The 55,812-nt window shown below is 35.0% G+C and overlaps 4 protein-coding genes across 5 annotated transcripts; all 4 read right to left on the bottom strand.

Annotated features, from left to right (window-relative positions):
* Window positions 6,593-11,901, bottom strand: LOC109721631 (probable WRKY transcription factor 3). 2 transcript variants are annotated; one of them, XR_002219249.1, is made up of 5 exons: window positions 11,496-11,828; window positions 9,692-10,389; window positions 9,157-9,297; window positions 7,022-7,396; window positions 6,593-6,901 (listed from the first exon to the last, which is right to left on the bottom strand). XR_002219249.1 is itself a non-coding variant. In XM_020249335.1 (4 exons), the coding sequence occupies exons 1-4, from the start codon at window positions 11,712-11,714 to the stop codon at window positions 7,105-7,107; spliced, it is 1,350 nt and encodes a 449-aa protein (XP_020104924.1). In that variant the 5' UTR covers window positions 11,715-11,901; the 3' UTR covers window positions 6,593-7,104. The 2 variants fall into 2 exon arrangements, 1 of the variants encoding a protein (XP_020104924.1); XM_020249335.1 differs by having other exon boundaries at window positions 6,593-7,396; window positions 11,496-11,901.
* LOC109721601 (eukaryotic translation initiation factor 5A-2) lies at window positions 25,745-31,504 on the bottom strand. The gene is made up of 6 exons (XM_020249294.1): window positions 31,358-31,504; window positions 31,044-31,203; window positions 27,401-27,523; window positions 27,264-27,320; window positions 27,108-27,182; window positions 25,745-26,190 (listed from the first exon to the last, which is right to left on the bottom strand). Exons 2-6 carry the CDS (start codon window positions 31,164-31,166, stop codon window positions 26,089-26,091), a joined length of 480 nt encoding a protein of 159 aa, XP_020104883.1. The 5' UTR covers window positions 31,167-31,203; window positions 31,358-31,504; the 3' UTR covers window positions 25,745-26,088.
* On the bottom strand, window positions 34,773-39,645 carry LOC109721438 (UPF0301 protein Tfu_2389). Its single transcript, XM_020249083.1, has 2 exons — window positions 39,104-39,645; window positions 34,773-35,597 (listed from the first exon to the last, which is right to left on the bottom strand). Exons 1-2 carry the CDS (start codon window positions 39,255-39,257, stop codon window positions 34,843-34,845), a joined length of 909 nt encoding a protein of 302 aa, XP_020104672.1. The 5' UTR covers window positions 39,258-39,645; the 3' UTR covers window positions 34,773-34,842.
* Window positions 43,514-47,413, bottom strand: LOC109720925 (probable LRR receptor-like serine/threonine-protein kinase At1g74360). The gene is made up of 2 exons (XM_020248291.1): window positions 47,129-47,413; window positions 43,514-47,034 (listed from the first exon to the last, which is right to left on the bottom strand). Exons 1-2 carry the CDS (start codon window positions 47,193-47,195, stop codon window positions 43,760-43,762), a joined length of 3,342 nt encoding a protein of 1,113 aa, XP_020103880.1. The 5' UTR covers window positions 47,196-47,413; the 3' UTR covers window positions 43,514-43,759.

Below are 55,812 nucleotides of genomic sequence, written 5' to 3'. Positions count from 1 at the left end.
TACGAAATTGTAGGCTTTGTAGCTTCCCAATGCCTCGGTTTTTGCTACGTTCTAGCCACGAGCCAGGCCCCTTTTTTTCACTTTTTAGGTGGGTTGGGTGGCGTGACCGTGGTATATCACGTTGTGACAATTGATTCTTTGTAAGAGAGTTGGAGCTTTTTTTTTTTTTTTTCATACAAAATCTATTATTATTAGTTTTATGTTTTTTTACAAAATCCGATCCTCTTTTTTTTTCATTTTACATTTTCAGATTGATTTTTTTTAATATTTGATTTTTTTTTTTGATCGTTTTCTTCTTCTTTCCCTTTTCTCTTCTTTCTCTTTTTTTATTATTCGCATGTCATCGCCACACTCTTTACGCTATCTCACCCACATATCCGCTGCCGCCAACGGTGGCGGCACCGATCGTAGAAGTGAGGATTTGGATAGTAGCACAATTCGAAACGACGGTGTGCTGCAGAGATGTCAAAGAGTCGAATTTGGATCAGGTTTTTAAAAATCCGAACCTCAACCCGAAAACCAAATTAAAACCCATACTCAGATCCGAAACCGGCGGATTTTAAAAATCCATACCGTTGAATGAAGATCTAGGGATAAAATTATTAAATATTTTATATATTATATAAATAAATAAAAATAAAGTATGTATATATATAATTTATTCGGGTTCGGGTCGGGTTCGGGTTCGGATCGGGTAAATACGAAATCCATACTCGTATCCATATCCATCGGACTTTTATTTTCTATACCCATAAGCGAATTCATACCCGTTAAGCTCGGGTAAACTCGTCTCGTTCTGATTCGGGTTCCAACAATCTTTCGGATATTCATATCCATTGACATCCCTAGTATGCGGCAAGGCGCCTGAGCCGAAAGAGGACGTGCACACTAGGAGAGAAAGGAAATTCACCTCAGTATTCACCTCCTTCTTTTTCTTCTTTTATTTTTTTAAAATTTTTTTCATTAAAGAGAATAAAGTATGACACTATTTAACCATATATTATACTAGTTGACTAGTACAACAGATCGTAAAAATAGTACAATATATAATGACATAAAATTATATTTTTTCAATATTTCTTTATTTTATTATATTTGTATTATTTGATAGTATGCTGTATTATTTTATAATTTTTTATATTTATCAAATAGCAAAATATATAGACAAATTGACTCAAAACTATACCTAGCATCCTCCTGAAAAAAAAAAAAAGGAAAAACTCAATCTAATCTCTTTTTAAAACATTTCTCAACATAGCCCTAATTCAGTTAATAGGAGAGAGAAATTGTAAGAAAAAAAAAAAATCATGGTGACCAGGACTCTTCCTCCTTCTCCCTCTCCCTTCTTGCTGTTGCAGCAGATTTCGTGCGGCAGTCGCATCCTAACGATTTTGTGGTTCATATTTATTCACTTATCTTATTAATTTTTTTAGATAAAAATTTATATGATTTATCTGAGCGATAGACCACTTTGAGTTGACTATCAAAATTTTTTAAAATTTTAATTTTTACTATCCAACTTTTCAATTTATTTTATTAAATTATAATTTTTGAATATGTCATCTATCTTTACAGATTTAATTAGTATATTTTATTTAATTCTTGTAATTATAAATTTATTAAAATATGTAATTAGCTTAAATTTTAAAGTCTAATTGCAATTGACGGACTCAAATCAAATAATTTGATAGATTGAATAGTAAAATCAAAATTTAAAAGCTTCGGGTATATAGTTTCAAATAAGTAATATACTTTGTTTACACTTAAAAAATTGGAAAACATTGTTTCTAAGAATGTAATATGTATATCGATCTCTATATTGTTTGTACAAATAGTATTTTTCAAATTCACGACCGAGACAGTGGAGGAGGAGGAAGAGAAAGAGGGCAATGACGGCGATGATGATGATAACAAGTGCTGAAGGATATGAGCGGGATGAGAGAAAGGAGTCAGAGTAATAAAGATATTTTGGTTAAATCTCTAAAAGTCTAAACTATTTAAGTCCGCAAAATTTAAACTGTCTTTGCAAAAAATGCAAAACTAATGCATTTTTTTATGCAAATTATCCAAAAAAATAAAGAAAAGTATAAAATATAGAAAATTATTACTTTTTTGAGAAAAAAATATCATCATTATAAACAAACATTTTCACTTTATTAAAAGTATATATGTCATGCCCCAGTAGCCTACATTGGATGGAAAAACAAAAATCCTAATTAAAAATATATAAGGTCTTACATCGTAATAATCTCACAAAACGGAATTGAATTATATATATAAGAGATCATAGACCCTACTAATAATATTTATGGCCAAACAAATTATTATCACTAGCGGATCAGATTATTATAATATATATATATATTTTTTTTTTCGCTGTAAAGGCACTAGGACACTAAATCGCCTGATTTAAATTTGGAAAAAATCAAGGGTTAAAATAGTTGTAGATTTTCATGTCATATTCAACAGTAAAACACATTTAAAATATGCAGAGACATTAATAAGATAAGGATATCATGTTTCTTTTTTGGTATGGAAATTTTACAAAGAGCACTACTTGAGTATTTGAACAACATGAAGCATGGCATCTTTATTTGATTATAAAGTTGAAACTGGTTTCAGTAGAAACTCATATTATTGGAATCATGTTGATAAAATTTCTTTAGTAAATATTATTCACTCAACACCAAAAGCTTTGCAGAAATGCCAATATTGGAGCTTTTAAATTTTAACAGTTTTTACTGAGAATCTTTTTAAAACTCTTTTGAAGTCAAAAGAAAAGGGGAAAAATGTATAAAGACTCTTTGAACTTTAGCATTTTGCAAATAAACATTTGAATTTTTAAATTTGCCAATTAAACAATTGAAATGATTAATTACACAGTTGTTTTAGTTAATTGTATTCCATATAATCTTGTAAAATTTAATTTTTCTATTCTAACATATGGAAAAAAAAAAGAGTATAAAAATCGAAAGTAAGTTCACTCTATTCTACACTCCTAATGCTTAGTTATTGTAAAACAACTGTTGTATTCTAAAAACTTAAGCCATTAGAGAACAGTGTTTATATACTTTTGTATTTAAACTTTTCCTCACATCTGGACTCGAGATTTTTTGCAAAACTCATGACGTAGACCTGAATTAAATGAAAGAAAATTAATAATATTCAGAGTCTAGCATAACTGAACTCAGAATCTCCTACTCTGATATGTGAAATAATCGTTGTACTCTAAAAGCCTAAGTTCTTACAGAACGGTGTTTATTTATATTTGGTATTTAATAATTATCATAGCCAACGATAGGAAAAATAGGGTTTTTATAAATTTTAAAATTATAAAAATTATGTGCAATAAATGCGTTCAAAATAGCTATTTAATTAGTAACTTTCCTCGTAAAAAGAGGCATATCCACTATTTGAGAAAGTTTATGAGGTCTTTATATATTTTTCCAAAGAAAATTCTGGATTGGAACTTAAGGCAGAACCCATCTAAAACACAATGACATGTCATGGGAAGGGGATGGAGGAGGATGCTGTTTTGAGTTCCAGTAGATCATGCATGCTTTCAAATTTAATCAAAATAAAAAGAGTTTAAAGCCCATTTTATATATCTTTCAAAACAAGCTAGAAAATTGTAGCATTTTCAACATCAAATGCCCAACCTATATATGTCTCCCAAGAGTATAGAAATTAAAGCAAAAGAAGACCTGGCTCTCATATCAGGTTGTGCAAATTAAGGAATGCTTGTGGAGCAAACTCACTAGACTTTTCTCTCTTTGATTGCTTCGTTTTCTTGACTCAACAGATAATAGATGCCCTTTTGGGGTGCAAAAGGACAAACCCATCACCAAAACTAGTATAGCTCTCTACACAAAAGGATTTTAAATCTTGCTTCCACAATACTCAAAATGTTGAATTATAAACATTTAATATCATCATTCTCAAATAACTTAAATATTTTATAAAACAATGATTGTTTCACATTTTTCATAGAGTATCAAACCAGAAAGCTCTGAGTTTTGAGTCTCACCAGACTCCTAGCTCTGTTCAAAATATCTCGAGATCACAAGTGAGGTATTTAAAAAAACAACAATTTTTGACAACTTGAGTTTTTAGGAAATAGTAAATGTTTAAAATTACTTAACACAAAATGTGACTAAAGGGCCAAATTAGGGTCTAGCTGTCACCTTTTGCATGTATAGGCAAAAACAAGGGAAAAAAAAATATATATGCCTGTGATTGAGGAAGCTGATAGCTACTTCACACAGCCCTCTTGTATAATTATTATTCTCAAATCATAGACATGTGAGCCTTGGTATTAAGCTGTGCAGATAGATATACATGTAGCACTCAATCATTTGAGAAGCAACCTAGCTAGTGGAGAAGCCTCATTCTTCTACTGACATAAAATAACATATTTATTAGAAGATTAGGCCATTTGAGTCCCATTTATTAGGGGTGGGATTGAATCATTAAAGTAATGGAGTTGGAGAAACTCTTGTATCTGTTCTCTTGTGGTGAAATGCATCTGCAGAGATACCCTTGTGAGAATGTGATAAGCAGATGGGGGTGTTTTTACTGGGGATGTGGAGAAAACTCAGAAGGGGTTTGGTGCCTTTTGTTGACAAATTGCTTAACCTGTAGGTTTTAAAGAATGAGCAGAATATGGGATAAGGTACTAGAAAACAAAGATACATACCTGTATCTTGTATTAAGCCTGCAAATTTGTAGCCACCTTCTGACTGGTCTAACCCCCTGCAGCTGATGATGCCATTTGTTCAACTGTCCTGCTGTCCCTAGACTCCCTCTCCACAACAAGGGTCTCTCTCTCCTACCAGTCATATCCACTCTTCGTTAGCATAGATTTATTTTATTTTATTTTATTTTTTTTAAGGGATAATTGAGTATACATCTTTTAAAATTTCTGAAATATCTGAAATATTTTTATTTTTTTCTTGTTTCAACGTATATTTCTCTATTATTCAAAAATGTCCCTACTGTTAGTAGTTGTTAAGTCATCTCACATTAAACCCAGATTAAATTTCTATTAGAGTTAAAAAAAAAAATCAAAATATCTCTTTTACCTTTGATTTAAGGATAAATAATAGAAGGATATATTTGAAAGAGAAGAAGTTAAAATACCTCCTTTTGCCTCCTAACTTAAGAAAAAATAAGAAAAATTAGTGACAGTAAAATAATAATTTTATAGAGATAACGGTTGTTTCTAACGGTTCACCAAAACAGAATCTAACTCATAGATATATTTGAAAGAACTTGGAACGTTAAAAAAATATTTTTAAAATTAGCTCGAAAACTTTTTAGGGATATATAAGTAATTGTCTTTTTTTTTCAATTGCTAAACATGAATTAGCTACGTACATAATATGTTAGCAGCGTTTTTTTTTTTTTTTGGTGGGTGAAAGCAGCATCATTTAATATGCCACCATAGTGTAAGGAGGTCATGATGTGAACTTATCATATACTCCTATTCTCAGTTTAAGCTTATAAATGAGAAAATATTTTCATAAAATATATATATCTTGATATTCTTATTTGTAACTTTAATAGAATGCAGCTGAATGAGAACCAGAGAAAGTTAGGTTAAAAAGAGTAGATAAAAGTAAGGCTAAAATAATTGAGACACGGGCTAAGATTCGCGACGTCATTCGCAATCTAGCCCCAACCTGGTTGATCATACTATCTAGAAACAGATCAGACTAATCATTTCCCTTCAATTATAATCTGATATTCGACCATAATACAGAGTTTTCTCAATAAACCAAGAATAATTGTTCCTGTCACCGTATTGTGGCAATAATTTATCAACTATGTCGCCTGATCGAGACATCAAATTGCGACGGTGAGAGCAACGGTTATAAATTCCTCTGAAGAATTAATTAATCAATTAAATAGATAGATACTGAGCTCTGAACCTGTGAAATTGTGATTCCTACATGCTGATGCTGAATATTGAAAGCCATTCCTGAACCACATGTTTCAGACCTGCACAAATCTGACCTAACTAGTTCTGTACTGTTTACTGGGCAGAGCTCGAACCGAGAAACTTTGGATACTGCGAATCGAGAGCCAGACCCGGACCAGACGAATTTGATACTGCATGAAACTTGGCCTGCTTTGTTGTTTACTCGGGTCCAGTTGTGTATATGGTTCGTAATTCAGATAAGTTGTTCAAATTCAGGTCGGGTGTTGTGCTTGAATATGTTACGAAATTTTAAATCTTATGATGTGAACAAAGAGATGGAATAGGTTCAAAATAGACTTCAAGTTGAGCTTTAATGGTTTGAATAGGCGGTTCATTGCATTGAATGTGATAGCAAATTTTTGAATGTTTTACCTACAAATTATTTTTAAAAAACTATTTAGCATGACGAACGTCACCGTCACATCAATACCATATCACTGTACCGTCAGTATCGAGGAAGGAATCTAACAACAGTCCTTGATTAGAACACTTCAAAACAGCTCAAGCCAAGAATTCCTCATAGTTTGAGGCCTACAGAAGCAATTTAGCCAGAAAAAGGAGAAACGAGAAACAAAAAAAGCTGAAGAAAGTACACGCGAAACGATTCGTTCATTCGACATAAATGAAGTAAGATTGTGTTTAACATTTATATAAACCACAACAAATGTCTCAGTGTGCAAGCTCTACACATTTTCCTCAATTAGAAAAGAAACAAAGGGAAGACGAAAAGAATTCACGCATCAACTTTAGAATTCAACCACAACAAAATCATATACACAACTCTCAAATAAATATACAAATTTCTCCATTTTGTTTGTTATTGTCTTAATTACTTGTGTATGAACTTATAAAATGTACAACAAAATATATCAACTAAAAGCTGGGGCAGGTGCATCATTTGACAGATGAGAAGCGATTCCCCTGCAAAGGATGTCGTGTCATCAAGCAGAAACAACAGCACGGCTTTGATGTTTGCAAAGAGAAAAAGAATAACACTCGTAAGAATTTGGGCCTAACTCGAGCAAAATGCAGTCAGTTTACCTCTCCTGTTAACTCCAATGAATGGCAGCACATGCATGAGCTTTTTTACTTTTTCATATATGAAAACCCTGAAAAAACGGAGTTCATGTTATATCATTCTCTTCTTTCAACTGTAGAACAGCGGCCGCTCGATGATCCCTACTGCCGAAGTCTGTTCTATTAAGGGAAGCCTGGTTGTGAGTATTTTGCCCTCTATTTTGTAAGCCACTTGAAGAAACAGAAGCGGAAGCTATGCTGTGGCTACTGCTTCTAGCAGCTGGTACATCATGATTATGTTTCCCCTCATAGGTCGTTATGACTGCCCTGGGGTCCGTTGAAGCTCTCTCGATATGCTTCCTCACATTGCAGCCTGCATAGGTGCACTTGTAATAACTCCTACATGACATAAAGAAATTTCAAGTATCAGCAGCAACATAAACATCACCTTCAAAGAATTCATGAGTGGCTAGTAAAATGTAAGTGGCTTCTTCATTTTTCTTAAAAAAATTTTACGACCAACCTCCAAAGCATGTCAGTTTTGAAATCTCAACGAACAGCAGCAATTAAAGCAGCCATTTATTATAATGGGGGTTCCGATAATTTTAATGGTGATTACGATGGCTCAGCCAACTTTTCAGCTAATGGAATTGCTAGTTAACAGTTAATGCCTGATGGAAATAGAGTTGTGAAATTAAAATAATCCTCAACTCAACTGAAGGGAAAAAAACTTAAATAGTTGAGGATGTCAATAATATATATATATATATATATATATATATATATATAAACTGAGGGATCCATTTTGAAATGGCTTAAAGTTGAGGGTGTCTCCATACCTGATAAGTCATTCCTATATAACAATATTATATTTAGGAGGCTTTGGTATTCATAGCGATGTGATTATTAGCCCGTCTAATATATACTTTTGATATCACAAGTTAAAACTCAAAGTGGATCAAAAGGTTAAACTGATGAAATTAAAGACAGCTACTTTTGTGATTTAGCAGTATATGTTTCTAAAATATTAATTATGTAAGGTCATTGGTCAATTCTTGAGACAAATGTCTCATATTGCCACATGAAAGGTTTGGAGCTAAGGAGCACAACAGAAACCATAATCTCCAGAAGGTTCTTGTTCTAGAAAGTGGCACTTGTGCCCTAATTGATCACCTCTGTAACAGGTCAACGTCAAGAAGCAAGGGTCCCCTCCTAGTTATGGCAATATGTAGTTGCTTTATATATACTAGTATGCTTACACATCGAATCAACTTGATAATGCATTTAAATACCTGTGAATGCATTTACAAGCATACATACATTTGGAAATACACTTGTTTTTAAGCATATTGTACCAATGATATATTTATATACATACGCATGAAGTATTTAAATTCAAAAAAGTTAAAAAAATGTTTCAGCTGAAATGCTAGAACTTTGGCCAAATCAGTTCTATGTAATATCTTACTACACCTAACAACATTGATCTTAGTTTGCACAGGCTAAAAGCATAGAATTTTATCGAATCAGTTCATGCAAGTATGCACAGCTTTGCTAAGAGGCTTAACAAAAGTAGCATATCTTGTAAGCCGATCAATGGGCTCTGATGTCCAAAGTCACAACCTCCTGTCTGTAAGTGTTAGACAAAGTGTGACTAAAAAATTAAGAAGAAGCCAAAAAGTCCTAATATAAAGCACGTCAAGGGCAATTTATTGTTATCACAATTTGGGTCTAGACAATTTGGCTCATTCATTACACAATCAGAATAGCTATTCTACTTTTTATTAAACAAAGAGAAATAGGATATACAAAGGGATTATTTTGTAGCTTCATACTTCCCTTGATGAGATTTATGTATTTCAACTTAATCTAATGAAAATATTGGACGCAGAGAGCCTAATGGTGATTCAAGCAATAGGAAAATATAATTGAGGGCTAATAACAATATCCAAATTCAGTTTGTACTTTCCTATATTAAATGCTAAAGAAGTTATATAAAGGCAGCAAAATCTTAAATACATCAAGAATAAGATAACATTTACAAATGCAAATTAAGTCAATTCCGACACGACATTGAATGTGAAAACCAAAAGAAAAAGTAACTTTGCTGGAAGGAATAGTATACATAGCATATAACTAAGAAGGAGCAAATAGACTACCTTGGGTGAGGGTTTCCTTTCACCACTTTCTGCCCGTATTTGCGCCACCTATAACCATCATCCAAAAGATCAACCTCGCTAGTTGTTTGCACAATGATCCTAGGCTCAGTCAATGCCCTTTGCGAAGAAGTTGCTATATTTCTGCCCCATAAATAGACACAAGCAATTATTGAGAAACAAAAGTAATGAAATAAATGAAGTTTTAGCATATGTAAAGGGATAAATGTATGTATAGACCTGATACTATGAGTTGGTCCTAGTTCTTTTGACTCAAACACTTATCCCTGAACTTTCTAAATATTGCAATTCCATCCCTGACCTTACAAAATAAAAAATAAAAAAAATGTAGTTTTTCTAATAAAATGATGCAAAAGTCAGTTCCTTTTTTTTTTTATTGGATAGGGATGATATTGCAACATATATGAAAGTTTAGGGATTAAAATTCTACGTAAAGAAGTTCGGAGAACAGGTTACAATATCAAGATAGCTGGGGATTAATCATACATTCCACCTTTATGGAGTTATAAAGCAGTACCTTCTTTTAGCATCCGGCTCTTCATTATCTGCTTCATCTGCTTTCACTTCACCACCACCAACCTCCTCACTATCACTTGAACCAGACAACTGCTCGTGGGTCCCATAGCTTGGTTCTCGATCTCTCTTACCAATTGAAGAAGCTAATAGATTATCATTAGAAATGCCAGTCTTTTCTGCATTCTCATTAAACTCCTCTGACTCACTTTGGAGAGCACCACCTTCTTTCGATCGCCTATTTGGGGGTCGCAGGTGATTGTGTTGGCCTTTGTAAATTATCTCAGTTATTTGGCCATCTACAGATCGCTCGACCTTTTTCTTAACTGGACAGTTGGGATTGGTACATTTATAATAACTTCTTGGGTACTCACTGCCCTTAACCATTTTCTGCCCGTACTTCCTCCAATTATAGCCGTCATCAGCTGGCTTATCGACAACATGAGCAGGTTGGAACCTTTGATCAGCTTGAGAGGCCTCAGCTGATTCGAGTTTGGTATTATTACTATTTGTAGATAGAGTCGATATATCGGGTATCGGTGCCATATTAACAGCAGAGGTATTATGATGTATTGTGCAAGTTGTTGCTGGAATTGAAAGCAAAGACGGGTACTCTGGTTGAGAATGGATTTTGAACTGAGAGTGAGCAGCCTGGGCTGTTACTTGTGCTAGGGCCTGCTGATGGGACATTCCAAAGTTTCCCTGAGAAAGAAAAAAGGAAAAAAAAACTAAATAGACTCGCCGATACACTTCAAATTATTTGTAATTGTTAGTGCAATAAACGTCTATTAAACGTTTTTTTTTTTTAACTGCAACTCAAACCCTTGTATAGTTACATGTGGAATCAAACGAAAGTTTTAATTTCCATTTTACTGTGATTGAAATATTTTTGAGTAACCGGACTTTGTTATGCCTATCTAATTGAAGAGTAACATAACAAGGAATTGCAAAATCATCGACGACAGTTGTGTGGGATTTCCAATAACAGTCAAAAATGCATAATGGTCAATAAATTTCATGTTTCCTTATGTTCAACATGCCAATACATATGTGCTGTACATACAGATCTAGCTTTAGAAAGAACAACAAGACACTCTAGTGTTTTGCTGAAAAAAGTAAATACTTTTAGTCCAGTTAAGTAACAATCCAATAACATGAAATTGCACTCTAGTTGATACACATTACTAACCAGCAACAAGAAATGGGTTCATAACCTGATCAAATAGATTTCAGTTCAACATTATATCCCCATACTAATGATCTTGTCATAAGGTGGATACACAGCCAGAGACAAAGTCAAAAGTTAAACTAGCATGACCAACATAACCATGACTGTCATAAAGCAACTCCTTTTGTATCCCACCGTAATCTAAATCTTACGCTGAATGTGATACTAAGTAACTTCCCTACACCCCCCCAATTTTACAATTGAATCTCCACTTATAAGAGAATGGAAAACAGGGGGCAACACCTGTTCAAGATTATGAAAATTTCCACCGTACCACCTCTCTATTAAAGTTATAAAAGGTAAAAATGAGATGCAGGATCTACAAGATTGAACCCAAAAAAGTGCCAACCTCTTTCTATGAATCATGATAAACATCATATCAGAACATAATTTCTTGTTATCTGAATGGGACACCGAATCTGAACCTTTATGAGCTCAACAATAATTTGCAAATTTAATGACCAGATTCCTATTTACACAATCACTATTGATCTCGATGAATTGCAGAGAACAACAAACAATCAAATTAAACTCAAATTGAGAAAGGGGAAGAAAAGAAGAAGAAGAAGAATGAACATACCATAGGCGAAAGGAAAGCCGGGGAATCAAGCAACGTCGCCGGGCTGAGCCCCGGCGGTATCATGAACACCGGCGGCTGCGTCACCGCAAGGCTCGTCGGCCGGTTCTGCCCAAACCTAACCAATCCTCCTCCTCCTCCCCCTCCTCCCCCTCCTCCTCCTCCACCACCTCTTCTCTCCAATCCACCACCACCACCGCCACCTCCCACAGGGGAGCTCATGGCGCCGATGAGGAGCTGCGTAAACGACCTGCACTCCGACTCCGACTCGTCGGGGAACAAGCTCGACGCAAGCGTCAACGGCCCGGGGCTCACCTCCGCCGCCGCCGCCGCCACTCCTCCGCCGCCGCCGCCGCCTCCTCCGCCGCCGCCGGCGAAGAGGCTCTCGTAGGCGGCGCGCGCGCGGCAGCGCGATCGTCGGCCGCGCGGCGGGCGGCGCCGCGCCCCCTCTTCCCCCGTTCCCCGCCATCAGATTCCGATCACACGGCTCATCCCCCTCCTCAAACTCTTTTTAAACCCTATTTATTTTTCCCCCTTTTTCCTCTAAAATTTTTTAAAAAAAATTGGGAAGTCGACGGCGTAGAAACTGTGGAGGCTTTCGAGATCGAGAGAGAGAGAGAGAGAGAGAGAGATGGAGACTGAAACGAAGAAGAAGAAGAAGCGGAAATAAAAATTTTTATGGATTAAAATTAAATAAAAATAAAATTAAAAATGGACAGGGAAAAAAAAAATAAAAGAGAAAAAGGGACGTTGACTTCGGGTGCTTGTCTCACTAGATGAGAAGCTGAAATGACCGAAATACCCTTGGCTGTGGATTTTTTGGTCAATTGCGTCCTTGGGTGAGTGTCATGATTTTTAATAGGACAAAAAAGTCTCTAGGTTATTTATTTATTATTATTATTATTATTAGATAATAATAATAATTAAACTATTATGCCAAACATGTTTTGGTAATAACTAATGTTAGCCTTTTTTTTTTTCTTTGGCTAATAATACTTCATTAATGAAACTTAGGTTGGCAATTACTTATGAATTTTTACTAATTGATTTACTAATTTTTCTCTTAAATAATAACATTTTTCATTCTCAAACATTATTTGGTGGAGAAGAGTAGAAAATCATTTATCTGAGTCTCCTAAAAAATTTGAAATTTAAAGATTTTGTAGTTAATCTGGATGATAAGTCTCACGGTCAAGTATTATTCATAGAAAAATATATCGTTGTAAATATTCATTATTTGAGTCTCTTAAATTATTTGAAATTTGAAGCTTCTGTAGTTAATAATAATGACAAATCTCGCAGTCAAGTGTTATTCGTAGAAAAATATATCGTTGTACTAAATATGCTTGCACTTTTATTTTTCTCTACTTTTTCCGAATTAAAAGAATTCCATGACCACTCCAATTCCAATTCTATGTGGGTCTATGGAAGGGGTCCCAGAAACTATAACTAACAAAATTGTTTGGTTTCATATAAAATTTTGTTAGGTGTTAGAAAAGTACAGAAACTTAAAGTCAAATTAATATTTAAATTAAATGTTAGATAATATGAACATATTGTTATTTTTTAAAAACTTAAGTTCTTAGAAAATAATATTTTTAATATTTATATCCAACACTCACCCTCATATCTGTGTTAAAACTCAAAACTACATATTTTGATATCATGTTAAAATCACATGAAACAACAAATTTGTTTTTAAAATACTTTAGTATTTTAATTTAAGCTAACAGTGTAAGGTGTCCATCTAACTCAACCAATAACTCTGGTTCTCCTTATAGTCTTATCAAAAGGAAAAATTTAGCCCCCGTTTGGTTCGGGATTAAGAAAAAGTAGCTATTCCAGAAATAGGGTTAAGTTCAGGGTTAAAATGGTGTTAAAATTTTTTTGTGTTTGGTTGGAGGTTGGAGTTAGTCTAGGATAGTGAAAAAAAGTGTTTGGTTGGAGTAGGTGGGATAAAAAGATAATGATTGATAAAGAAGAAAAAGATGAGAGCTCGGGATGCGTGCGGGGTTAAAGTTGGGAGGGGGAGTGGGGTTAATGATTGATAAAGAAGAAAAAGGTGAGGGCTCGGGATACGTGCGGGGTTAAAGTTGGGAGGGGGACTAGGGTTAGTAAACCCCACTAACCCGGTTTGGGGTGGGGTTTACTAACCCCACCCCAAAAAAGTGGTGTTTGGATATAAATTGGGGGTTAAGGGGTTATTCCACCCCTTAACCCCCAACCAAACGGTGGCTAAAGTTTTGTTAATCCTTGGATAGAGGAGATGTAAGATTTTATACCTACGATTACGAAGAGAGTGTACAGTTAGGATATCCTTTTAATATTTATACTCAATATGGAAAAAAATAAGGGATGGAATTAAAGTAAACATATCTCCAAAACTTAATAAAAGTAATTAAACATCTTATTACTTCAAAATGGAAAAAATATATATAAATGGCTCAATTGCACCTGCACTGGACTTTAGTGATACTTTTCATTTGCTACATTATACATTTTTTAAATCATTATATTATTATATTTTATTTATCTCTCCACTATATTTTAGATTTATTTTTTTTATCTTGTAATTTTTTTTATAGATATTACTAAACTTTTTTTTTTCTATTGTCAATCTCCGCATTACTTTTAAAATCTACTATTTTAATAAAATCTAACAATTTTATTAAGAAGCATTACTTAAATAGGAGAAAAAAAATGGATTTTTTGTTTTTTTTGCACGATAGACCAATTAAAACCTTCTATTATTTTTATGTATTTTGTTACTTTTTGTATCAAAACTAGCTCAGTTGATGCTTTGCCTTATGTTTCATCTAAAATTATAGATTTGTTGCTTATAACATAGAAATTAAAAACAAAGATATATAGTTAAGCTATGTTCCAATGTCTTTGAAAAAAAAAAAGAAGATAAAAGTATAGTATATTATATAGAAAGTAAAAAAAATTATAAAGTACAGTAAAATATAGTATAATAAATAGGGATGCAAAAGCGGCAGGGTTCTCCCGCCTCTCGCTTTCTTTCTTGTCAAGACGGAACGAATTTGGGGCGATTTTTTTTCATTTTATTTTTAGTTCCCACTTACCACCCTATTCGGGATCGATCGAGACATGAGCGAATTTTTAGCAGATTTTTGACAGATCAGAATGGATTGAAGGAAAAAAAAAAAAGTCTCTCTCCTCCCGCTCTATTTATTTGGCGGATCAGGATGAATTATATTTTTTTTATTTTTTCGTTCCCACTTATTGTCCCATTCGGACTGGGTCTGAGTGGAATCTCCGCCAACCCGGATTCATTTGCATCCCTAATAATAAAGTCTGTAGAAATTATGAATGGTGTAATTAATTAGGTGTACAAAGCATTTCATACAAAATAAAAGCACAATGTAGTTGAAAGATAAGTGACAAAGTATATTATTAATGCATATATACCCACCAAGACTTTTGTGAGCAATACATGTTATTTGGGTGAGGAAATGGGAGTTTTTGACCAAAACTTGATTGAGGATTGGAGAACAACTGTCCTCTATTGATAATAGAGTTTTGGGATAGTAATGTTATTTTAAAAGGTTAATTTCATACAGATCCCTATAAATATAGTGAATTATAAATATATTCCTACAAAATTCAACTTTCATATATTGTCCTTACAAAAGTCCTAATATTTTCAAATATGTTCCTGGTTTTAGAATCTGTTAGAAAATTTTAGTTAATCATATGTTAAATATCTAACCGTAATTAGTTAATGAGGTGAATTGACCTTTTTGCCCCACTTCAATTAACAGTTGGGAGAAACATATTTGTGATAGCGAACAAGTCATTTCACTTATAAAATAGTCAGTATTTTAACGGTAACAAGTCAGAGGGATATATTTGAAAATATTAAGACTTTTACAGGAATAATATATTAAAGTTGAACTTTGTAGAAATATATTTATAATTCACTATATTTGCATAGACCTGTATGAAATTAACCCTATTTTAAAATACAATGCAACTTATATATTTTAATCCTATTCCTCTATTTTTTTTTTAATGTTCATTGCTTAACTGGTATAGCATATTTTATATATGTATTTTTTATTCAAAAACTGAATGGTTATGGCTTCATGTTATCCTGTTTAGGAAATCAAATTGCTTTTTGCTCTCTCTCTCAAAAAAGAAAAAAAAAACCAAAAAAACATTCATCTTAGTTTCCATCTTTCTTTTTCAATCTCCCGTAATTCAAAGTAATAAAAGATAATAAAAGTAAACGCATGCGCCCAAACAAAAATTATTTATCATACACCATGCCGTACAATTATTTATTTATTTTTTTTCAAGGAAGTAGATGTTGATGTCATATTTTTACCCCTCAAAATTTAAGAAATATTAAAATAATTAAACTAAACTAGAAAACTACTAATGTATATATAATAAATGCATACTATCTTAATCATAACATGTATTTTAACAATTGAAAGGATATATAGGAGTAGAAAACAGATATTTAAGCCATATTTTGTGTGGAATAACAATATTATATAAGTAGACACTACAACAAAAACGGTCTATAGCGACACTTTTAAATATAGGTACATGTCAAAAAAGTGCTGCTAGCTAAAATTACCGACACTTTTGAAAAGTGTTGCTATATGTGGGGTCGCTAGGTATATAGTGACAGTTAAAGAGTGTCGCTATAACCTAAAAGAGTGCTGCTAATTTACCAACACTTATTTAAGCATTTAGCAACCGCCAAAACTCTATCTCGTTGGCTGCGGTGGCGGAGGAGGACGACAGGAAAGGCTCTTCGTCTAGAATTTCAGTGAATTGAGTGAAGAGAGAAGAAAAGATGGTAATTGATTTTTTTTTTTATTCTTTTCTATTTGTAATCGGGCCAAATGAACTGGGTGTGGTGGGTTGAGTAGAGTAATCTTTTATTTTTGGTTGGATTGGGCTTTATATTTAGGTATTAGTAGATGTTTTTTAAGTTTTAGTATAAATGAGACACTTACTCAAAAGTGTCCCAAACATGTGTCCCTATAACCTAATTCTGTTGTAGTGAGGTTTGATAATTTTTCTAAATTATAAAAGTGTACAAAACTTACTTGAACTATGAACTTTTTTATTCGACTATTCGATTTTTGAAAATTTTCATTTACCACCCAACTTTTAAATTTATTTGATTTGAGCCGGTCAATGGCATTCTGACTTTACGGCATCGTTTATTTTTATAGGTTTAATTAGTATATTTCATGCAATACTCAAAACTATAAATTCATGCAAGTAAGTAATTATCGTAATGAGATATTATTCAAGAAAAAATTCTCCAAAAACTGCTTAAAAGTCCAATTAATGATAAAAAAAAGATCCAATCAACGACAAATGTTGACATGCACAAGAGATCACTCTCACCTATGCTATTAAAGCACTGTTGATTTGCCTAATATGTAAGGCAATCTGATTTCGCTATTAACAAATAAATTTATTGGTATGATTAGTAATCGAATTTGATCATATGTCATAAATCTGAAATGCTCCTAATAAAAGTAACTTTGTTAATAGGGAAAACTTAAAAAAAACCCCCTGTGGTTTCGCATTTTCTCACTTTAGTACTCTGTGGTTTAAAGTGTATCAATTTGCCCCACTGTGATTTCGTTTTTCTCTTTTTATTATGAATTTCATTATTTTTTTTCTTAAATCAGTGACAAAATTAAGATTGAAGGGTACTAAAGTGAATATTCGATAAATCTAGATGGATATCTGAAGTTTTTTGTATATAATTTAACGAAATATTAACGAAAAAGATACCGAAAAAATAAAAATGAGACCACAGGGGGTTAAATTGATAGACTTTAAACCACAGGATACTAAAGTGAAAAAGTATGAAACCATAGGGGAGCTTTTTAAAGTTTTTCCTTGTTAATATCACTTCTAAGCTCTAAACCACATGCAACCAAAGGGACATTCAATTGGAGAGAGAGAGAGAGAGAGAGAGAGAGAGAGAAAGAGAGGGGGGAGAGGGAGTATTGAAAACAAACTATTAACGTAGCAATAGAATTCAAGCTTTTAGAGATTACCGATTGTTTTGGAGAGAGAAAGAGATAGCCATAAAAATTTGGTTTATATGTCCGCACAAGTTATTTAGTGATAATATGTGAAAAGTAAGAATATTGTTTATATGATTACAGTTCAGAAGCATACTTTTAAATCCTTAAAAGATGTCAACATACCTCATTTGCAAAGATAAATACATATTCCACCTACAACGTAATTCATTTTGTTCTCTAAACCTGCATGTATGTATTAATTATGTTATCACAAGCATCTACTTATACTCTTCATCTACCACTTAGTACAAGTTTCTTGATCAAACAAAGCAGGTGCACCAAACAAAATGTACACACACTCAAACAGGCCCTTGCTATATGTATATCGATCTCAAAACAACTAAGCAATTCTATTACATTCACCAACCAAAAAATGTGATTCAAAATATGATTATGCTTTCATTTCAGGGCCACTGTTCAAGCATTTTGGTGGCCAGTTGTTTTATGCAGTCCCATCCCCCTTCATCTTTGATTAATTAATGAGTGTAAATTTATAGCTGCATCCATGATGACCAAATAATTGCTCCATCATTAATTGTACTGGGGAAGTTGCGTGTGTAGATCCTGCATACACCATGGTTGAAGATGTGGAACATTGTGTGCCGCAAAAAGAGCTAGCCATGAACTCATATATCTCTGACGTAAAGACAGAATGCTACTTATTTTGTTCTTTTCAAAAAAAATAAATTTAATTAAAAATATGAAATAACTAGATTTCGAATTTGAAACCTCAGATATCAATCTTCAAGCTCTTAGTCATTTGTGCTATAAGGACAGTCGGTAGCTATATGTAAATTTTTGACATGATGGTCGGATGGAAAAGGAAAAGGAATATATAAGTGCGTCATGGATTAGGCATCGAGTTGTAGATCATGAGCAAAACTCGTACACGGTTTAGGATGACCGACTGTACCTAGCTCAAGTGGTAAAGGACTCGATAGTTGGTATCCGAGATTCCAAGTTCGAATACTAATTGATTCACATTTTCAGCTAAACTTATTTCTAAACAAATAAATAAAGAGGATAATATGCTACTTTTTTTCGTTTTTAAAAAAAAAACTTGTGCACGGTGATCATACTAATGTAATCTTTTCTATATTCTTTTGTAGCTTTGAATTGGAGTTTTTGAGCATGTTTCTTTTTAAGCTTTGTAATTTGCTAGGTACCAGTGTTGACACTCAAATCATTTCTTTCTATTTCTTTATATTTTGCAGAGTTGTGCTTTACTCTCTCTCTCTCTCTCTCTCTCTCTCTCTCTCCAAAAGAAAAGTCAAAAGTTAGCGTAGGTAATATTGATACTAGTACATTATCGGGACATCTTTTTACATCTTTTTATAAACACTATTATATATAGTGTATGTTCGCAGAATGAACTAATTTTTAATTTTTAGAGAAAAATAATATACTATCTGTTTATTTATTTTATTAAAAATATTTTAATTAAAATTATAAAATAATTAAAATTACTAAGATATCGAATATCAATTATTAATTTTTTTTGTCACTTATGATCAGAATACTAAATCGAATGNATATATATATATATATATATTGTAGAACTAGGCTGGAATATTATTAATAGCACGAAGTGTTTGGTGCTATTAAATTTTTAACCTTTGGATAAAAAAATGTACGATTAGGATGATATGGGTCGTTATAAAGTTGAGTAAGTTATTGGTTGAATAGTATAATCTAACAGATAAAAATAATTAAAGAGTTAAATCTAGCGGTGAAAAATTTGATGGTACTAAATGCTTGATACTATCAATAGTATTTCAGATAGACCGTATATAGTAACGTCACATCTCTAGTAAGTCTAGTAGCAGGTCTAGCCAATATGTAATTAATACGGTCTAATTAATACGGTCTTTTTAGTGACATGCATATGCTGTTTAATATTTGATGAAAATTTCTTCCTTTCCACGTGTGTTCCTATAACTGGCATTCAATTTTTGATGATTAATATATTAAAATAAAATAGGGAAAAAATTTTCTCCATATCTTTGTAAATAACTCTAATATCATAAATATATTTTAAATTTTAAATTTTCATATTTGCCTTTAGAAAGTATGAAAATTTTCAAAAATACTCTCATAACTACTACTCTGTTATGTTTAGATATAATGGATTCAAAATACTGAATTTAACCTCCAATTCATATTCATTAATATTCTCACAAAATTTCCAAAATTAATATATGGAGATTCAATTAACTATTACACATTACAAATAGCCCTCTTAATTTAAATTATTTTTTTTTTATCAAAGTCTTTTAATATTTGGTTCCTTGAAATTGGATTGATTTTGTTAATTAAATTACAAATTTTATCAACCTACTGATGATTCCAATAAATTTAATTACTTCTACGAAGTTAAAATTTTGAAAAAAATATGAGTAATGGCTAACAAAGTAATTTAAGTTAAATAAAATTTTAAATACAACTAACTAAAATAAATAAGGTTAAATTACAGAAAACCTCCTTATAATAACCCGTTTTTTCACTTTCCCTCCCTGACATTTAAAAAACTTACAATTTGCCCCCCTGTAAAATAAAAAATGTGCACTTCACCCCCTACCATTAGGGTTCCGTTAAAAAATATATTTTTATGCCGAAAATACCCCTCCGCCATCTCCCTGTTGCTTCGCCTCCCTCCGGCTCGCCGCCTCGCCGCCTCCTCGCCGCCTCGCCGTCCTCCACTGCCTCGCCCTCACCCACATCCCCTTCGCCGTCCTCCGCCGCCTCGCCTTCGCCTTCTTTGCCCTTCTCCTACTGTCGCCCACCTCGATTTCTCCTACTGTCGCCAAAATCGAGGGCGGCGAGGGTGCAGGAGGAGAAGGGGAGCAGGTGGAGAAGGAAATGGAGAGAAATCGCGGCCGATTGAGATGGGAATCGCGACCGGATGAAGGGGCGGCTGAGGAAGATGGGGAAGAAGACGACAATGGCGAGGGGTAAAATGGTCATTTTACACACCGTAACCCCCCCTGTGAACATTTTTTATTTTACAGGGGGGCAAAGTGTAGATTTTTAAATGTCATGGGGGGAAAGAAAAAAAGCGGGTTATTACATAGAAATTTTCTGTAATTTAGCCAATAAATAATGAACAAAAGTTAGGAGCCAAATAGTACGAAAGAATACCGGTGAGCAACATTAATTAGTTTGGATGTTAAACAAATAATGAACAAAAGTTAGGGGCTAAATACTAAAGTCATATAATAAACATATCCTTCAAAAGATTCTCAACTCATGGGCAAAACGGACATTTCAAATTTTAACATGTGTTAGACCACCATTTAACTATGGTTAATATGATTTGAAGAGACGGAGTATAACGGCGAGGGTATTTTTGAAAAAAAAAAAATGTATTGGAAAGAGAAATAATGATATAACAAAATTTATAGGAGTATTTTTGATACTTCTAAAATTTAGAGAGGCAAGAATGAAATTAACCCTTAAAATCTACATATAGGGCATGTTTGTTTGGGCGGAAGTGGGGTGGGAGTGGAGTGGAGGGAAGTCGTTTTCATCGTAAATAATCACTTCCGTTGTTTGATTTGCGGTAAAAAAGTTACGGTCAAAACTCGAGTGAATCTCAAACGGCGTAATTGACTTCGGCCATCATGAGCCGAGTCACTTACGGAGAGGTGAGATGAAGAAAAAATAATAAAATAATATACTAGATAAAGATAGTTACATTTAAATATATTTAATTATATTACTAATTATTTTTTTATTCAGTTGGTATATTTAAAATATGATAAAAATTGATTAGTTAAGTTTTAATATTTTTTTTATTTAATTTGTACAATAAAAATATAATAAAAATTGATTAATTAAATATTGATATTTTTTTGCTTTATAATTTTATTATTGTATTACTATAATTTATATATAAAAAATAATTTATTTATTTTAAATTAAATTTTAATTATATAAAAATATAATTATATTATTTTTATTTATTAAAGTATTTATTATTTATATATAAATTATAGTTTTATATTATACACTTCCTACCAAACAAACAGCAGAACTAATAAAATTTCACTTCCATAATTACGAAACAAACAGCGGAAAAAAAATAATTTTCACTGAACTTTACTTAAACCCAAAGTCTACTTCTACCCAAAGTCCAATTTCAGCGAAACAATCATGTCCATAATCTATCAAATCGGAAACTAATGTGTACAAAAATAAAAATGTCCAATATACTGTTGTGAACTATAAATTACATAGGACAATGTAATGAAGTTTTTTCAATGAACATTAACTAATCTCAAACCAACCGTATAGAAAAGTGCTAAAAATAGTGCTGGGCATAGGATGTGGGAATACACTGTTGTAGGCTTTAATTTCTCTAACTTTACACACTTTTAAGCTATCTTTACCGTAATAATACTAATATGAGTTGAGCTAGAATACTATCGGTAGCAAACGAGTTTTATTGCCATTTATTTATTTTTGATGGTAGAGCCTACAAATCAACGATCGGTATTGTTGAATATGATTTATACCACTTAAAGCATTTAGAAATCAAATTTCATACTTTTCTGATATTATTTTCTTATCCATCAGTGAACACAAAATTGAATGGCTGAAAATGAATATTCTCTAAAAAGTGATGATAGAAATTTTGTAATCAAGATCGAGAATTTAGATCTTATTCTAAATAGTTTTAAAAAAATTTTACCAAAATTCAATCGGTTTGGATATGTTTACACTGTTAAACGAGAAAATACCTCATATCGACCATTAAAATTATAAATTTTGAAACCCTTTGATTATTAGGTTAATGATGTCGAAAAAATTGAAAATTGATTTCTAAACATTTCGAGTGGTATAGTTCATATTCAATGATATCGATCGTCGATTTGGAGGCTCCATCATCAAAATTAAATGGGTGGGAACGAAGCCCGTTTACTACTGATAGTATTCCAGCTCAACTGATGCTAATATTATTTGTTGATGATGCATTGAAATATATATAGAAAGAGCCTTTATTACGAATTCAGCTATTATTCTATTATTAATCGACTATCGATATTGTTGAACTTGATTTAGCGCACTAGAAGTGTCTTAAAAATTAAATTTTATGATTTTTGAAAAATCATAATGGAGTGCAGCATAATGCCATAAGATGAATGGTTAAGAACAAACAACATTGGAAAAATAAAGCCCCGGACTTTTCGTTGCAAGATTAGGATTGTCAAACGTAATGAGGACAGTGAAAACATACTTTAGGTCAAAAATTCAATTAATTGAGTCATTTAATTACACCGATAAAGAAACAGGCGACTTACATAGCCCCTTAAAAATTATTGAACTTGAAGCCTTTCAATTATTATCCAGATAATGTTTCAAAAATTATTAAATTTATTTTTTTAATATTTTAAAATATTTTAGATCAAGTTAAGACTTATAGTAATTATAGCATCGAGGAGTTGGTACTGCACTCTTATTTTCAACTATAAAATATAATTTTTAAATACTTATTATAATAATTAAATACTAATAATTTAATTTAATATTTAGTATACTAAATAGGTTGATTTGATTTTTTTCAAAGTTTCCTGTACTAATTTTTAATTTTTTTTCAAGATTCAATTTCGAATTTGTGTATCAAGAGATTCAAGACGGATTCACATATACTTTTAATTTTAATTTTTTAAAAAATAATTCGTTTGGAATTAAGCCAACTTGTTGCTGTCACTGTCCGTGGGCACGAGGTTAGACCCAGCGTGCGCTTGGTTTGATGGGAAAAATAAAACCCTTTGGATCCAGCTGTCACTGACACGGAAGCATAAATATTTTTTCTAAAACTCATAAAACACTTGTATTAAAAAAAAAAAAAAAAGAGAAAAAAACAAATATAAGGGGACCTGTGCCAGAAGCTTATCCAGCTGCTGAATAAATATCTGCAGAAAAAAAAAAAGGATGTGAAAAATAATCGAGCACCAAAATTAAAGTGCATAAACATGAAAGGGGCAGTTTAGGAAAAACAGATGTGTCGTGTAACCATGTAACTAGAGGGTGTGTTCAGCAGAAAAAACTTCAGCAAGAAGCTCTTCAAAACATATTTTCGTATAAGGTGAGTGTCGGATCGTTGGCGCTAACTATTAATTTCAAAAGCTCGAGCTGTTAGAGATACGTAGCTAATTCACTTAAAGCGTATAGATACAGCGCCCGTGGGTCTCGATTGTGACTTGTCCCAATCAGCCTCACGCCATTTCGAATATGACTCGGCCTATCCAGCCTCACGCCATTTCAAACGTGACTCGGCCCAATCCGACCTCACGCCACATGGCAGGATGCTGGCCCATTTAAACCAACATAAGGCCCTTCAATTCACTATCATATATTAATTTATTTAGAATTTTATGAGATATGTTTAGATTTTAGTGTTAAAAATTATCCAACTATCATTTGGAATGAGGCAAACTAATACATGACAGCAGATTTCGGAGCTTGCCAGCGAGATGATCGTTGGAGAGCTCCTCCTCACGGAAGTTAATTTTGTTCGTGTTTAGCTCAGAAAAATGTTCATTTAAAAATACAGGAACTGTGATTTTATATTTGGAGACAACTTGATACAAGAAGTTTACTTACTTTAACTATTAGTCGATCCGAAACTTTTCGGATCCATTAACGTAGAAAGCATAACGTCTTTTGAGAAAAAAAAAATTATACAAGAAAAAAAAAATGTTCAATTTATTTGAATAAGATATTAGTTATAAAGTTATAACATTTTATACTTAAAAAATCGAGAAGAACTTTAGAATGTATTGAAATAGATCGTTACTATATACACAATTCAAATTACGGCCGGTCACATACAGTGCACATCTAGCGAAAGTCATTATAAACCAAACATAGAATGATCGATTGCAGCATGAAAAGTGTTCTTCGACTTTGCCTTCTTTTCCTTGCGCATCGTCTTAGTGATTCTCTCTGTTCGCAGAAAAATAAAAATAAACAGCAAAAAAAAAAAAAAAAAAAAAAAAAGCTGCCATGCAAGAACGTACGTACGCAGTTGCTGCCTCCATGCATTTGCAAGTTTACGACACCACTCCTCCTCTTCCATATGCGCACGGCGCCACCAACGCTCGCTTCTGCATGCCCCCGGCCCCTCCATGTGTGCTGCGATCGTGTCGTGCGTGTAGCCTCGCTCGACAAATTAATGCGCATCGATCGAAGGAAAAGAGAAGGGAGAAGAGAGAAGAGAGAAAATAGAGTCAGGCCTCCCTCCGCACATCGACAGTGCCATACGGCTGTTCTGGTCGGTCGACAAGCATGCATGCTGCAGCCGAGCGTGAGCTCGCATGCACTACGGGGCCGATTGTTGAGCCAAATACGGCATGCATACATGCATGCAGAGTGCCACACAATTAATACCACGGAAGAACGCACGATATGCATGCCATGCAGAGTACCACGCATACCACGGAGGAACGCAACGCTTAGAACTATCAAGGATAATCATACTTCTGTTTAAAATTTTATCAAATAAAAATTAGTTCAATGTATTCTTCCTCTTAAGCGAATTTATTAATTATACGGCCGTTTTGTACGATTGCCGTGCACAACTTTCAGTTTTACGAGCTGAAATGTTTTAGGAGCGGTCCAACATCTCTCCGCAAATGGCCACCGTAGATTCTCCCTACCGGAAAAATCAGCAATTCTACTAAATAGCTTCGGCCGGCCATCGGAGACTTCCGTAGAAACAATACTATATAAGCCACTAATATGGATACAAGACCCCACCAAAAAGTTACAAACGAGAGGAGATTGTACACTCCTACAGGTCTAAACAACAATTTTTTTTTTTTTTTTTTTTTTTTTTTTTTTTTTTTTTTTTTTTTTTTTTTTTTTTTTTTTTTTTTGAATCAAGCAACGCTAACACCTGACGTAATCATGTCTCACGATTGATTACTCACGATCAATGAGAGGAGTCTCAATTTACTTCGGAGAAATGAGAGGAGCCACACACTCCATTTAAGAAGTACGAGACCAAAGAGGTAACAAAGGCTTTTGAGGAAACTAGAGCAGCATAAGCTACTACATAAGCACAACTATCTTATATTCGCATAGATAATGCGCTCGAAAAATTTTCAGTTTCTGAAAATTTGCTGGAGAGGGTTCTAAGACTCTGTAAAACAATAATACTTACGAGGGCAACAAATAGGCGATACCTGCAGTAAATCAGAGATCCAGTTGGTATACATCCAACGGCACCATAAAAGCCAGAAATAAATCTCACAGACCGTCGCCATTCCCCACTTTAAAATAGAATATAAACACCCCGGTTCTTACGAATAGTTAAATTACCAACCCAGCAATAGCTGGCGAAAGCCAGCTCAAGCAGGATTAACGTCTGATAGGAAACAACATTGATATATCTTCGCAGTTTTCTCGATTGGCTCCATTATCCCCTTAGATAATATATATATTGGTTTATATATAAATAAAAGAAAAAGGAACCAGTAGTAGTAGTAGTTGGCGCAGGAGAGCTACTTTGGGCCGATGTCCTTCAGAGCACAGATCTGCTCCTCGCCCATGGCGGACATCACCGTCACCACCAGATCCTTCCCTTCTGCAAACCCATCCTTAATCTGTGTTTGGTCCCCAAAAAAAAAAAAAAAAAAAAAAAAAAAAGATTTAATGCTAGGAAAAGTAGGTAAATTATGTGTTTTCATCCAAACTAACTCATTGTCAAAGACGATGGCTCTCTACTATCTATAAAAGAAAGAAACAGAAAAAGGACAAGCAAAGCAAAAGAGGACATAAATAAGAACAGGAAGCAGTAGCAAGACAACCAAGTGACTTCAAAGACGAACCTAGTTAACAAACTATAGATAATAAGCAGAATTTAGGCCTTGAAGAACAAAATATAAACACTAATAACTCGTAAACTTTGAGAAGAACCAAGTGTCCAACAAAAATCTTTTGCAAGTTCACTTCCAACGGACTAAACAAGGAAACCTACTCTGCTAGTTGTGTCCTGTTAACTTCATCTGTATATTCAAGTTTGTGAGCTAGCGCAATTAGTGTGAGTTCTACACAGCTAATGCGACCACTTTTAGCAATCCAATCACACAAAATTGTGATACTCCTAACTTGTCACTATTGTAAACTATGAACTAGATCAGCCAGAAAAAAAAAAATTATTTCTTCAAGACAATAACCAAAACTATGTACTTAAAAAGAGCACTAACAGCCAATTGGTGCAGAAAAGAGTAATTTTGGTCCTTCAGACAGGAATACAGCACATGACAATCCAAATCGAAACATCTAAAAGTCCAAAAGCTAATCAGCATCTAGAAAAAAATATAGAGTATGTCAGATTAACTTTCAGATTAATCCAGCTCAATTGATGACAGAAGCAACACAAAAAAGAAAAAAAGAACCCACAGTAGCATACTATTATTAGTCCAGAAATAAATCAAATGAGCTGATAGCTCTGAGTAGCAACTATCAAGCTCCAAAAGGAGAAGAAAACAGAGCTCCAAAATATTTCCAGCAAACTAACCTGAGTGAGCAGATTCTCATCAGTTGGGAGCCTCAGGTCATCCTTGGTGTTGCCATTTTCAGTAAGCAGACTCACCTGCCACATGTGATAGAAAGTGAATTAGCCATCGAAACAAGAAAAAGATCAAATGTAATGATAAATGGGATTACAACTTACAAATCCATCTTCAGAGATATCAATGAGCTGGTAGTCAGTACGATTAACATGGGGAGCCTGTGAAGAAGGTGAATCATTGTTAATATCACGAAACACATTCTAGTAATAAAGGAATGAAGGATGAGAATATTCCGTACATCACAGTTGTGAGAAGAAGGCACAATATCTTCAAGCTTTTTGGAGGTGAAAATGTCTATACCAACAAAGTGACATTTGGCATGTCCGTGCTTCCCAGTCTTTGAGGTTGAAACCTCCACAACCTATCATAGCAAATGCAAACCCAATTCGTTTATAGTAACAAAAAGTGTACTTGAAGAAAAGAAGATGGAAATACATATCTAATTGATAAAGCCCTAAATCAACATCAATATATAGAATTGAGCTCCTGCACCTGATGGACATACATATCTAATTGATAAAGCCCTAAATCAACATCAATGTATAGAATTGAGCTCCTGCTCCTGTGCTTTAAAAAGTACCAACTTATTGGTGCTTATAAATTTTTGGCCGTTGGATGAAGATTTGGATGGTTAGGATTAGGATGATAGTGGTCCCCCAGGATTGAGTGGATCTCTCTCTCTCTCTCTCTCTATATATATAGGATTAGGATGATAGTGGTCCCCCAGGATTGAGTGGATCTCTCTCTCTCTCTCTCTCTCTCTCTCTCTCTCTCTCTCTCTCTATATATATATATATAGCAAAACCTTTCTTAGCATGTCAGCGCAATGGATTTGGCTATACTTGTATTTATTTATTTTTTAAAAAAAGTTAGAAATCTGGCAGTCCTATAAGTGAAGCATCTAAGAAAACTATACTCAAATTAATATTTGAAGGGAAATTCATATCTAGCTACCCAAGTGGTAAGATAATTTTCAGATCTACTTGGTTTATGGCTATGCCTCAACTTCTATTCAATTACTCTCTACCATAGATTATAGAATTCATCTCACACAACTGATTTCACAAATTTTGTGACACCATCTCCCCTCCTTTATTCTAAATAATAATACGATATCATTCTTTCTCCCCAAAAAATAAATTACTATTACTGCTTTTACTGAAGGGATAAAAGCCCTAAACCATCTACTACAGCACGGCTGCAAATTACCACTTGAATTTAAAAAGTACATGGTACAATGTAAATAATCAATTCGCTTCAATCAACCACCTTGCTCAAATTTTTATCAACTTTTCGAAACAACATCAACATGTGAAGATCACACGACATAATAAAAGGCAAACCCCCAACCTGAACCAGTGTTTTAAATAGCGGCCACTACGGCTGCTACAGCAGCCACTATAGTTAAATTACTATACTACCGCTATGCCATAACATTTAGAACATAATTTAGCAGAGTGGATTCCTAGTGGCAGCTTTAGCGACATTGGGCCTACTAAAACAAGTGCTATGGAGCGAGGTCGAAGCAGGTGTTACGGGCCCAAAAGCTTAAAAACTGCAGATGAATCTCTTATCGGATAGGATTTTAAAGGTAAATAAATGATCAAAAACATGCTAATGGACTACATTTCTAGGCTTTTGTCCTTTTGGTTTGTTATATCTTAATATTTTGAAGTTAGTCTTTCAGATAGTGACATTAAATATGTATAGACTAGCAATATTAGAAAAAGGTAATTGTTTGTTTTTTTCCCCTTCAAAATCATGTGTGTTTTCTATAAGAAATATAGAAATATTTAGTTTTTTGTGAAGCACGCTATGGATTTGTAGTGCCCACCATGATGCCCACTATCCAGTTTTCGCTATGAGACATATATACCCACTATCCGCTATTTACAACCTTGACCTATACTTCGATCAATTCATAGATCACCATCGAAACAGGAAGAGCGATGGAATTAGAAAACTTCGGAAAGGCCTTTTCTCCTAACATGACAGCAATGTGCTGACATTTACTAAAGAACTTGACAAAAAATAATTGAGACAGATGATTGATCGAAACAAATTGATTGTCCACCTTGTAAGTTTCAACTTTAAACTTCTAATCACCATTTGCAATTGGGCCAATGTACAGGTGGATCTTACACCTTTTTCCCTTTTCTTTATTAGATGAACTATGCAACCAAAATTAACGCCCCTGAAGGCCGACGAACATACAAAGATAAACACCATCTCACACCAATGTTTTGAAGTTTCATTTAAAAAGCATTCATAAGCTCACATACTTACAATCTATGTCTATACCTTTTTATTTTGCTCTAAAATAAAGTGACCTTCCCCTATTAATTGAGTGGTCAATGATAAACATTACAACTATCATTGAGATCCCTATCATAGATTAGAAATCTTTGACCCCTGTTTTTCGCTAATTCAATTTCCTAGTTTTATTCAACTTATTTCTCTTCTTTTGGACACCCAGCATACCAATTATTGCATTTATTGAGCTTGGATTCATGAACCACCTTTCTAGTTTCTTCCTCATCCCTTTACATTATACCTTGCAGCACTTCCATTGTTCAGGTTTAGCTAAATTCAATAACATTCTTCGAAAACACTCGTGTTTACAGACAACAGTTCTTCCCAACCAACTTTCTCATGAAACAGATCTCTACTTTCAAATGATTAATTAATCTCCCCCACAATGTTAGTATAGTCAGGTTTCTTCTAACTAGAATTTTTTTTTCTTTCATTATGTAAAACATTTTGACTTTTTCGACTACTGGATTACCTTCTAAGTGAAGGCACCTCTCTACTTGTTTCTGCTCTTTCATTTTCCTAAGTTCATGTCTAAAACCATTGACCAAGATTGTGCAATTATGCTTTCTCTCCCTCTCTCGATATAATTCTATAATTTATATTAGTCTATTCATATAATGTTTAAGGATGCAAGAAAAGAGTCACTTTGTGTACAGCTACTCAGAGTGATAAATGCTCATTTCCTTACTTGAAGAACGTACTCATGCTTTTAGAAAATCTAAAGTCGCATAGATCGATTCCATTCTTCTGACCGAGTTCAAGATCTCCATATATTCATGCATTCCCTACCTTCCTTTTCACATAAAAAAATGAAGTCCATGGATCAACTAACGAATTTTCTACAGGAATTACAATTAAAATATTGTCAAATGCTGAATCGAATATAATGATTTGGGCCAACAAAACAAGAAACTTCCAATGATGCACACTATTTCAGTGCTCTCACAAACGACAAGTTTGGACACTGTAAATTCCCTCCGATGATAAGTAGATGGGAACCAAATACACAAATAAATTAAAAATACTAAGTAGTTATATTCTACACATATATTAACCACTCTAAGCCACGGATTGAAGGGAACTGGCCAAAACTACTAATAAAAGACCAAATTACAACAATAGAAAGGTTAAAATGTATCAAGAAAACCCAATTATAGGACATTTTCAAATGGCCCCAACTTTTTTTGTTTGAATTGAGTGATTATAGTCAATTAAATTGGGATATCGTTAAAAATCATCAGTGATTCCTTCTTAATTGTTTTATTAGCCAATAAAATTGAAACATCTGCCATTCAATTTAACAAAACTTTCAACTGAAGTAAATAAAACGATTCAAGGAAAATCAAAAGTTAAGAGGCGTGTCTCAATCAAGATAAGGTAAAGGAGTTGTCTAAATCAAAATGGCCTATAGCTGATGGGATCTGAGTGCATGTTTACCAAATAAAAGACGTATTGCTCATTGAGCAAACACGTAACCGAGATGAAACTTAGCAGAAGAAATCATATCGCAAACACTGAATTTAACACAGAGAACATAAAGAACGGATCGAGATTACGAGGAACCAAACCTTGCACGGCCTCCCCTTGATCACGATGTACCCGTTCTTGCGGATCGTCCCCGCTTGTTGCGGGTACGTCTTCGACGCTCCCGCATCGGCCTTCGACTCGAAGTGGTGCTCCTCATCCGACATGATTCCAAGCTCCCAAAAGAGCAATCCAAGAAAATACCTGCAACAATCGAGATCGAGATCGTGACAAGATCGAAGACGCGAACCGAATCGAAAAACAATCAGGTTAATCGCATGCAAAACATCGAAAAGATCCAATGGGGGAGAGAGAGAGAGAGAGAGAGAGAGAGAGAGAGAGAGAGAGAAATGGTTACCTTAGGGAAGGGAGAGAGGTGGGTGTTGGGGGGGGACGAAGAAGAGGGGAACGGCGACGGGGGTGTCGAAGGAGAGCTCCTTAAATACCGCACGCCTCGAAACGGGAAGGTGCGGGACGCCGCCGGAGCCCACGGGCTTTTGTTAACTCGGGTTAAATGTACGGATCGCGTCCGGAAGGCCAATCCGACCGTCGGATGGAGGGGACACGTGTACGGTGGCAAAGGGAGGGGCATCTTGTCGCGTTGAAACGACGCACTGCGGGCGTGTTTGAGGAGAAAGTTTATTATACGGTAGTCATACCACAGTCAATTAAATGTTTTTTTTAAAAAAAATATAATAAAATAATTTTTTTAAAAAAATATGATAAGATAGTTAAATTTTAGAAATATAATTTGATTGGTAGGAGATACTACATATCGCTGTTGCATCCGCTGTAGGGGAATCGACGGGTTTGAGTTGTTGTTGTTGTTGTGTGCAAAGCAGCAAAATAGCGGGTGGACTAATAGGCGTTGGACATGTCGTGTCTTTAATGTTGTATTCAACTTTTATGAGTCATAAATTTGTTAGATAATTTTAAAAAATTTTTTGAAATTTTAGTTCATGCTTAGAATCTTTTCTTTCAAAGAACTCCCTACTTAGCATTTTTAAAAAATATATATATGTTTGTAATAGTCCTAACTTTTATCCCTAATTTTGAAAATTTTTTATATTATTCATATCAAATTTAAAGAGTAAACTGTATTAAATTGATAAATCAGAAGGAATTCAGCTAGATTTTATCGAAAGATATTCGATAGGGAGTTTTCTGAAAGAAATGGTTAAAAATCGGATACTAATATAACTCCATTGAAAAATTGAGGATTATTCTAAAATTACCTAAGAAGGTAGGGAGTTATATACAAACTGCGCTGGGTAATAAGAGATCGATGGTTGTTCTCCCTCAGAGCTAGGGGTGTGGACGAGCTGAACTCGTTAAAGTATCGAGTCTAAAAATCTGGCTCATTTATTACCGAGGTAAATACAAGCGGGCTTATGAATAAGAATATATAGAAAATGAATTTATAAGATTTTACTCGTTATATTTTGATCTAATAGTTGAAAATTTATATATAAATGAATCATAATTGAGTTGGGCTTTATATTTAGATTGGACTAAAAATTAAATAATAATAATTTATATTATATACATATATAATTATTTATTTATATATATAAATATAAAATATATGTATTCGAGTTGTTATCGAGCCGAACATGAGTGAGCTAATCCCAACTCGTATTCGGCTCGTTTATTAAACGAGCTGAAAATTTCAACTCATGCTCCACTCATTTTCTAAACGAGCGATTTGATTTCGAGCTCATTTCGAACCAAACACGAGCTGGTTCATAAATAACAAACTGGATTGTCACCCCTACCTATAGTACCGTTTCAAATTTGCTACCCCTCATTTTAATACCTTTTACTTTGATAGTGAAAGAGTTTGACTATTTCAATTACAAGCAAATCCAGTGCTCAAGAGGTTTGAACTTTTTTCTTTTATAATAAATTACAGCATTTTTAGAATATTTCTACTGTTTTCTGATACTCGAAAAAACATCCAAATACTCTTTTGTAAATATTGATACTATTTTCAGTAGTACAATAAAAAAAACTTTAATATTATAAAATTACTGGAGTTTCCAAAAAGGCCCTAGCTAATAGTCCATTTACTTACTCCATTGGCCCTAGAATGAAGATGGTATTTGTATTTAAGGTATATTTACTTAGTAGACCATCTTACTGAAATTTTAATTTTATTATAAGTAATTAAGCATCAGCTTAACTTATCTTAATTTCAATTTAGACACTGCTATCAATTNATATATATATATATATATATATATATATATATATATATATATATATATATATATATATATATATATGTATGTATGTATAAAAGTCCCTAACTAGTTAGACATAGTAAAGATTAGAATATTGCAAGTTTTAGACTTTAGCGAGGATACTTTTTTTTATCTCTTCTCCGATTCAACCATTTTTAACTATGAAGGCTATCAAAATCGATCTATGAAATAAGATGAATAATAATTTTTCTCACAAATTTTTAATTGTACATATTAAAAGAGAAATTTTTAAGTAGTTCTCTATTGATTCAATTATCAAAGAATTTCCTAACTTCAGGGAGCGCTGCGCACAATTTCAATTTTTGAGCCAATAAATAAGCTTTTCAGATTTTCTTTAGCATTTTTTACACGTCAAACTTTTATTATAATTTATTTTATGATAATCCTTTTAAGATAAATACCTTATATTTTTTTTGGATCCTCTCGAATCTAAATTCTGGCTTCGTCCCCGTCTATTGACAATTCCAAAGATGCTGGTCTTTTCCAGTTTCAACCACTAATGAACCTCTCAAGAGAGGTTTCAACCAGCAAGTAACAGTAGTTGGATAAGAACAGATTCCAATTTAAATAAACATCTTATCTATGTCCATCTCTAGTCAAAAAAAGGCTGCTGAGTGGGAGAGGTATTTGAAAAGGATATGTTCTTGTTTCTGTGCGTAACATAGCTTGTTCCTTTTTTAGATGCCCATAAACTTGTAAACAAGCATGCTTTTTCATCACACTAGCCATTGATTTTCGATCACGTTGTCTAAATGAAGAGACCACACCTACCAACTATTGTAGACACTGATATTCTTTGTCTCGCAGAGATAGCGTACATAGGCTAAATGTTGAATATCTGTTTCCCCCATTAACAGTAGGACTGACAAGGATATTAACTCTCTTCATTTATTGACTATTTTTTAGTGCAAGTAACAAATGACTTGATAATTGATACTCGAGATCCTTGATTTATATTTCCAACTAAGTTTATTTCTAAATGAAATAAATGAAACAGATAGCATACCACCTTTCTCTCACAAAAAATAAAAAGAACTACTCATTTTTCCATCTTTTTTATAGGTAGAAGTAACGCTGGTAATTGCTAAACCATAAAAATTCTACTTTCCTAATAGTACTTCGAATGAGTTCTTTGTCCATAATAATTCACGCTTTGACGATAGCGTTAAATCGCCTTCTCATTAATTGTTAGTATCAATGGTGATTTCTGCTTAATTTGTCAAGTGTTCAATCACTTGAACCAATTGTAGGAAACCGCTTCTTCTGAAAAGGATTAAGTTAGTCGAAACCACATCCATTTGAAATGATTCAACTACTAAATAGTTGAATACCTAATCGAATGTATAATAATCCCACATTATCTTGGAATGCATTCTAGGATGCCTATTTAGTTCCCTTTCTCAAACACTAAATAGAACCCCAATTAGATTACTTTTTCTTTTTCTTTTCTTTTTTTTGAGAGAGATAGGTAGCACGCTACCTGCTTCGTCTATTTATTTAGAAATAAACTTAGCTGAAAATGTGAATCAACTAGGATTCGAATTTAGATTATATTATGATATATACAAATTGAGGGACATCACCACACCTTCTTTCCTCCCACAAGGCCCAACACCTCTTCCCAAAGCCCGCCGCTCCCGACGCTCGCGAGCCCGACTACACTCGGGCTACACGCCGCCACGGTCCAAAGCCCGGCCCGAATCTCGTCGCGAAGCTGCTCCTTTTCCCACCCACAGTACCCATCAAAGAACCTAAAATCCCCCACCCCAACCACACTCCTCTTGACCATCTCAGCTGCACACCCCACACTCTCCTTAGTCCCATAATACAACCCCTTAATCACCTCCTCAAACACCCCACTCCTCCCCACCCTATCCTCCCCTTCTTGGGGGCCCACCAAAAAAAGGCCCTCCTCTAAGGGCCCACCGAAGAACAACGGCCGGCCCGAGAAGGTCCCGGCCAGGTCCAAGTCCGTCGACCGCGCTTCCTTAATAGACATCAACGAGGGCCGGTTGAGTATGACACCGGTCGGGCCGAGCGGACCGTTGGAGAGGAGGAGGATGACGGTCCGTTCGAAGATGTGGACTCCGTCCAGCTTCTCGGTGGCGATGAGGAGGCACCCCCTCTCGGGCTCGTGGAGAGGGTGGGCCCATTTGTCTCCGAGAATTGTCGGAGCTGAGCTTTGATTTATTGCGTCCGGAGAAAGCGGTGTGGTTGAACCAACCAGACTGGATGCTTGTTCTTTCGCGACCAGCCTTGCTCGAAACGACCGCCAGTCCGATTCGATGGTTGGCTCGCCGCTATCGTGGGATGATTCCGCTCGAAGATTGCAGCCTGATTATTTGATGCCATTATAAAAAAAAGTACAGTTTCAAATTCAAAAGAAAGAAGAATAAAATTCGCTCGGGTGAGCAGTGTGAGCTATAAAGCTTATGGTTTAATAAGCAGTCATTAAATCAAATAATCTAATATAATTTAAAAATATCTGAGTTTTTAAATTTTTAATTTGTTTATCTAACCTCTCATTCCTTATTGTGAAAAGTTTCTTGGAGGATTCATCAAATTCATCTGTAGGATAATTTATTTGAAAAAGAAAAAAAACATTAAGATTTTGTTCTTAGAAAATGCTTTGATATTCATAATTTGATAAAATAATGCATTTCGTCTGTAAAATAATTTATATTATTTAAAAATTAATTTGAAGACTAAATATTATATTCATTCCAAATATTCAGCCGCAATCCTTGTCCATCTAATATTACATATTTTTTAAAAAAAGAAAACGAAGGGGTAAACTGAATATGTTTAGACACCCATTTTAAAATACAGTACAGTTAAAAGGTAATTTTCATATTTTTCCAACATGTTAACATTTTTCATATCTAATCCCAATCACTTTTCACTGCTTAAATAATAAGAGTGAGGCTACTATGTTATCGGAAGCACGGAGCCTTCCGTGCTTCCAGCTCGTTTTCGATGTTGCGATTTTCGAATCGTTGATCGGCTCCGTTAAATTTGATCTAGAGTATTTGGAGTATCTAGAAAATAAATTTTATTATTTTTCGATATCATTTGCCTAGTGATCAAATGGGCTCAAAATCAACAAATTTCAACGGCCGTAGTGAGCTGTTTGCAAGTTTAACGGCGTAGAAATATCTAAATCACGTGAAATTTTGATAGAAAATTCTTTATACTATATAAAACAAGATTAATATCTTTGATTTAAAATTTTAATGTCATGTTATTACATTTTGTAAGATTTTTATTTTCAACCGTTGATTTTGAGCCCCTTCGTTCACTAGGCAAATTATATCGTAAAATAATAAAATTTATTTTCTAGGTACTCCAAATACTCTAGATCAAGTTTAACGGAGCCGATCGACGATTCGAAAGTCGCAACATCGAAAACGAGCTGGAAGTACGGAAGGCTCCGTCCTTCCGATAGCATAGTAGCCTCACTCAAATATTAATACCAAATTATTGATGATTATTGTTATTTTTTTTAAGCCCCCAATAAATGCCTTTCAAATAAATTTCATCTGGAACGAGTCAGGCTCGAGCCAGATTTCCAAGCTCACGTTCGAGCACATGCGGTTCCTTTTTTTTTTTCCCTTTTAGTCCCACATCGACCACAGAGGAGACTATTAGAGAGGAGACATGGTATAAAATGAGCCGCACCGCGATCAAAGTGACTCATACCTTTCTCGGCCTTTTGGCTAAGATCAAGTGTAGTATCTGTTCTTATCAGTTTAATATCTGATACGTGGGCCATGTGCCCACCTCGATATTAAATTAATTTTTATGTGGGGGAGGGCCCACCCACAGTAGCTTGCTACTGGGGCCCTCGCGCGTCGCCCTTGCATTGCACTACTGCTCGGGCCTGGCGCACCCCTACCAACGCATCAAAATCCAAATATTAGGTGGTGTAACAGTTTGATTTTTGTTATATCATTTTTTTCGTTTATTTGAGTTTTAAGTCAATTAAAAGATTTTTAGTTTTAATTTTTGAATATATTATTTATTTTTATAAATTTAATTAATTATATTTTATATACTTTTTATAGCTATAAATTTTGTTAAAGTAAGTAATTAGTTTAAAATGTGCATCCAAAGTCTTATTAAATGAAATAAATTTAAAAATTAGATACTAATGCATATTTACGTTATTAGGGCTTTGGGCTTTACTGTGGCTTCAGGGGGAGCCTAATCCATTTCCTTTTTAGGGGTTTCGATCGGTGGATGTGATATAGTTTAATAGATGATTGTAAATTTTCGGAGTAGAAAAAATCGTAATCCTAAGCGTATTTTTAAATTTTTTGAACCTATTATATATAAAAAATGGTGATTCTGGTCACGAGCCTCACCAAACTAGGCCCTAGTCCATGAGATTTTCCCACATTCTAAAGTACTTGATTGTTGAGGAGTAATATTTCAAGGTAAGGGTATACAGAAAACTTAGATTTTTTTTTTTAAAAAAGGTAAATGTTCAGGAGAATTTTAAAGTGAACTATATGGTCACTCTGGACGAAAAATATAGGCTTTTTAGTTGATGTGTCTAAATAGATATGCATCTTTGGGTTTGTCTCTATGTAAACTGAATTTCTTAAAACATTACGAAAAAAAATAAAACAGCTTTGTCATCTTAGGCCCGGTGGTCCAAATTTGTGCTGTACAAGGCTTAGTTTGGTATTGAGGCGGATCTAACGCTATTAGATAGAATGGAGTTGAGAAAAAGCATATAAGGATATGCTTATGCGTTCTCCGATAGGACCGCAGAAAATATATACATTACGTACGAAAACAAACAAGGATATATTTTTATCGTCGTTTCTTACCGCACGTAACGCAATCTCTCCGCAATCCCAAACGTAGCCTAAGAGTTCAAAGACAAATCGGCTGCAATTGAAAAGTGCTTTCAGGTTTTGGTCGGAATTGTATAGCTCGGCTTCTGAGGTTACCAGCCCACTATTAAGCCTAACATTTTCAGCCTCCATACAAAAATTTTCTTCCACCAAAAGCCTACTAGAATTCGTGCAACACGACCAATAGACTTACAAAGACTAATACAGAAAAGTAGGCGTAGATTACATAAGTACTAAATACTTTAGTAATAATAATTAAATTTAAGTGATAAATTATTTATCTTACTGCACTAGGTTGTTATAATTCCAACTCACGAGTACTGTGGTCTGTTGGATATGGCCCATATGATTTATTTAAGACCATCTATAAAGATAGAGTCAATCTATTTTAAACTATCTATAAAGATACAGTAGATCCAACAGTTATAATGCATTTGAGAATGTTCTTGATGGACAAGCGTAATTTAATAACTTTACATTTAAGCTATACATAAATAAATAACACGTGGGAGTTGTGGTTTAATCCTAATTCTAATTTTCTACAATGGATCCATCTTCGAGGAGAATGGACTCGAAACGTTCCACTTGTTTTGTTTGCATATCGTGAACGAGAATGAACTATAAGCAAAAGTCGCCGTTTACAATCCGAATATAAAAATTAAAATTATTGCAGAATGTATGAATTTAATTTCTTATAAAGTTTAACATGCTCCGCAAGCCGCCTCTAGGTGCAATGCATCTTCTTTTTTTTTTTTCTTTTTTTTTCCCTTTTTTTTTTTGGCCCCTCTATGCTGCATCTACTTTAGAATCAATATAAACTTTTCCTCGGCAATGAGAATATCGAGATATCAAAATTAACAATTCATCAACAAAATTTAACAATTCGAAATATCCGAAAACATTGGAATTCAACAAGAATCCATCCTTCATCTTTAAAAAAAAAAAAAAAAACCTTAGCGAGAGTTTTTGGGCACTCACAAGTAAATGAATGAGAAGCTCCTCCACCAGATCCGTAATAAAACCCTTGATTGGGCCTCTTCTTGTGCAGGAACACAAACTTAGGCTTCAAAGAGGGAACCAAATCTAGGGTTTTGTTGAACGATTTTGAAGTTAAGAAACAAGAGGCCTCCATACCCACTAAGCTCACTAAGCTCTCTCTCTCTCTCTCTCTCTCTTTCTTTTTTTTTCTTTTTCCTTTTTTTGGGGGGGGTGGTGATGGAGAAGAGAAATGGAGAGGAGAAATTTAAAGAGCTGGGGCTTCATTGAAGCTCCGCCATAAGCTTTAGCAAGGGAATATGTTCACTTTTGTGGCTTTATGAGGTGGACCAATAGGGACACGACACGTGTCTTGGTAGTGAGGTTACCACGACGATTGGAATTTGTGGCCACTGGTGCATTTTCGGTGACGATGTGGAATCTTCGAAGCCAAGAGAATTGGACGGCTGATCTTCGAGCTGCTGCTCCACTCGCAGATCAATCCGAACCGTCCATTGCCCTGAGTGGATTGGATAAGACCGAGCTCCGAAGTCAAATATAAATGTTGACTACGCACTTACATGGAATTATCCCACACCTCACGAGGGTCACGTGAAAGTTTTTCTTTTTCTTTTTAATTTTGAAGTTATTGACCGATTTTTTTTTTTTTTCCGGTCTCTCTAAATATATATTTTTTTAAAAAAACAGATGGTGATTAAATTTTCAAACTAATACAGCAACTGGGCTAAAGCTAGTGGTTGTTAATTATTAAAAAAAGAGCAACGCTTCTATACATCAACAAATTTCAGTCCTTAAATTTTTTAAAATAGATGGTGAGGATGCTTTTTATTTAAGAGGGTGATTGATTTTGATTGTATTAGTTACCAGTCACACTCTTACCGAGGGCAAAATATTTTTTTATTATGTAAAGTTAGTATCAAAAACTTTTTGGTAAATTTTTATTCTATTCCCATAATGCCGGCTCCTTAGTAAATATAGAACATTCCATTCCATTTTTGTCCATTTTGCTTTCCTTTTTGAAGTAATAGCTNCTAATCTATATTTATAATTTGTAATTAAATTTATTTGTATGATTTGATTATGAAATAAAATTTTAAATTTGTCGCAAATTTTAAATTTTTTTGCATCAAAAATTATGTGCAAATATAAAATATTGCAACGGACAAGTTATATTATGCAATCTCATAGTAATTGAATATGAAATATTACCCCCAAGTGAATGCTTAAAAAATTTTGTATTTGACTTTGTGATCAATAGTTCTAATAAATTCAGTTCAATATCTTAATTAAAATAAATTAAATTTTTATAATATTCGCAAGTTCCAGCATAAATTACACACTTTATTCTCAAATTATAAGAAACGTAATTCTTTGGTTGTCCAACTTTATTCAAATTTTTTAGATTATTGCATCGAGCTTCACGCTAGCTTCAATTTAGATGGCTGAAAGATGAGTTGAAGTTGATGTGGTCAAAATTCGAGACAAAACTCTTAATAAATTGAAATTGGATGGTCAAAACTAAAATTCAATTAGAAAGAATGTAATATATTGATATTTTAACTTTTGAACATGGATAGTCGATCCGAAGTTGACTGTTCGAGTTATGATTATTTGATTGGATAGCTCAACCAGTGTAATATTAACCTGATTAATTTAATTGTTATTTTATCAAAAAATCTTATGTCAAAATAGGTGGTAAAATAAATGTTTTAAAGAATAATGTGGTTGCAAAGTCAAAAATGCGCTAAACTTTGCATGAGCACAAAGTGATTTTTTAGACTCTGGAAAAACCATTTAATTGAACTTATGATCCAAGTCAAATGATCCAAATCAAATCAATTTAATGTATTATTTAAACAAGTTAAAAACCATTTTAAAGATAATTTGAAATTATAATAGCTAAAATTAAATTCAGATTTATAATATAAAGTTAATTTTCAAATATTGAAACATTTAGTTTAAATAGTTAACAAAATTTATTTTTTTAACAATAAGATAAATTAAATCTAAATTTTAATTTTAATTTTAATCAATATTTTTGAACTGTAATGTTGTTTTCACTATTGGATAAACAATTTGAATTTAATTTTAAAAATAGAAGCCTTTTATTTAAATAAATAATAAAAGTTGGGTTTATAAGTACAACATAATTTACAATTTAAAATAAGTTAATATATTTGAACTTTCATGTTATTTTAATATTACATTAACAATTTGAATTGAAATGTACTACTCATTTAAACATAATTTTTTTCTTTATGAAAATTATAATTGAAATTAAATTTGAATTTAATGTATACAATTATAAAGTTTAAGCTCAAATTAAATTTTAAATTCAATTTTATAAAGGTTTATTACTTATCGAATTAGCCACTATCTAATTTGGTAAGTAACAAAATTAAATAAGGAAATGAATATTTATTTATTAGGGTTTATCAAATTTGGTAATTCGCTATTATTTATTTTCTAATATTATCCTTACTATTGAACTTGAATGGTGACCTATTGAGTAAGTTATTACTGTCTAAAAGTCAATATCTTATCCTTAAAATATGAACAGCTAGATTTAATTTAGCCGGTATATTAAACCATTCCTCTTAAAAAAAATAGTTAGAATAATGGAAGTTCCAAAACTTACACACTAAAAGGATTGTGTTCATAGAGGGAAAAATTTGCGTTTGAGTATATACAAGGAGTGGAGGATTATAAATAGATTAAGCTGCACTTTAAGCTCTGTAAATTAACATCCAACAACAAATAGTCCACAAAAGAGAGTGGCAGAAGAATTTGCAGGGAACCAAAAACCAAGAATATCTATAATTATATTCTTAAAAAAAGATGGAAATTTACAAAATCAAAAGCTTAATTGATGACAATGATTAGTTCAGCTAAAGAGGCAAAATGTATTAGTAGTACTCAAAATGGGCACCACTACATGTCTTTCATAATATTATTTTTTTATATTATTAATGCGTTGATATTATAATATTAAAGATGTCCGTGGACCGGGTCGGATCTGGATAATTAATATACTGTACCCATACCCTAAAAAGAAATGGTTATAAAAAAATATATATACCCTACCCATTTAACTTCGGGTCGGGTCCGGATCTGGGTACTAAAGTTACTAATATACCCATCGGGTCTATTTGAGCGGGTCTGGGTAGTGACTACCCGTATATTACCCGTTCAAGACCGGATATGAATCGGGTTTAAATCGGGTACGGATATTCGTATAAACATATATTTTTTTATAAACTTTATTAAATAGTCAATAGACAAACTATAAAGCCTACCATAAAAAAAACTCGCATTCTAATAAGTTGTACCGTCCAATAAAATTTATTCAAAAGAAATATTATCGCTGATGATGATGATGATACTGATAGTGATGATGACAATCAAATATTATTGGCGGAAATGAAATGAAAAAAAAGAAGTAGAAAACAAAGAGTAAAAAAATTAGAAAAAAGTAATGAGTAAAAGAGACGGCTAGGGTTTCATTAGGATGAAAATACGTAGTGACTCATCATCTATAAGTCATATTAAAATTGATCCTTCAACTTCAAAAGTTTATTTTTTTTTATTTACTATCGGATATTTCATCGGGTCCGGGTCCGGATCCGGATTTGAAAACTATTCCAGACCCTATCCATTTAAAAGTTAGGTTCGGGTCGGGTCTAAATCGGGTATGGGTATAAAATATTCGGACCCATACCCGAAACTTTAATGGGTAATTTTTTTTATCCGTATACTATTCATTTTTTATCGGGTCCGGTTCGGATCCGGTTCGGGTCCGGATAGGGTCCGGATTGGATATGGAATATCGGATATTTCGGACATCTTTTTAATATATAAAAATTTAATTAGTTTATACACATATTTTAGAGCGCCATATAAAATTACCAACATCTCCACAATAAGTAATATTTTGACAGGCTTCAAGTACTTTCTTGTACGTAATGGAATGTAGGCAAATACAAATTACACAAATTTTTATTTTCCTTGTAATTTGGCTTGGCGTAATTTTAATTTGGTTAAAAATTAAATTTAGTGAGAGCTATTAATTTTATTATCAATTAGCAAAATGTCGGAAACAATCAGCATCTAGTCATAAACTAGATTTTGAAATATTCATAGACTATTTCAAAAGAAGTTTGCTCTCAAAGATTTCAGACTATATCTATTTACCGATAATAGATGACAAAACTAATATTTCTATTCTCAACAAACTTATTTTTAAACCAAATCATAACTATATCAAATCCAGCTAATGGCAAGACCAAAAAAAAAAAAAAGAAAAAGAAAAAAAAAAAAAGAATTACATGGAGACAAAGTAGTTGGATGATACATTTTAAGAGGAAGCAACCCAATCCAAATTACACACTGATCTCAAAGAATTCAAAATTGTCATTAACAATGCTATGAATTTCAAAGAGCATTTTACTACATGTAATGATCAATGCTTTAATGTATTGTATAACTCCAAAAATAAAATTAAAAAAAAAGAGGTCAAACTTAATCTATCTATGAACAGCACAAATTATCAGCCTGCAATCTGTACACTCAAGAATATACTGATTGGGTATGAGAATTGGATGTGAAGAAAACTCAATGTAGTAAAAATAAAAATAAAAATCAAACATGCTCACATACACTGCTGCATTCACTGCTGCTTCTGCTACTGCTGCTGCTGCTGCTGCAGTCGCTGCCGCTGCCGCTGCCGCTGCCGCCACCAGTGATGCTGAGCAGCATGGCGAGCACCTCCCTCATATCCGGTCGCGCGTGCGGCGCTTCTGCCGTGCACTTCAACCCGACTCTTAGCAAACCCCACATCTGCTCTCTTCCCTCCGCGATCTCAGCCACCGCCTCGTCCCGCCCCACCCGCCTGCCCCACTCCACCAAGCACTCCTCCCCGCCGTCCACCGCCCTCCGCCCGGTCGCCAGCTCCATCGCCAGCACCCCGTAGCTGTACACGTCCCCCCTCGTTGTTGCCTGCCACGTGTGCCCGTATTCAGGCGCCACATACCCCACCGTCCCCGCCACCACCGTGCTCACGTGCGTCTCCCCGGGCCCCACCACCCGTGCCAGCCCGAAATCCGTCACCCTCGCCGTGCCCCTGCTATCCAACAGCACATTACTCGCCTTTAAGTCCCGGTGCACCACCGCCGGACGGCACTCGTGGTGCAGAAACACCAAAGCACGCGCCACACCGACGGCGGTCTCTAGCCGATGCTCCCACCCGAACAGGGCCCAGTCGGCGATCACCGATTCTAAACACCCGCCTTCCATGTACTCGTAGACCAACAGCTTCGCCGAGCCGTAGAGGCACCACCCGTAGAGCGGCACCAGGTTCGGGTGGGGCCAACCGGCCCCGGTCCGGCCAGCTAAAACCTCCATCTCTGCCCGGAACTCTCTCTCTCCTTCCCCTTCTCCGCCGCCGTCGTCGCCCCACCTTTCCAGCTTCTTTACCGCCACGTGCCTCCCGTCGGGGAGCACCCCGCGGTACACCACGCCGTATCCGCCCCTCCCGATCACGAGGTCCGCGGAGAAGTTCCCGGTCGCCGTCACGATGTCGCTGTATGTGAACGCCGTCCGGTCCAGCCGGAACACCCGGATCCCGTCCGACGGCCGCGACGATGACCCCGCCGCCGACACGGACGCCGGAGACCACGCCTTATGGCTCCTCTGCTTGACGAGGTGCTCCTCGGGATACGGCCCGGGGCCCACCGGGGTCCGAACTCCGAGGCAGAGGACGAACGAAATGATTCCGCACGTGAGAATCGCGGAGGTGAGGGCGACGAAGACGCAGAACGCCACCTTCCTCGCCGCCCTCCTGCTGGCGGCGGCGGCGCCGCCGCCTCGGGGCGGCTGCGCCGGCGATCCTCCGGCGGGGGAGGAGAAGGAAATGTTGGGGTCGCCGAGAAAGGAGTTGAGGTAGAAGGTGGCCATCTGGCCGGTCAACGAGACGACGCCGGAGAGGCGGGGGTTGAACGAGACGTTGAACTTGCTGAGCCCCGCGAGCGCGTTCAGGCTCGCCGGGAATTCGCCGGAGAAGTTGTTCCGCGACAAATCCAAGATCTCGAGGCACCGGATTCCGCCGAGCTCCGACGGAATCTCGCCGGAGAAGCGGTTGTTAGACACGTTGAGCGACACGAGGGGGATCCCCCCGACCTCCCGCGGGAGTCCGCCGGACAGCCGGTTGTCGTCGAGGTGGAGCAGGCTGAGATTCCGCATCCCGCCGATCTCCGGCGGCACGCCGCCGGCGAGGAGGTTGCCGGATAGCTGCAGGTAGCCGGATATCGCGAGCGTCCAGACCGGCGACGACGTGTTGAGGCACACCGGGATGATTCCGAAGCCCTTCAGCAGCCGGTCCCACGTCGTCCGGCAGCTCTTGCGCGTCATCACCGCGTACATGAAGCTGAACGGCGGGTAATTCGCCGGCAGCCACCGCTTCATCGTCAGGCACTCCCCGGACCCCGCGGCGACTCCCGTCTCCTCGCGGTTCGTCGCGAACGTCGGCTCCGGGTCCCGGCCCATCTTCGCGATCTCCGGAGGGATGACGCCGGCCAGGCGGTTCCCCGCGAGGTTCACCCACAGCAGGCTGGTGCAATTCCCCAATTCCGGCGGGATGCCGCCGGTCAGCTGGTTGTTGGCGAGCATCAGCCAGAGGAGCGACGTCAGGTTGCCGATCGACGGCGGAATCTCCCCGCTCAGCTCGTTGAACGACAGGTCCAGCGCCTGCAGCCCCGCGATGTTACCGTACTCCGCCGGGATCCTGCCGGTGAAATTGTTGTATGCTAGGATCAAGAATTTCAGCTTCCGCATCTCGGCAATCGATGCCGGCAATGGCCCGGAGAAGCTGTTGAAGCTGAGGTCCAGTCTGCTGACTTCCGGAAGTTTTAAGATTCCCGATTTCTCGATGCCGCCGGTGTAGTTGTTTCCATGCAGGACCAAGAATTTCACCGTCACGAACCGCCCGAAGATCACCTGCACCTCGCCGCCGAAATTGTTACCGTTCAGATCGAGAAAGACTAGCTTGCTGCAGTTCAAGAGCTCCTCCGGGACGTCGCGGGCAAACCGGTTGTTCCCCAGGAATAGGCTTTCGAGCTCAGAGAGCTTCCCGATGCCGGAGGGGATCGCGCCGCCGAAGCCGTTCTCCGACAGGCTCAGGAAATTCAGTTTGGAGCAGTTCGCGATCGAATTCGGGAACGCGCCGGAGATGCTGTTGTCCGACAAGTCCAGCGTTTCGAGGGCGCAGTTGGCCGTGAAGGCGCCGGGGAGTATCTCTCCGGTTAGGTTGTTCTCCGCGACGGAGAACTCGCGGAGCGAATCGAACCCTTGCCATATCTCACCGCTAAAATGATTCGAGCTCAAATCCAGATACCGGAGCTGCTCGCACTCGTCGAACACGCCGGCGATCTCGCCGGTGAACTTATTCGTCGAAACATTCAGAACAGAGAGACTCGCGCAACCCGCGGGAAAGTTGACGGCAATCGGGCCTTCAAACCGGTTGAGACTAACGTCCAGAATCTCCAAATTCGCCAATCCGGAGACGTTCAACACGCCGGAAATAAGGTTGTGCGAGATATTGAGATAGCGGAGGCCGCGGCAGCTGTTGAGGTCGGCGGGGAGGGTGCCGTCGATGGTGTTGGCGGAGAGGTCGAGGCGCGCGAGCGCAGTGAGGAGGGAGAAGTTGCCGAAGACGGGGCCGGAGATGTTGGACGACGAGAGGTCGACACCGACCACGCGTTTCGTGGCCCCGTCGCAGCTGATGCCGGACCAGTTGCACGGCGTCGGCTCCGACACGTCCCACTCGGCGTACCCGCCGCGGTTTATCGGGTTGTGCTCTTGCAGGAATTGCTTGAGCTGGGCGATCACTACTTTGTCGCTCAACCCTTCTATAACATGGCCTGTTGCATATCGGTGGAATTATTAAGTGTGAGAGATTATTCATTCAGGCGAAATTCGTAGATAGAAAAAAGAGAGATGGAGCGACAACAATACCGGTGATGAGAATTGAGGATAAGATGAGGAGAATAAGTGTTGGAATAGTGGCTGCTTCTTCCGACATATCCCAGCTTGTATCATGGAGGAGAGAGAGAGGGGATCACGAAGAATAGGAATAAATAAATGTTTTCGCTTCTTCTTTCTTTCTTTCTTTCTTTCTTTTTTTCTTTCTCGCTCTTAACAGAGTTAGTTTTATGGTACTTCGCACTGAACAAATGAGAATTAGCACGGATATAAAAGCACTAAGATTAATTACGTAGCTTTTGTGGATGAGCGATAATTTAATAATCAAGCTATTCTTTGTCGCGAGTAATGCATGTGCATATGATATTTTTGAGTTGTGTTGAATTTTGGGTTCCAGTAGTAATTATGGTCTAATTTGACTCCATGATTTTTAGGTGTTCTTTGAGAAGGAGGGCCGCCCTTGTTGACCAAATTGTGGTTGCTTTTGGGCTATTTTTCCGTGCAAAATTTAGGAAAAACTTTAGCTGCACTCGGTGCATCAGTACATCCGTACATGGCCATCGATCGGACCTTAAAAAAAAAAAAAAAAAAAAAATTGTTCTTCTTCGTAACCCCTCCACCAGTTTTGAGAGATCGAAAGCTTCGCTCTCTATAATTCTACCAAAGTTTTTCATCTGGAATTCAAATTCATTATCTTATTAAATTTCACCTAAATGTCCTACATCAAATATTGTTGAAAAATTTTCCTCCGACCATCACCTGCAACCAAGATCTGTCGCCTCTATGCCAAAAACGAAAAAGGTTAACAGATTTTGGATCCGATCCGTACCGCACGGGCAGAGTCCTTCATTATCTATTATAGACATTCACTTTTTTTTCATAAATTTATTTTCAAATGTCGCACCGCAAAACTGTCGACGAGTCGAAATTCTAAACTGAAGTCGATTACCAATTTCGAATCACATCTAACAAGTTATATATCAGTATATGATTATACAAATGCATCAGGTGCAGGCTAAAATATTTGTTGAGGTAGAGGGGAAATGAGAATAGTACATGTGGGTGTTAGGCTCGCCTCCACAACTGGTTAAAAGCTTTCTAGATCAATTAATGTTTAACCAATCGTGGGCTGTGTGGAAATTGGAATTTAAAAAAGTGAGAATCAATTCTAAATTCTCGATAAATAAATCGAGGCCGGAATTGTTGATTGTTTTCACATTGAGGGCGAAGTTTTGGTTAATTTATTGGTGGATTCAAAAGAATGAAATTGTTGATCGAAATAAAATATCTTTGAGTCGCATGATTGAACTGTTTGTTAGTAATTACGGCGATCAATCTAGCTCGCTGTTCGCGAGCCAGCTGACATTCGCCTCGAAATTTGTTAAATATAAAAATATTTAAAACACCGTTATCTAATAGCTTAAGCTTTTAGAGTACAACGATTGTTTCATATGGTATCAGAGCAGGAGGTCCTGAGTTCGAGTCACCTCAGGCTCCTAGCATATTAATTTCCTCCCATTTAATTCAAGCCCATGTCGAGTACAACGGTTGTTTCATAAAATTAGTTTGAAAAATAAAAAAAATTTGAGTTGTCCCAACTTCACTGCTCGTGTTCGACTTGTTGACAGTTCTAATTAACAATAATAATAAAAAAAAAGATTATCACATAATTGAACAGTGTCTTGATTTTTCTTTAAGGGAGCCAAAAATTTTTACAATCTACAATTGAAATATAAGTTAGAGAAAAGTTGTTTTCCTTCGCATACTAAGCTACAACTGATCCACATGAAGTAAGATTTAGATCTGAATGATTCAAAACACCTATTCAAAACACATTATATTCAAGCTGAATAATATGATTCTCTGAATATCGATATTGTTAACTTGTCTTATGATATTTGGAGTGTCATTTTCTCTGAGCAGCATTTGTTGCGAAATTCGTTGTTCAAAGAAAAGGACACAAAGCATGGTTATCTCCAGCCCCTCTGAGGTTAATTAATTACCAAAAACTCTTTTAATTTGCTTACTCTCCAATCCTCCCTACAAAGTACAAACCCTGTTTTTGATTTGGATTTGGTTTCCAAACATGCAATTAGATTAAGTTTTTTTTTTTTTTTTGAGAGATAGGTAGCATGCTACCCGCTTCGTTTATTTCATTTAGAAATAAACTTAACTGAAAATATGAATCGATTAGGATTCGAACTTGAATCTCGGGTACCAACCATCAAACCCTTTATCACTTGCTCCAGGGACAGTTGCAATTAGATTAAGTTGGTTAGTACTCAGTCCCATGAACACTTTATTACTTGGAAGAGAGATGCCATTTGGTCAAAGAAAGCAACTTCTATGACCAATTTTGGGGGTTGGAAGATGTGGGGTTCTGATTTGTTCTTTTCCCATCCATAACTTTTCACATGTGTTTTTGAGTAAATTTTTGATGTAACAGCTTGCACGGTTTCATCCATTGTTTCTGACCCAACTTAAAAAATCTGTTGCGTTACACTTGCACCATATCATTAATAACAAATCAATTATATTGGATAGCGTACTATCTTTTTCTCAAAAAAAAAAAAAAAAAAAACAAATCAATTATATTTTCGTGGTATGAAGCTAAAGGTCATAAGTTTGAATTCCGATTATCTTATCAAAACATAAAATTTGATTTTTGAAGTTCAAATTTTTGATGGATTACCAGTCTTATTTAATTTCTATATTTAATTTCACAAACTGTACTTTTGGTAAAAAATTTCACCTATTTGTGAGAGAGAACGACAACAGTAGTACAAATGACATAAGTATTAGGGTTAAGGGGTGGAATAACCCCTTAACCCCCAATTTATACCCAAACACCACTCTTTTAGGGTGGGGTTAGTAAACCCCACCCCAAATCGGGTTAGTGGGGTTTACTAATCCTACTCCCCCTCCCAACTTTAACCCCGCACGCATCCCGAGCTCTCACATTTTTCTTCTTTATCAATCATTATCTTCTTATCCCACCTACTCCAACCAAACACTTTTTTTTACTATCCTAGACTAACTCCAACCTCCAACCAAACACAAAAAAATTTTAACACCATTTTAACCCTGAACTTAACCCTATCCCTGGAATAGCTACTTTTTCTTAACCCCGAACCAAACGGGGGCTAATAACTCAAATTTATTGGTACATAAAATATTTATTTTTTTTAAAAAAAAAATTTTTTCGTCTTACAAACATAAAAATGGAGCTATATATGTAAATATATATTGATGCATATATTCTTTATGTAACGCTCCATTTTTCATAGAGTTATCTATCATAGGATTACTATAGCCCTAATATATTTAACTCTCTTAATCTCTTGAAGCTAACCACCACCTAAACCGCTATAATCAGATTAAAAATGTTTGCTCTATTATATTTTATATATAAAATTATTTGGGATCTCACATTTTGAATTAAGAGGCCGAAATTCCAACCGTAGGATTCTAAAATTACTAGGTTAAAACTTAAAAAAAATATCTACTAATGCCTAAATTTAAAGCCCAATCCAACAAAAAATAAAAGATTACTCTACTCAACCCACCACACCCAGTCCATTTGGCCCGATTACAAACAGAAAAGAAAAAAACAAAAAAAATCAATTACCATCTTTTCTTCTCTCTTCACTCAATCCACTGAAATTCTAGACGAAGAGCCTTTCCTGTCGTTCTCCTCCGCCACCGCAGCCAACGAGATAGAGTTTCGGCGGTTGTTAAATACTTAAATAAGTGTTGGTAAATTAGCAGCACTCTTTTAGGTTATAGCGACACTCTTTAACTGTCACTATATACCTAGCGACCCCACATATAGCAACACTTTTTAAAAGTGTCGGTAATTTTAGCTAGCAGTACTTTTTTGATATGTACCTACATTTAAAAGTGTCGCTATAGACCGTTTTTGTTGTACTGACGGATTCTTTGACCACACAATTAATTGCTTATGTTCCAAAACAAGTTGCCAAATGGGTGTTTCTAAGCATAGTTTTATTATTTTCATTTATTTTGAACAAGCATGCATGCATCATTCAAAAAAATTTTAAAAGAAACTAGTCGTATGTGTGTGTGTCCCTCTCTCTCTCTGTATATAGTCCGGTTATAGTACTTATAAAAACACCAAGCATTTAATACTTATAAATTTTTCGTCGTTAGATCTAACATTTTTAATCATTTTCACCTATTAGATTATACTATTCAACCAATCAACTAGTCAACTATTATTCTAATTGCACAATAATTCAGTCGACGCATCATGCACTAATTTTATTTTTATTTTTAAAAAAAAGGGACATTTCTAGAGAATTTCTTTCGAAGAAGTGGATTAATATATAGACAATAATAGTAAATTTTTTTTTTCTTTTTTTCCTTTTTAGATATAGATAGCACGCTACCCGCTTCGTTTTATTTCATTTAGAAATAAGCTTAGCTAGAAATGTGAATCAACTAGGATTCGAACTTGGGTCCTCAGGTACCAACCATCAAGCCCTTTACCATTTACTCTAGGGACGGTCGATAATAATTATAAATTTTCATCTGATAGAAATATTAGATTACCACAAATTTGGAGGTATTCTTTTTTCCATACTCAAAATCATAAATTGTCATTCCAAATATACCATTTTTTAACAATCACTCAACTCAAGTAACTTAATAAGTTAATAGCAAATTTACTATTCAGAACATAAAATATTTGTGAGAATGTCACAAACTTTGAACCAAACAATCCTTCATATTAACCTCCGACCTGTTAAGATTATAAGTAAGAATGGAATGAACAACAGGTCATTCATGAATCCATGCTAATGTGATAGACTAAGGTCAATTAAACAACAATTTTCAGGAAACACGCGATTGAATTTACACACATAGGGCCCAGCTTAATTTGGCACTTATCTAGCTAGGAAACAAAATGAATGGAAAAAGACAAGTAAATTAAGAAGAAAGAACACATGATATACATGCTTGGAAATTTTTGGATGGATTGGTTGAGTAGGATTTGAATTGGGTGCTCAACTGAAGCATCAGCTTTGAATTGATCATAACTACTATCAGTTTCAAAGTCCTCTAGATGTTTATAGGTTTGGGAGTTGCACCTGCTCAAATTACTATAATAATAATAATTAAGAATTATCATTCGCTATTATTCTAAATAGAAGAAAAACTTAGAAGTGTCTTTTATATACACTGTTGTGTTTGGAGTAGAACCCCCAAACGCGTGAATTGGACAATCCACGGATGGATCATTATACCTACAGATACTCACCCATTTAAAATATATATATATATATATATATATATATATATATATATNATATATATATATATGTGCGGGTATTTGTGGATACTTGTGCATCACTAAAAATATTCATAATTTAACAAATATTTACTAATTTATTTATAATTTTTTAAGATAAAAAATTAATATTTATATTCGTAAATTTATAGATAATTGGGAGCTATATATGGGAGGTGACCCAAAGTAGTTTAATTTGGGGTTGTTCTCGGATAGGAACCGTGTGGCACCAAAAGTAGGGGTCCACTACTCTCCCAAAAATTATTTCGTGCACCTTTAAATATAATAAATTTGTATTTTATGAAAATTATTTCGTGCACCTAGTGCACCGTATATTAGTTTAAATATAATAAATTTGTATTTTATGATATTTAAAAAATTAAGATTAAAATACTTCTAAATAATAGATTTGAAATTCGTTATTTTTCTGTATTATCATTATATATTATATCTATGCAATCAAATTTTGATTATCTTCTAAGCATTTTCATGATATATATCAATTAAAATAAAATATAATTTTGAAAAAAAAATATTTACAGCAGTGAACCAGGTGCATTGAATAATTTTCCAAGCCCCAAATTAAACTGCTTGGTGGCTGCTCCCCACAGAATTTTTGTTCATGATCTCCCGTGTTACAATAAAATAATAAAAAAAAACTTCAAATACCACCTATGTGATTTCATACTTTTTTACTTTAATATTTTGTGGTTTAAAGTTTATAAATTTAGTACCCTGTGGTTTCACACTTTTTCACTTTAGCACCCTATGGTTTAAAGTGCATCAATTTAATTAGTACTATGTGGTTTTATTTTTTTTCTTTTCGTCGGCTCCGTTGTTAATATTTCGTTAAATTACATACAAAAAACTTCAAATAGCCAAGCTAGGTTTATCGAACATTTACTTTAGTACCTTTTAGTTTTAATTTTGTCACTTTTTTTTTTCTCCGTTAATATTTTGGTAAATTATATACAAAAAAACTTCAGATACCTTACCTAGGTTTATCGAATATTCACTTTAGTTCCCTTTAATTTTAACTTTGTTACTGATTTAACGAAAAAAAATAGTGAAATGGATAATAAAAAGAGAAAATTGAAACCACATGGTATTAACTTGATACACTTTAAATCACAGAATACTACAGTGATAAAGTGCGAAACCACAGAGGCTAAATTGATATACTTTAAACCACAGGGTATTAAAGTGAGAGAGTGTGAAACCATGGAGAGTATTTGAAATTTACCCAAAATATAAAAATAATACACACTGTACATTAAAAATACCATAATAATTCAAGTGTACCATTTTATTTGATGGGACACTTATAAGAGAAAATGAAAGTATGTTAATGTTAATTCAATATGAATGTGTTTGTCTACATGTATATAATTCACATTAAATCTTCAACAAGAGATTTAGCAATTTGAACATCTATAAGACTCTCCCCTCTAAAAAACAAAAAAAAGGAAAAATTTATTAAGATGAGAAGTCACCAAATTGAACATGCTAGTTACAATGAGAAAAATCTTGTTTCTTTGTACACACACGTGTTGATCAATAAGTAGCGTATTCATATTGATGTGTGTGTGTATATATATGAGATCAAAATTTTCAATTTTGTTTTTTTTAAAAAGTAAACAAAAAATGGCAATTCTAATTGACCAATAGGTTGACCAGCATAGTGTGCACTTGGTTACGTTCTCATATATACAAACTAAAACTCCTCCTATTCGGGGGTACGAGGGATGGACGTGCGTCCAAGATCTAGAGGCTCCAAATTTCCCTAAAGGTTAAAGTGTTCTGTTGGCTGGTTCTTAAGAAGAGCCCTCTTATAGCTGATAACCTTGTGAAGAAAGGCTGGATCGGAGATTCTGTCTGTGTGCTGTGCAGGGTATATGAGAAGACAGTGGACCACTTGTTCTCTCAATGCGTTGTTATCAAATTCTGTATGGTGATGATTCGAGAGGGAGTTCGGGCTGGGGAGATGGGAGAAGACGCACGTTACGTCTGGGATAGGTGGTTGGCCAAGAAAGGGATACATAATAAGCAAAATAGTTTACCTGAATTGGTCGCTTGCTGGTGGACCATTTGGAAGGCCAGGAATGATTTGATCTTTCGAAACGTCCATTTCGACCCTGTTTTGATTGTACAACGGATTAAGCAGCTTTTGAAGTCCTGAAAACCCCTCTTACGATCGGTCCTTTAGTGTGTGTGTGTGTGTGCGCGTGTGTGTGTGTGTTGTTTTTTTTTTTTTTTTTTTTTATGACTGTTGTATCGCTCTTCGAGGCCCGAGTTGTCTCATCCATGTAGCCTAGTTTATACATTCAATAAATGAAGCAGGTAGCTTGCTATCTTTCCTCAAAAAAAAACTCCTCCTATTGTGTGACACACATCCCTAGCATGATATACGAAAATATAAAGGTTTTTTTGTCTCTTGAAATTATATAACTTGCATATTACAATAAGTAGATTAAATTATTATTTTTACAACCTGTTCGGAAATAAAACAGAGAAACATATATGTTTTTTCATCCTAAGTTTTTTTCGCCTGGCCTTTGGTGAACTTTAATAATAAATACGCTCCAATTGTTAAAACTTAGGCTTATTTTTATAATTAATAATATTTTAAGTTTTCAATGGTTATGTCCTTTGTCACAGGTGTGTTCTTTTGTATTATTCGGATTTTTCAAAAGAAAACTAGCGTGTCTCATCGTGCACGAGTGCTTAAAGTGTCCATTCATAATCTATTAATTAATAGTGAGCATGTGATTTGTTCAGTTACCACATATGGTTAAGTTATAATTACGTTTATTTGTGTTTCACCAAAACTTATCTTTTCTCTATTACTATATTTGTATTATTGTAAAAGTAGGTCCACTAGCTAATCCCTATTACTATATTTGATGGAGAATTTATGTGTAGTCTTCGCAAATTAATTTATAATATCTTAATTTTTCAACTGCACGGTAAAAAATATTTCACATTTTTTGGTTTCTTGTGTGTATCGTTTTCACATGTTCTAAATTCAATTCTTATATATATATATATTCTTTCTAGCTAAGGACAAGAATTTTTATTATATATAATTTTATTTTTTTCTATTGGTTATCTGTTTACGTAACCTTAATTAATGTCCGTGTGAGGGGAAATGTGACACGGGACACTTTTTCTAGAGAAACAAAGAATGTCCCTGTTTGGTCTTTTGCACGTGCATGCAAAGACGTGTCAAACATTGCATGCATGATGTATAAGATATGGTCCAAGGATCCACGTGGTATTCTATATATTTCTATGATTCGATCTACAGCAATTTGGAGTATGTATATATCATTTTTAAAACAAACAACAACAATAACGTTTTATTAATTATTAAAATCTCCAGGTCCGTAACGTACGCTTAATTAAA

Source organism: Ananas comosus, linkage group 15 (genome assembly GCF_001540865.1).
Source record: "Ananas comosus cultivar F153 linkage group 15, ASM154086v1, whole genome shotgun sequence".
Lineage (NCBI taxonomy): Eukaryota > Viridiplantae > Streptophyta > Magnoliopsida > Poales > Bromeliaceae > Ananas > Ananas comosus.
This window is presented reverse-complemented; position numbering and strand designations above follow the sequence as displayed.

Excerpts from the sequence above, each read along its gene's own strand:
- LOC109721631 (XM_020249335.1), bottom strand. The coding sequence starts at position 11,714 with ATGAGCTCCCCTGTGGGAGGTGGCGGTGGTGGTGGTGGATTGGAGAGA. Across the intron at positions 10,390-11,495 it reads CGGCTTTCCTTTCGCCTATG|GGAAACTTTGGAATGTCCCA; the intron begins GTATGTTCATTC and ends TTTCTTTCTCAG. Across the intron at positions 7,397-9,156 it reads AAAGGAAACCCTCACCCAAG|GAGTTATTACAAGTGCACCT; the intron begins GTAGTCTATTTG and ends TATGTCATGTAG.
- LOC109721601 (XM_020249294.1), bottom strand. The coding sequence starts at position 31,166 with ATGTCGGATGAGGAGCACCACTTCGAGTCGAAGGCCGATGCGGGAGCG. Across the intron at positions 27,524-31,043 it reads TCAAGGGGAGGCCGTGCAAG|GTTGTGGAGGTTTCAACCTC; the intron begins GTTTGGTTCCTC and ends TTGCTATGATAG. Across the intron at positions 26,191-27,107 it reads ATGAGAATCTGCTCACTCAG|ATTAAGGATGGGTTTGCAGA; the intron begins GTTAGTTTGCTG and ends GACCAAACACAG.
- LOC109721438 (XM_020249083.1), bottom strand. The coding sequence starts at position 39,257 with ATGGAGGCCTCTTGTTTCTTAACTTCAAAATCGTTCAACAAAACCCTA. Across the intron at positions 35,598-39,103 it reads AGCTTCTCATTCATTTACTT|GCTGCAATCTTCGAGCGGAA; the intron begins GTGAGTGCCCAA and ends TCAAATAATCAG.
- LOC109720925 (XM_020248291.1), bottom strand. The coding sequence starts at position 47,195 with ATGTCGGAAGAAGCAGCCACTATTCCAACACTTATTCTCCTCATCTTA. Across the intron at positions 47,035-47,128 it reads ATCCTCAATTCTCATCACCG|GCCATGTTATAGAAGGGTTG; the intron begins GTATTGTTGTCG and ends GATATGCAACAG.